This window comes from Talpa occidentalis, unplaced genomic scaffold (assembly GCF_014898055.3).
Source record: "Talpa occidentalis isolate TD23 unplaced genomic scaffold, MPIMG_talOcc4v2.1 talOcc4.10, whole genome shotgun sequence".
NCBI lineage: Eukaryota > Metazoa > Chordata > Mammalia > Eulipotyphla > Talpidae > Talpa > Talpa occidentalis.
Genome location: NW_023600993.1, coordinates 53,792,966 through 53,865,054, shown reverse-complemented (window position 1 = coordinate 53,865,054; position 72,089 = coordinate 53,792,966). Strand labels below are relative to the sequence as shown.

The 72,089-nt window shown below is 45.0% G+C and overlaps 2 long non-coding RNA genes across 6 annotated transcripts; one reads left to right on the top strand and one right to left on the bottom strand.

The window, feature by feature from the left end:
• Positions 1-23,991: 23,991 nt before the first annotated feature.
• On the top strand, positions 23,992-44,626 carry LOC129145847 (uncharacterized). Its single transcript, XR_008551950.1, has 3 exons — positions 23,992-24,019; positions 27,412-27,567; positions 44,459-44,626. It is a non-coding gene; the product is annotated as an uncharacterized LOC129145847 (long non-coding RNA).
• Positions 44,627-45,594: 968 nt separating this feature from the next.
• Positions 45,595-56,865, bottom strand: LOC119231107 (uncharacterized). 5 transcript variants are annotated; one of them, XR_008551946.1, is made up of 4 exons: positions 56,419-56,865; positions 53,070-53,164; positions 51,624-51,769; positions 45,595-45,794 (listed from the first exon to the last, which is right to left on the bottom strand). It is a non-coding gene; the product is annotated as an uncharacterized LOC119231107 (long non-coding RNA). The 5 variants fall into 5 exon arrangements; XR_008551945.1 differs by lacking the exon at positions 45,595-45,794 and adding an exon at positions 49,796-50,847; XR_008551944.1 differs by lacking the exon at positions 45,595-45,794 and adding an exon at positions 49,796-50,637.
• Positions 56,866-72,089: the final 15,224 nt, after the last annotated feature.

Here is a 72,089-nt window from a genome sequence, read left to right as displayed (position 1 = left end):
TTCAATTCAGTCAACCAAACTGGGGAAGAATCAATAAAAGAATATCAGCTTCCAGCCTAACTGGTTTGAGTGTGACTGACTGTCTTGCTTCGTGGAAACAGGCTGAGCAAAGGGAGGAGCTGCCGAGAAAGCAGAGCATTCTCCTTCTAAAGAGGCCTCAGGAGTTAAATCAGTCACTTCTGAGGGCTCCCATAAGACAAGTGATAGAATTTCATCTACTTGTCACTGGAGCCACAGAACATGATGTGCTGTCCTTAGAGAGAGGAGATAAAGGATTCCTGCTTCCCAGCCTGGGAGATGGAGCCTCTCTTCTCTTTCTTCTGGGAGCTGTGATATGCACTGTAAATGTTTTCAGTAAATTTTCCAACAAACACACCCTCAGTTTGCTCTTTGTGAGAAAGAACGATGACATAACTTGTTGTGTAGGTTAAGAAAGGCTCACTATTGCAACAGTCCCATCTCAGTGGCTCAATGTAATAAAGGCTTAACCATGACGCAGGTCGCAGTCCATGGTGGTCAACATGGTGGAAGTGGAAGTGGGGTCTCTCCCACTCAGTTATCCAGGGACCTGGGCTCCTTCCACCCTTAGGGTTTCAGAGTCGTCCTCCAGGACTGGAGTAAGCAACAAACCTCCATTGTGGCAAGCCACTGTGATTTCAGGGTTGTCTGTTACTGCAGCCTAAGTTAGTCTATGCTGTTTGGTACTCTTGGTTTTTCCCATTTTATAGATGTTGAAACAAGTATAGAATAGTTAAATAACTTGCCTAGGGTCTAGAATTTAATCCTTGATTCCAGAGCCCAGTTATCAGATGTTAACTCCCAATCTTCTACAGAACTGGTGGCAATAAAGACTCAGATTCATGAGGCTATGTGCTCAAGTTGTGTGTTAATCTCCTGCCTCACTCAGTTCAGACTGGCGTAACAAAAGTGCCACAGGCTGGGTGTCATAAACAATAAACATTTATTTCTCACATTGCTGGAGGCTGAGAAGCCCAAGATCAAAGTGCTGGCAAATCTGGGGGTCTGGTGAGAGCCCACTTCCTGACTTGTAGACAGTTCTGACTTCTCACTTGAGCTCACATGCGTGTGTGCGTGTGTGTGTGTGTGAGAGAGAGAGAGAGAAAGAGAGAGAGAGAGAGAGAGGGGAGGGAAGCAAGTTCTCTCTAAGGACTCTAATTCCACCATGAGGGCTCCATCCTCTTGATCTGATTACCTCCCAAAGGCCGAACAGCCAAATATCATCACCTTGGGAATTCAGGCTTCAGAATAGGAATTTGGGGCGTGTGTGACATAAACACACAGTCCTTAACAACTTCCTAATGCAGATTGTCTGATCTTTAGCTCCCCAATGACAGCTTGTGTGTCAAGGGTACCCTGAATAAAAGAAGTGGGCAATTCTTGCCCAGCTCTAAGAAAAAGGAAATCTCCAAGTGATCCCACTACACCTTGTCATTCATGGACTCCAATTTCTTTAAAACTGGATACAGCCATTTTATTAACTGACCACAGCACTTCACTTTATTTTCTGATTGGAAGGAAACCATTAAACATAGTTCACAGGAAAATATAATAACTGGGGCCTCCCTGGTGGCACAGGGGTTAAAGTCTCAGCACTATCAAGCTATCACCAGCCACTGTGGCATGAGTTTAATCCCTGGCCAGGGAGCTAAACCACATGGCGCAGCAGACCTCTCCTATCTCACCCACTGCTCCCCTCTGCAGTATATTTCAGTAGATTATTCCTATTCTGCTCCCCACTCTATTTCTGGTGAATCCTCTCACCCCCTACACCTCTGGCCTACACTCTGGTTCTTGTATACATAAATAGATTTTAAAAAATCTTAAAAAAGAAAATGTAGGGCTTCCCCGGTGGCGCAGTGGTTGAGTGCTGGGTTGCGAAGCTGCCCTCAGCCTCTGCAGTGCCGGTTCGATCCCCAGCCGCCAGGCGAGGGTCCCACATGGCGCGCAGACCTCTCCTGCTGCCCGCTGCTCCCCTCAGCAGTGTACTTCATCAGTCTGCCTGTTCTGCTCTCCACTCTGGCTCTAATGAATTCTCTCACCCACTCATGCTTCTGACTGTACCCAGTGCTTGTATAAATAAATAAATGAATCTTAAAAAAAAAGTAATTGATTGTTTCATTATAAGAGTTTGAAATCTCATTAATTGATTATATAATACTTACAAATTCATACAACTGTACAATCTACTTAAGTGAAGTTTTTGTTAACTAGAGACCAATGTCAAAGACCTAGAGACTTGACTAGTACTCTGGCATTGGCTATAATTTTGTAACAACAGAATAACTGTCACTTTACAAATGTATCGAAGGGCCTCCCTGGTGGCACAAAGGGTTTAGCACAGCACTGTGAAGCTATCTGCAACCTCTGCAGCACAAGTTCAATCCCCAGTCAGCCAGGGCGCTACCCCATGGCACAGCAGACCTCTCCTGTCTCATCCGCTGCTCCCTTCAGCAGTGTATTTCAGTCGATCTGCCTGTTCTGCTCCCCTCTCTGTCTCTGGTGAATCCTCTCACACCCCACACATCTGGACTGTACCCCAGTTCTTGTATGCATAAATAAATAAACCTTAAAAAAAAAAAAACAACAAAACCCCCCTTTAAAAACCATGAGGCTAGGGATGTGTAGCCTTCCTCAGGGGTGAAAACTCCTGGGAAACCTAACAGCTGTCCCCCACCCCTGTTTTACAGGTTCCTCTCTCATGTCAAATGGCATCAAATAGCCATTGTCCCACCAGGAACAGGGGGTTGGGAAGACCTTCAGCAAATTTCTTCATATATTTAGGCTTTTAGGCTAGTCAGTTGATTTCTCCCCAAACCTTTCTTTTGAGTGTTCAGATCCTGTTTTAATCCTCACTGTAAATTTCTGTGTTCAGAGGGCATCTGTGTCTCCAAAGGATGGAGCAGGTTAGAAACACAGTAAATATATTTCTTCCAAGTGAGCCCAGCTTTGAGATGTCATTGTTCCTGGACTTCTCTCTTGAATCAACACCTAAGCCTGTAGAATACTGCAAATTTGCTTTCAAAGTAGATAAAACAAAAATCATGCAGTTAAGTCAATTGAGAAATAAGGGATTTGCAGTCCTTAGAGAACATTATGACAAAAAATTCATCTTTTGTTCTTGGTACTTAAGGGACACAATGAACATTTTTTACCTCTTTAGGGGAAATACCCAAGTTCTGTCTGTCTCTTAGAAAAAAAAAATTCATGTTCAACCTATACTAACTACAAATAGAGGAACAACAATAACACATTGTATCACAGCACTGCAGTACACTTCTGAGACACACACAAACATAGCCTTTCTAAGACAAGTTAATTTTACCAGTATCACTACTGATGTCATTTTAAAAATTTACAGCAAGTTAAAAACTTTCTAAACATTGACATCACCATGTTTTAGAGACAGACCAGAGTGTTACAATGATTCAGAAATGTACAAGAATAGATGCGATTACACTGACTGCTTTTATCATCCTCTCCCTGAACATTCTCGTCTTTGGGTTCTTCTCCCTCTGAGCCTGTGGTGGCTTCTCCTCGGCTCTAGTACTTTGTCCACGTGGTGACACTTGAATGTGAACTGAGAAACCCAGTAGATCAGAATTTCCTGCTGGGCAGGGGTCAGGTCAGAAGGGTCTTCAGTGCCTCCTTATGCAAACAGAACAACAGAATGTGGCTGAGGGTTCCTGGATGTGTCTCTTCTGGCAAAATTCCTGTGAGACCCCTCGGGACCATAGACCTTGCAGCCTTTGGCCGCTTGGAATACCCGGCCCTTGATGTAACAAAGCCTATGGGAAGCAGGCAGCTCAGCCGGCCAGGGTGCTTAGGCCGGGGCAACGGGGCAGCTCACTGTCACTGTCACAGCTGGTCACCAGCTGGTCCTGCACTAATGTTGCAGACCAGGAAGATGCCTGGCCCAGCAGCAGCAGGTTGAGGGGAAACTGGGATATCTAGTGCAGCTGCTCATGGCTCTCCTCTCTCCCCTGAGCCCAGCACCATCGCGTCCTCTGCAGCCAAGTTCTTTAGATCAAAGGCTGGGCTCTGATTCCAGCTCTCAAGCAGCTCCAGTCATGCCTTGTTTTTGTTTTTTGTTTTTTTGTTTTCTCTTTTTCTTGTGACTTGTAAGAAAGAAGCAGAGAAGCACGTCAGGGCAAGAAAGGCTAAATCACCCCAAGTGATACTAAAATTCTATGTATTTTACTAAAATACTACGAAATACTATAGGGTGATCAAAAATATGTAGTTTTGCCCCTTTTATATGAGGAAATCACTCAACTAAATCCCCAGTTCATGAGATCTCAGGAGTTCCTTTTGAGATCTGCTGCACCTTGTGGATTAGCTCACAGGCCAGGGATCAAACTCATGCCACAGTGGCTGGTGATAACTTGATAGCACTGAGATTTTAACCCCTGTGCCACCAGGGAGGCCCCAATTATTACATTTTCCTGTGAACTATGTTTAATGATTTTCCTTCCAATCAGGAAAAAAAAAGTGAAGTGCTATGGTCAGTTAATAAAATGGCTGTACCCAGTTTTAAAGAAATTGGGGTCCGTGAATTACAAGGTGTAGTGGGATCACTTGGAGATTTCCTTTTTCCTAGAGCTGGGCAAGAATTGCCCACTTCTTTTTACTCTGGCTTCTCCAGGCAACAGTGGCATGAAGCAGTGGGGGGCACACTGTGACTGGGGTGGGGGTATCATCTGGAGCTGCAGGAGTGCCCTGGCTGTTTGCTAAGTGTCGGAGTTCAGGAGCCCAAGCTATTGTGGGCAGCATTTCTTCATTGTCTTGGAATACTTCCCTTGCCTTCTGCTGATATGTAGTATATAATTTATTTTTTAAAGACTTATTTATTTTTATACAAGAGCTGGGGTACAGGCCAGAGGCGCAGGAGAGTGAGAGAACCCACCAGAGGCAGAGCAGGGAGCAGAACAGGCAGACGACAGAAACACACTGCTGAGGGGAGCAGCGGGCATGACAGGAGAGGTCTGCCGCACCATGTGGGATCCTCGCCAGCCGGGATTGAACCCACGCTGCAGAGGCTGCAAACAGCCCCACAGCAACGTGCCCAACCTGCTGCACCACCGGGGAGGCCCCATGTAGAATATAATTTAAAATGAGTTTGGCTACAACTCATTTTACTCCCTGCCCAGCAGCAGATTCTGATTGATTGGGTCTCTGAGTTCACATTCAAGTATCTCATGTGGGCAAACCCAACTAAAAAAATCATTATGACAAGGAAGATTTATTAGCTGTCATAATCAGACCTGGAAATAGAGCTGTTCTAGAGTTGCTTAATTTAGTGGCTCAGTGACATCATGGAAAAACCCAGGTTCTCACAGTCTTTTTGCTCACTTATCCTCTTAGCATTGACTGTCTTTGTGGTCTGTGAGGAGAACCCAAATGACTGGTGTGACATCATGTGAAGAAAGCCAAGTCTTTCAGTGCAAAAGGAACCATGCTGGCCTAGAGTACCTCCCTGAAAGAAGGAGGTTTGTATGCATGGAGGTTACTGGGAGTGTTCTGAGGACAGGGCTGACAGGGATGGGGGAGACAGAACTGGCCAGAGGGAGTGGTCAGCGGGAATGTCCTTGCAGCAGTGGCTATAGCTGACCCCACAGGCTCTTTGGAGTTGGCTAGGCCTTTAGGTCTCCCCAAGTAAAGGTAAGGGGGGAAACTTGTGCCCCTGTAGTGACCAGACACTAGATCTGGCTGACCTTGGGGAGGAGACGTAAGCTTCGACAAGGATCTCTGGAAGGAGGGAGATGAGAGCCTCAGTCTGGAAGGGATAGCTGGGAGGCACACCCAGGATCTACTACATGTCTCTTTCATGAGCAAGGAAGCATTTCCAGTATCCCTCCTTGTTCCCCGGCCAGCTTTGCATCTCATATCCATTTATAGACCACTTACTGGTGAAAGTAATGAAATTACCGTGGTTGACTGAATAAGAGCAATACTCTGGGGATAGCATGGGTCTCTCCTATGCACACAGCTGCTCTTACGGAGGTGAATGAAGATCAAATATTACAAGAAAGCTGGAGGGTGGGTTGCTGTTCAGAAACAGCAGTATCTGGTCCATGCTGTCCTGAATATTTGTCTGATCTATTGATGCTGAACACAGAGAAAGGCATCTAGATAAAAGGTGTCTAGAAATGTCTGCATCGTTCAGTGGTAAGGTAAGGCAGAGTACACAGAAAGACACAGGTTCCTACATACCTAGGCTGAAAGCAATGATTGCAGTGGCAACATAGGAGGAAATTTCTCTTCTCCAGATCTCTTTAGGCACAATGGTTATGGAGGTTGGCTGGAGGCCCCTCCGTCCTCTTTCCCAGTGAGTACAAGTGTTCCTTAAACCATCAGTAAAATCTCTGCTGTGTGCAGACATATTTGGCTCCTCACTCTGCTACCTAGATCTTAGAGTGAGGTCCAACTAGCCCAAATCTTTGAGACAAAGAGTTAATTGTGGGCCATTTATATGGGAGATGGAGGTAGGAAAATGGGCTATGTCACAAGAGAGGGATGGCAGTCGAGTTGCCAGATAAAATATAGGACCCCAGATAATTCTGAATTTCAGATAGATGATGAGTAAATTTTTAATAGAAGCATGTCCTATGCAATATTTTTCAGATAAGTACAAATTATGTTTTAATATATGTCCCAAATATTGCCTGGGGAAGACTTATACTGAAATAGGTATGCTTTATCTGAAATTAAAATTTAACAGGAAGTTCTATGATTTTTATTTGGCAAGTCTGACAATCTAAGCTGGTGGCCAATAATGGGCACATGATTAATTCTTCTGCTTTTTTGGGGGGTGGGTGGCGAGTAGAGTTTCATCCCAGTAGGAGCTCTGGGAACTCACATCCAGCACATGCCCCAAAGTGGCAAGGGAACTGGGGTATCCATACACCCATCTCAGCAGCCTTTGGTTGACAGCCTCGCTGGGGTGGGTGCCGAACATGTGGTGCTGAGTTCTTGGCTCTGTTGACCTTCCATGAGAGCACAGAGCAGCCCCCCATATGGTTTCAGAGAAAGCCTTCAAGTAGAGATGCAGATTCTGGCAATAGGAAGTCAGCTGATGCCCACGGAAGTGGTAAGGCCCTACCATATGAATGGGGCACACACAGAGCCCTTTGGTCAGGTACAAGATGGATGTTCTAGCACAAGATACTGTCAGAAGCACAGGCTTAGGAGTCAGTGGGTACAGGCTGGAAACTTGACTCTATCACTGAATGTGTGACCTTGGACATATTACTTAACCACTGATCAGTGAAGTAGAGCTAATGATATCAAAGCAAAAAAAAATTTAAAAAAGGGTATATATAATGCCTGGCACCTGGTAAGTGCTCAAAAAATATCTCATTGTGACGATGTTAAAATGTGTATAGACTTTGAGATCAGAAAGACTTTGTGAAGCCAACTCTATGATCAGCTGGCTTCCATGGGTAAGTCACATCTCTCTGTCTCAGTTTCTTATCTGGAAAGCAGATGATGCCCACCTTCTGGGGTTCCTGTGAAAACAGAAAAGAATGAGTGCTCAGGTGCCTGGCAAAGAACAAACAATAAAATCCATCTCTGTTTTTACTGTTACTCCTTCCAGAAGGCACGAGGAGCTGAATTTATAATTAAGTGGGCCATGCCTAACCCCAAATGCAATTCTGCTCAAGTTCATTCAAATACTTGCTGGAACTCATCAATGGGGTGAATGGAGAGAAGGCTGGGATTTCTGCCCAGGGGAGACCTGAGTGTCACTGGGAATCACAATTTTAGGTATATATATTTCTACCTACTTAAAATTAGGCACAGCCACATGACTTATTTTGGGCAATAAATAGGGAGAGGTGGGCAGCACTTCCAGGTGGAGGTGGTAGGCATCAAACACAGGCCTGTGCCCCACACATGCAATGTGTGCATGCATCCTCCTCTCTCTACTGACCAGTGAAAGCTGACCAGTGATGGTGGAGACTAGGACCCTGGGACAAGCCTTCAGCCAACCTGTGATAGATGCACAGTGAGTGCAAGAAATAATCTCTGTTATTTGGAGGCCAGGGGAGTGTTTCCAGAGCATGATGCCTCCCGACCCCAACCCCCCCACCCCGGGTCAAAAAACTAATGCCAGCCAAATGATTGAAGCACACCCATTATTTACACATAGAGTGACTTTCATACTACAAAGGCCTAGTTAAATAGTTGCAGCTGAGTGGCCCTCACAACCTACAATATTGACTATATAGTTCTTTGTAGGAAGAGATTTCCAACCCTACACTAGCTTATGCTGAATAACACAGGGGTTATTCATCTGTGTCTCAACCTGGGATTTGGGTTGGATCTGAGATTTTGTATTTCTAACAAATTACCAAGGGATGTCCATGTTGGTGACCTACTGGCCATCCGTTGGGTAGTAAGACTCTAGGGCAGGGTTTCTCAATGACTGACATCTGAGGCTGGATAATTCTAGACTGTAGGGGGCTGGCCTGTGCATTGTAGGATGTTTGCCATCATCTCTGGCCTACATTCACTAAATGTTAATAATTCCCCCCAAAGCTATTATGGCTGAAGAGTTCTCAAACATCCCCTAGGGAACAAGTCACCCCTAGTTGAGAACCACTGCCCTGGGGTATCTATGACATGGCCAGATCACAGTTCTCTGGGGCATTGATAATTGTTCTTGTGTAACAGGTTTGGTTTATCTGCTGCCTGTCTGCTGCCAGGAAAAATGGAAGAAACCCTTTCAGGCAGAGTAGACCTGGTACTGGAGAAACAGGGAGAAAGCCAGGAAGGGAGTGAGGTATGGTGAAGTATGTTACACTTTGCTGCTCTAGTTAGAGTAATGTGGACTTTCACAATGTTTCACTAAGAAATCTGGGCAATGTATACATTTGACTGATTAGAAAGATTAGAGTCTGAAAAATAAGTCTAATTTGTGGACTTATTCACTGATGGTTAAGAGCCTTTCCCCAGCCCCACGGCTAGTGGAGCAAGATTGCAGGGCGAGATTGCACTTTCTTTGGACCTGCCTAAGTGGTGGGAGCCAGCCCTTGGAGCAGAGGTGGCAGTTTGCCCCCGGCCCTAGAAGCTGCTTTCAGGCAGTGCAGGAGCAGTGGGTGACAAGCATTGTACTGCCTGCCACCAGTGGCACCGCTGGAACTCAGGCTGCAGGCAGAGGCCAGAATGGGTGACAGTGGTTCCCGTTCCATGCTGCCCCAGGGCATGCAGCCCTGGGTCAGGACTGCTTGGAGGAGCACAGAACCCCACTGGGGCTGCTGCAGAGCTGTGGCTTCCTCCTTCTGCAGGCAGTGGAGAGGCCCATGGATTTTGTGCCTGGGTGGTGGAATGGACCAATCATGTGCAGCGCTGAGCTGATTGGTAAATGTTTCAATCAATCATAGGTTTGAAAACAGTTCAATCAGAGTTGTGGGAGTGGAACGGGTTGCTGAACAAGAATATAAGGCAGGTTAGGAGCCAGCTCAGGACTCTCTCAAACTCTGTTCCTGACTTCAGAAGAGACTCAGATTCTCTGACAAATGGACTCTCTGTTCCTGACTCCGAAGAAGGAAGAAGAGGTATCCAGCCACTGACCTCCAAAAAAAGAGTAGTCGAAAAGCTTTGCAGAGAAGCTAAGGAGCTTCACAGAGGCCAGACTGGCCACACCTGCCTTGGCCTGCCTCATCTCCAGCTCTGGTGAGTTGGATCCTGGCCTGCTGCTTGCCAGTGTGCCATGAGCCCCAGGCCCTAGTTGATAGCACCATCTTTGTTTGAGAGCTCTGGACATTATCTGGGGTGAGATAGTCAGCCACCTGTGGCCTTAGAAACTCTTCGTTGTCCATGTTTGTTAAATAAACCCCAGTGAAGGCTGAAACAGTGGATACTAGGAGCAGAGCAGGTGGATTTATGGAAATACACTGCTGAGGGGAGCAGCGGGCGAGACAGGAGAGGTCTGCTGCACCATATGTGGGTCAATTCCCTGACAGGGATCAAACTCAGGCTGAGGTGGTATTAATGCTGACTCTTAACCCCTAGGCCACAAGGGAGACCCCATAAATAAAGCCTGAGTGGACTTGCAATTGTATGTGTATGGTTGAGGAACCACAGATGGTGACCTCTCCTCTACCAGACACTGTCCTTTTGATGCTATAGTCTGCTGGCCACACGTTAACACTTTGGTCATTTCTGATTCTAGCCCCTTCTTCACCTCCCCCAAGCTCTTTCCTACCATATGTGTGGAGTAGGGTCCATTGTTATTTTCACCTCTGCTTTAGAAGAGAATAAGGCAAACACCATCCTGCTCTGTGAGGTGTGCTCTAGGGGAATCCTCCTGTCTTCTGTAAGAACAAATCTTTAACTGGAAGGATCAGAGGTTGGTGGCTGCAAGGCATACTGGGGTAGAGATACTTGCACAAGTGAGGGTGCTTTGCAATCATGAGAGAGAATTGTCAGGGAGTCTCAATTTTCACCATTTACATCTGACCACAAGAAGAAAACCCTAACAAAAAGAAACCCCTGCTTTGTTTTAATAGTTTTATAGGCCCTTTGACATGTAATATAATTCATTATTTGATTTGTCTAAATTAAAGCCAATTATTATCTTGAAACTTCAAGCGATACAGAAACAAGGAAAGTTATGAGAAGTTTTCTCACCTCCTCTAGTACCACCCAAGGATGAAGCACTCTTAATAGTCTTTTTTAAAAATAATTTTTAATTTTTTTTTTCATTTTTGGGTAGAAGAACTAGGATGTAGGACAGAGGTTGAGTGTATGTGTGTGAGAGGATTCACCAGAGGTAGAGTGGGGAGCAGAACAGGTAGATTTAGTGAAATACACTGCTGAGGGGAGCAGTGGGTGAGACAGGAGAGGTCTGCTGCACCTTGTGGGTTAGCTCCCTGTCTGGGATCGAACTCAGGCTGTAGTGTTGTTAGCACTGAGACTTAACCCATAGGCTACCAGGAGGCTAGACTCTTAATATTCTTGGCATAATCCCTCCAGACCTTGCTATATATTGTATGTACATGTGAAGTGTTTACATATGAGTTCATACAACACATGAGTTCATACCCAGGAGGATGCTACTCTATTGTTTCCATTTCATCGGGGCCAAGACAAGGGTAGAGCTCCAAATTTAAGGAGGTTCTGGCTCTAGGTTTCATGCTATTGGAGGGTCAAGCATTTGCACACTTGGGAGAAGTTACCTCCTTAAATTTTGAGCCCTTTCAAGGTCTCCTCACTCTTAAGGGAATGGTTATTTTCAGGGCCTGGCAAGTCCTCCAGGCTGGCCTTGCCCTCATCTCCTCCCTGCTTCATATATCTTAGAAATCTTTCTATGTCACTTCAAACAGCTCCACTTTACTTTCTGATAGCACTGTTTAATTTATAAACATAACCAGTGTTTTTCAATTATATTTCTAGCTATCCAGTGCGTATATGACAGGAACAAGCCTATTTGGGTAAAACATGCCTGATTTACAACAAAGGAGCTATGAACATACAATGAAGAAAGGAAAATCACTTTAACAAATGAAGTTTGGAATATTGAACAGCCACCTCTAAAAGAATGAAACTGAATCTTTGACTCCATACACAAAAATAAATCTAAGATTGGTTTAAGATATGAGACCATAAAATACAGAGAAGAAAACATAGGTGATAAACTCCATGACATCAGTGATAGAGGTAACTTTGGGTACTTGACCAACTAGGAAAGGAAAGATAAACATTTGGGACTACATCAAATATAAAAGATTTTGCAGAGCAAAAGAAAATATCAGCAGATTAAAAAGACAGTCTACTGAATGGAAGAAGATATTTGCACATCACACATCTGATGGAGTTAATATCCAAGGTATATTAAAGACTCTTCCAATTTAACAAACAACAGAAGCCCACACACATAATAAAAAAACTGGGCAGAAGATATGAATAGAACTTTTTCAAAGAGGATATAAGGATGGCCAACAGACTTATGAAAAAAATGTTCATTACTCGTTAGGAAAACACATCAAAATTACAATGAAATCATCTTACATCTTACATCAGGAAGACTTAACTGTGTTAACAAGTGTTGATGAGGAAGGGAAGAAAGAGAAATACTTGTGTACTCTTGGTGGGAATGTAAATGGGTATAGCCATTTTGGAAAGCAGTCTAGTTTTTTGAGGAATAAACTTAAATTTACCATTTGAGCCAACAGTATCACTTTCGCGTATCTGTCTGAAGAATCTGAAATCATCAATTTGAGGAGTTATAGGCATCACAATGTTTACTGCATTGCAGCAGCATTACAATAGCTAAGACATGGAGGCAACCTAGATGCCCACCAACAGATGATAAAGATGTAGAATACTATCAGCTATCAGAAACACAACAGATGAATTGACAAGATGAACTAATGACATTGCGAATCGAAATGAGGTTTCCAAAGGTGAAAAGGGTAGGGGGTGGAGCAGGGTAGAGGTGGTGCAAGAAAAGAGATATTTGGGAAAGCAGCTTCTTCTGTAAGTGAGGAGTTGGGGAAAATGTCCACAGAGAAAATTTTGCCCACATGTTCTCCGCTACACCTTCAAGTCCTCTCGAAAGGGTCATGCATTACTCTTCCAGATTTTCTGGCGGTGAGTTTGTGTTGTTTGGGGGCATAGCACAGCCTCAATTCCAGCCTCAAGGCCAATTGACTATAATTGAGTTACATGTATCTATTTGATAAAGTTGATGCGAGATCACTGAGGGCCTGGGAAATTCATTTTTCTAACAAACAGCTTTCCTGCTAGTAGAAAATAAAGAAGATGCTAGGTCACAGGCCGCTTTGAGACTTTTGAAGAACCTATGACGTTACTCTGAACATTGCAGGTGAACACATACACAAAACTTTGCTAGCAGAATTCAGGCACTCCTTAACTCCAGGGGTCTACATCTGGGCCCGCTGTCAGTGATGCTGAGCGTTCTACCTAATGCTGCAGTCCCAGCCACCTGCAAATCAAATCACAATCACGTTGAAAATTTGCCAGATCAGTGAACCTCAGTCTCCAAGAGGACCTGGTGGTGGCAGACACAAACTTGAAACTTGAGTATTTTGGACCCTCGGTCTCTCCCACTTGACAACAGGAGGAATATTGGGGAGTTTGGCAGAAATTTTGACCCAGAAATCTTACAATGGGAGTTTGTCTCTGAAATCCCAGTGGAGACTATTAGTGGAGTAATTTGCAGTTCTTGCTTTGCTATGTGCCAAGAGCTGTTCTGTTTTTAGGAGGCAGTCATCCAGGACGGGGACGGGGCAAGCTAGAATATTCCAAGCCCCAGTGAGGGGTCCCTGGTGGAAGACGAAGAAAAATGAGGATATAAATCCTTGGTGTATGGGAGAAGTCTAAAAGATTGGAGGTTAGGAATAGCCCTGACAAGATGGACAGGAAACTGTAGGTGGGGCGTCTCACTGTCCCCCAATAGCTGACAATGGCCAAAAGCCAGGGAGAAAAGACATTGGGTAGGCCCTGTGTTCTCACATCTGCACTGCAGACCTGGGGGCCATCAGGAGGCAAGCAGTGCCCAAGGCTCACTGAGGTGCCAGACTGGCCCTAATCACCATTACTGCCTCTCCACACTCCAGCAGTTAATAAAACAAAATGAAAAGAGAGTGCCTTGGAGGGAGAGTAGTTGCCTTCCCTCCTCCTTCAGAAGCTGTTCTCCCCTCGCTTGGGAGAGAGGGGGCCCTTCCTCTTTCTGAAGCCACGAAACCTGCCTTGCCTTAGTTTGAGTTCCTCTCAGGCCCCGAGACAAAGGTGTTTCTGCAAGTAGTTTCTCTGGGAAAGGGCCAGGGAAGAAAGTCCGCGCAGGGAACGCAGCCTCTGAGGGGGTGTGTTCTACTGAGTGCGGCATCTCTGCAGGCTGGGGATCTTCGTTTTACTGGGGATCTCCAAGTGTCAGTAGAAAATGTGTCCCCAGAGACACTCCACTCAAGAGGTTGGTGTGTTTAGTCAACTCTGGAGCGTCATTGATTACCTGGTGGGTGTTACTTCCGCACTGCATGCTTGGGCTCCACGAGTCAGCAAAACCCTGCAGGCAAGGGGATTCGGGTCCTGGCAACTGGAAGTCAGCCTCGTGTCTACTAAAAATAGCAACAGTCCAAGAGGTCCACAGGGCGTCATGACAGTTTATACTCCGTGAACATTAGCAGCGCCTGCGAGGAGCAGGGCGAGGAGCAGGGACTGGCCTCCTCCCCCCGCACTTGCTTGCTGAACTGTTAACACTAACAGGACTAAGAGGCACCACCGGCCCTGGCACTGGAGAGGGGCCTGCTGAGTTGTTGGAAGAGCACAGAAGTTAGGTTGAACTTGAACAAAGAGCTTCTGCTCCTGGTCTAGAGATGGCCCATGGCAGCTGGGCTCAAAGGAGCCACAGCGTGTTGTGGTTGGAGGATGCCTTGCTTTTCACTGTGGAGCAAGCCATTAGAAGTACAGGAGAAGACCCCTCGATCACTGCAGCTCTACATGAGGAAGCGTGCAGGGAAGGAGCTCCTGGGAAGGAGCCGTCGGGCTTGTCCAGATGACCACTGGGCCACGTGAGGTGATGTCTGGAGTGGAAAAGTGGTGGTTAGCTTGAATTGTTATTGATACTAAGAGGATGTGGCTGCCTCCCTGGAATAATTTGTCTGATTGGAGAGGGACTGGAACACTGTGTGCTCCATGACAACAGGGATGATCAACATCACATGGGGCCATCAATGCCAGGGACACAGCGCCACAACTGACCCCAGGATACTTAGCTAAGGAGACTGCCGCTCATCTCAGGCCCCAACCTTGCAGAGGCCTATACCCAAGGGGGAAATGGTGAGGTCTTTATTGTCTTCTTTCCAGCTTGGGATATAATTGAGATATAACATTGTATATGTTTAAGGTATAAAGCAATGATTTAATATAGGTGTATATTACATGATGATCCCCATAATAAGTTAACATCATTGCCTGACCAGTTACAAAAGAACGTTCACCTTTTGATGAAAACTTTAACATCAACTCTAAGTATCATGAGTAGAATTAATGCTCTACACACAATTGTGTCTTCCCACAATGGCAATTTATTTGCAGTTTCTCAAACTAACCAACAAATGGGTGATGTCCCATGACAAGTCAAAGCCAACCTGGTTGTTGGAATGATCTGGGAGCACACAAATCCACAATCTATCAATTAACAACACTAAGGCATCTATAAGTCTAATATTCTGAAACAACATTTGTTGTTAATAAAACAAAGTCCAAGCAGAAGAGGGTGTTTGCCCCATCCTGGCCCAGGTATTTTTGGGTCCCTAGCACAGGAGACAAGTGCAGTGTGGGAACTTATTATGTTCGAGCTGTGTGAGCTCAAACACAGGAACAGGGTCTTCACAGTCTCTGCTGGATGACTGGCAGCATCTCAACAAAATGATTCATGCAGAAATGTGTCTGTGGTTTGCTTGGTGCCCAGAGGCTGTTTTCATACTTTTATTAGTGTCTTTTCCCTTGGTCAGCGTGTCTGGTTGTTCAGATAAAGTTCGGGGAATCCACCTGCACCATTCCCCTGGGGTTTAACCCTTATCTTGTGTCTCTAAGTCCACGTTGTTTAATTTACTTCCCCAAAGTGGGTTTGTGCTTTGATATTAATGACTCCATTTTATAATTGACCTAAGTTACTTCATTTGAAATATTTCATAGATTTAAATAGAATAAATATTTAAATAAACATTTGGACAATAAAATTCTCTCATCACTTAGCGTTTTCAAGTATACAAAATGGTATTGTCTACTATAGACATTGTCCCCAGCACTTGTTTATCTTATAACTAGAAGTTTTGATCACCCAAACCCCACCACCAGCCCCAAATCTGGTAACAAAAATCTCGTCTCTTTTTCTATCCATTTGTTTGTTTCAGATTTCCACATATAAGTAAGATCATACAAGATTTGTTTTCTATCGTCTGACTTGTTTCACGTAACATGATGACTTCAAGGTCCATTAATGTCACAGGATTGGCAGGATTTCCTTATTTATTTTTTTTTTTTTTGATCACTGCAAGTAACTTTCTGTCATTTTCTTTGTTCATTCATCCATTAGTGGACACTTAAGTGTTTTCATGTCTTGGCTATTGTAAATAATTTTGCAATGGACACAGGGGTACAGGTATCAATTCAGGATAATGATCTGTTATTTTTGGATATACTGTATACCCAGAATTGTTCTATTTTTAATTTTTTGAGGAATCTCCATTCTGTTTTCCATTGTGGCTGAACCAGTTTATTTATATTCCCACCATAGTGCACAATTATTTCCTTTTCTTCATGTCCTTACCAACACTTTGTTAATTCTTGTCTTTTTGATGTTAGCCATTCTGACAGGAGTGAAGTAATATTTCATTTTGGTTTGAATTTGTATTTTCCTGTGATTAATGACTATCTGACTATCTTATTTGGTGGAAAACATGTCTGTTTAGGTCTTTTGCCCATTTTAATGGAATTATTAATTCTTTGCTAATGAGTTGCATAAGTCCTTTGTGTATTTTGGAAACTAGCCCTTAATCAAATATATAGATTACAAATGCTTTCTCCATTCCCTAAGCTCCTTGTCAAATGTTAATTGACTTTATATGCATGGGTTTATTTCTGGTATCTCTATTTATGCTGGTACCATACTGTTTTGGGGTATGGCAATTTTACGATACAGTTTGAACTCAGATATGATGCCTCCATCTTTATTCTTTCTTGGTATCACTTTGGCTACTCAGGATCTTTTGTAGTTCCATATAAATTTGAGGATTATTTCTATAATGCTATTTGGATAGTGATAGGGATTGCATTGAATCTATAGAAGGCTTTGAGCAGTATGGGCATTTTAACAATGTTAATTTTTCCTATCCATGAACACACAGTATCTTTCCAATTGTGTCATCTTCAATATCTTACATCACTGTCTTATAATTTTCAGTATAGAGATATTTCATCTCCCTGGTGAAATTTATTCTAAAGTATTTTATTGTTTTTGATGCTATTGTAAATTAGATTGAGGTCTTCTTCAAAGGAGTCAATACTCCCCCAAGTCCCCTTATCCCCGACCCTTGCTCCATTCTCAACTTTAAGCAGCCAGTGCCCACAGCTGAGGGCCACAGAGCTGGTGTGCAGTGAATCTCTGTGTTTGAGACTGAAATTTCAAAAAATCTAGAACGAGTAGAATAGAACAATGAATAGGACCATAGGTGGAGTATTATATGACAGCGAGGGTGAACAAAGCGGAACAACATGCAGCAACATGGATAAATCTCACACAAGCAAAACATTGAGTGGATAAAGCCAGATGCACAAGATATACACATGATTGGATTCCATTTACATGGAATTTCAAAAGAGACAAGACGAATCAATGGTGTCAGAAGTCAAAGTATCTTGTGAGGAGTAGTGACAATCGGAAAGGGAACAGGGTGCAAAGAGATTACTAAGATTGTATTTTGCTTCATTTCTTGATCTGAATAGCACTTACACAGATGTGTTCATTTTTAAGCACATTTACAAAAATAAATTAAACAAAAACACTATGTCTTATAACTTGGAATGAGCTTTTTCTTCTAGTAACGGAAAGTGGAGTGAAAGTTCTGGAATTGGACCAAAATGTCACCAAGGGAGCCATTACCCAAAGGAAAGTAGGAAATCAGCCGAGCTGAGATGGGGGTAGCAAAATCCAGACTGGATTCAGACACAACAAACGACCTTTTGTTTCAACCAAAACTTCAAGAATCAAAAGCAAAGAAAGGAAGCCAATAGGAAGAAGTCAGTTTCAGGATGGTCCCTTCTAACAAGCTGAGATTTCTCGATAAACCAGTTGCAAGTGTTTGGCAACAGCTTTGCCAAGACAGTCCTCTGAGAGAAGATTCCAGATGAGTAGGCTGTTTTCCCAACAGCTCCCTTGTCTCCAGGCTCTGGGGAGACCTGGCAGGGGCTGGCAGCCACGTAGCCTGACACACACAATACATTCAAACTGCTCACAAAATGTTGTGATCAAACACTCTGAGGCTGCAATTAGATCAAATAAAAGCAACATGTTAAAAGAAAAGTGGTTGGAGGCCAAAGCATTCATGAAGAAATTACATGTGAGCTTCTTGGTTAGCCTGGTGGAGAGTGGAGGTGTATGTGGAGTCTTATTTTTGGAAGTTTCACTCAGAGTTGCCAGGGATTGAGGGAGGGGCATCAGGAGGATATTAAAGAGAAATAGCTGACTTCTTTCAGGATTTTCTATGTGCCAGATTCTGTCCTAAATGTTTTGCAGTCAACACCAATGAAGTCGGTTGTATTAGTGACACTTTACACTGAAGAGACTGAGGTGCTGGGTGGTTAGAAGAATTGATAAAGGTTAAATAAGTAGTGCCTGTGTCTGCATGATCCACTTGCTTGTTTTTGTCAAATTGAACTATACTTTACATATCAGAAATTATACACATCTTAAATGTGCTCGATGAATTAGTTCATATGTGTACATCCCTGCAACTGCCACATGGATCAAGATAGGGAATGTTCCCTTCATTCCAAAAGGTTTCTTTGTGCCATTCCCAGTCTCTGTCACCACCAAAGAATGAAACCATTCTGGTTTCTCTCACCATGGCTAGTTTTACCTATCCTTGAACTTCATAAATAACTTCATAGCATGAGTGCTGTTTGGGATGGCTTCTTTGCTCAAGCTAATGTTTCTGGTATTTGACTGCATACACTGCTTGAATCAGTAGATCATTTTTCAATGCTGACTAGCATTTCATTGTATGAATATACTGTACTTTGTTGATTCATAGTGTTGATAGATATTTGGGTTGTTTCCAGTTTTTAAAGGCAAGTGCTTTTAACCACAAGTATTCCACTGTGGATGATGAAGGTAGCTGGGTTACATGTCATAGCAGGAAGGGCACTTACAGGAAAAAACAATGGCTTTCAGAGGTCAAGCACTTGTGGGCACTTGAGTTAAGAAAAAATGGAAGCCCCGTTGCTCTCGGTTCTCTATGGGTTCATTCTCTGCTTCCTTTTTTCAGGCCTTTCAGAGGCACCAACCAACTGATTAAATGACAACACAGGTGCAGTCAGCAAAATCCAGACTCTGGACTATTCTACAGGACAAATGTCCTGGTGGTTTGACAAAAACCTGCAAGAAACAAAAATAAAAAGAGGAAATGGTTGTGGAACCTATAGACTAAGAAAGACTTGTTTGAATCAGAGTCTAAATAAGATGCACTCCAGACCAGGAAGCAAAGCTTGCCTGCCTGTGGGGAGATTAGAATCCTGATGGGCAATTCGAGCATATTAATTTCTTGTCAATGTTTGATGAAGTGATTATGGCTTTAGGGTTATGTTTTGTAAAAAGTCTTTCTCTTTTAGAGTTAAAATAAAGGACACATTTCCACTTCACACTCCGCCCTTCTCACCCTCACTAGGAGACTTACCAGTATGGAGCCCCCAGTGTTGTACTTTTTTGAATTTTGAGCAGAAGTTTCATATAGACAAGTATTTTGTCTCATTCATAGCAGTTCATGTTAATGCCAGGCACACAGAAGCTGCCTGATAAATATGTGTTGAATGGATGCATGAAGGATTTGAGTGGGTTCGGGTTCTTCTGCAAATAAAACATCAACGATTGAGAAGCGGAGAGGAACAGTGAGGCCCAGGTGTCTGAAACCAGAGCAATGGGCTCTTTGCGTTCTTAGCAGCAGGAACCCCAGGGGAGCACGGACAAAAGCCTGACTGCAGAATTTGAGGTGTTCTCATTCTTGCTCACTCTGTCCTCTCAGGCGTATCCTTAACATCGCTGAGCCTCACTCTTAGCGCCTATAAAAGGGGCCCAATCATGCAGCTTCCCTCAGGGTTACTGAGAGAAGTGAAGGAGAATTCATATGGGTTGCACCTGAGGACCTTTTATAAGCCCCACCCCATCCCAGTCATTCTAAGCACTTGTTTCGGGGACCTCCCTCTGAGTAATGGTATGGATTCAATTCACTCTGTGCAAAGAGAAAATTCTGAGGTTGTGTCTAAAACAAACATTGCTAATAAACTTTGAAAATGCTGAGGGAAGGGACCTCACTGGAGAGGACAGACCTGTCTCAAGGGTTGGGATGGGCTGCTGTGTCCTCACTGAGCCCCAGGTGCACCCTCCATAGAGGTGGGGATGCTCTTATGAGGGAGACACGGAGGCCTGAGGCTGGCTGGGTGCACCTTGTCATTGGCACAGCCAGAATTAGGACCTCAGACCATGTGGCCCCAGAAACTGGGTCCTTAACCTGTTTGCTACATGGCCCTGAGGGCAAGAGGACCATTAGCATCCTCTGCTAACAGTGCAGTGTTTGGGTTGAAGCGGTGTTGGAACCGTCAGTCTTGATTTAGCACGTGGACTGATTGAACGTGGGGAAAGGGTAGGTGTGGAGCACCGCAGAGATGACCACAGACTTAGAGATGATGGGAGGTGTGAGGCTTGGCCCAGCTGCCAACTGCCATTGGTCCACAGGGCGGAACCGGCCAGGCCGGTCTTTATATTACAAATCAGCTCAGCTAACAGCCCTTGGTCTGAGCTGCTTATAAATCAGAGACCGACTGCTTTCAGCTTTCTCCTTGTTTGTTTCTTTTCCTCCTTGGTTATAGGTGTTAAGAGGTGGTGGAATAGCACAAAATAAGAAAAGGATGGCTGATCCTCAGTCTGGAAATTCAACAGCAGCTGGTGCAGGTCAGAAGGGGCCTGCCCTGGTGAGTCCACACATCCTGAGGGGCTTCGGATGAGGTTACAGGAGTTCTGCTTTCCTTCCATTTTCTAACCACTTCCCCTCTTCCTCACTCGTTATTAAATTTATTAGGGCTCTTTCCAGTATGTTCTAAACAACTCTGTTTCTGCTTTGGCTATGACTTCTGAAAAAACAGAAGTAAATTTCCAAATAACTGCTGATGGCTCTGAGCCTGCACTCTGGGCCCACCCCTCGGAAGAGTCACTGAGTCATCCCTAATAGGAAGGACCCTTCTTCCTATGACAACCTGAAGATCTGTATCCACATTTCTTATCTTCTCCCTCTCACGCTGGCCATCCCACCTCTCAGCCTGCTGTACGCTGTCAGCTCCTGTAGCTAGATTCCTGTTCATTCATGCAGTCTTTGCTGCGGACAGATGCACTTTGCTATGTCAGCTTCCCCTCATTCCCAGGCAAGCAGATATGACCCAATGGTTTCCTGTCACCATCATTGACTGAGGGCTTCTTTGACTGTCCACAACAGTTCAGCCCCTGGCATAGGACAAGCCAGGAGTTCCAGAGTATCAATGCCCGCCCCCCCCCCCAAATCCCCAGCATCCTTCATCCAATGCCTGGTGGGAGTTGGACAAATGCTCAGCTCCCCTGTTCCTCTACTGGGGTAACCCTAGGTATGTTCTATGCCATGTGCTAACCTCCACATGACACTCACGGGCTTGCTCTGTTTGGTTCCTTCTCTTCCCTGACTCATCTTCCCTTCCTCATGGGCACCTCCCAAATGAACTACTTGCACCTGTATTCTGGGCCAACCTTTCAGATGATTAGCACACATTTATGGGATACCCTGTACCTGCTTGACCCTCTCTGAGGCAGTGGATGCTGACAGCTAGCAGACAGGCCTAAACGCAGACATCACAGAGACTGTAGTCTCAGTGCTTCAGAAACACTATCACCAAATTTGCTAACTCATTCAGAAGGCAGTTGTTTTTCTACCACGTGGCAAGCTGTGAGCCAGGCTCTGGTGATATGAGATGTACACATTTAGTGGGGCATTCATGTTAGTGTAACAATCAAATGGCTAAGAACGCATGTCAGTTTGAAGGGTGATACTGAGTGCAATGTGCTACTTCAGATTGGGTGCTCAGCGAAAGTGATGTTTAGACTGAACTATGAATTACAAGAAGGGCTCAGGTGGATAAAGCTAAGACAGAATGTGATCACATGGAGAGGTTAAAAACAAAAGCAAAAGCACTCTCAGAGTATTAATAATGAGGTGGCTTTCTATTCACAGATCAGTGACTAAGGGTAGTGGCTGGTACAGAATGCAGGCTAAAACATGGGAACCAGCCCTGTAAGACTTCTCTGAGGAAATAAGAGGGACACACAAATCTGAAGGATCATAAGTAGAGTAGAAGACAGGGAAGGAAAAGAGCCTTTCAGACCTCCAGATGGTGAGAATGGCATGTGCAAAGGACCTGAGGCTAGAGATAGCTTAATGTCTTCAGCATGGTTGAACAGGAAATTTGGGGTAGAGAGGCCAAGGTGAGGCTGGAGCAATAGTATGATAAGGAAATATCCCTGTCACACTGGCTGAAGTGTGACACACCCTGTCACACTCGGCCATGTGGCTTGATTTTGTCAATGGAATGTGAAAAATCATGACATAAGCAGAGGCTGGAAGTATATTTGAGCAGTTGTATTGGCCTCCAGCATTCCTGGATAGCAAAAGTCTTTCCAGACTTGTGTGAAAAGTCCTTCTACCTGCTGAAGTTGGTTCATTGGTTTGGGAGGCCACTTCCATGCAGTCAATCTGTAAAGGTGATCTGGAAAAGGATGGATGGATGATTGATAGGAAGTTGAAAGTTGCTTTTTTTGATAAAAGAGAGGAGCCAAGCTTCTGGGACAAAGCTTTTATATAACACAAATCCTGAGTTAGTCTTCTTTATCTGTCCTTGCACATTCCCAGTTAAAATGACTGTCATGTTTGTGCATGGTCTAGGATGTTTGTTTAGTGGGAGGTGAGGTCAAACTCTCATTTCCAGAGTGGACTCCTTGTGGATGAAGATTTATGGGTGGAGAGAAGTGAAGGTAAACATCCTGATAGATATGTAGAGAAAAACAGCCAAGCTGAGGCATACAAAGCTGAAAAAAAATTTTTTTAAGTCTTTTAGCACAATGGTGGAAGACTAACCAGCATCCCAGTTCCTCCCAAAGGGTCTATAGCCTCTTAGGATGCAAGTTCCCAGCAGGAAGCGTGGTCCTGGAATGGGAGCACCTGTTCTATGGGGAAGAACAGGAATTTTCAGTGTGGGGAGGAGCCAAGGGGAGAGAGAGTGGATAGCGTAGGAGTCATTGAATGGGTGTCTAGGAGAGCAGTATAAGACGAACATCAACAAATTCCACCTCAGTCTGGGCTGGCAGAGGTGGGAATGGGACCAGAGGGGGTTGTGTTCATAAGCCAGGGCTCCTATGGGGACATTTCAGCAAAAGTTACAGCCTTCACTTATCATCTCTTAGAAGAATTAGGTTTCCTTATCATTTTAGAAGAACGCTTCTAGAGTCCATTGACAGCAACTGAAATAGTAGCGGCATCCAATGTTTGCTGAAATCCTGCTTTCATTGCGGCCCAGAACATTGGGTCTAGAATGGACTCTTGGAGTTAGTTCTATGAAGTTAAGTCATAGTTGGCCCTTGGCCAGGAGAAAGAGGGGGAGGAGAGAGAGAGACAGAGAGTCGGAGGAGAGGAGGAGGAGGAGGATGAAGAGGAGGGGGGAGGGGAATGGGAAGGGGGAGGAACGGAGGAGGACGAGAGGGAATGAGAATGAACGAAGCTGGTGGAAAAAACCTCATGACACACTTGGATGGAAAATCTCTTCCCACGCACTTACACAGGTACAGGAGTCTCACCAGGACCGCCAAGAAAGTCCTGAGGTTTGATTCCCACTTAACTTCATAGAACTAACTCCAGGAGTCCGTTCTAGACCCAATGTTCTGGGCCGCAATGAAAGCAGGATTTCTGCAAACACTGGATGCCGCTACCATGTCAGTTGCTGTCAATGGACTCTAGAAGCGTTCTTCTAAAATGATAAGGAAACCTAATTCTTCTAAGAGATGATAAGTGAAGGCTGTAACTTTTGGAGAAGGGTCTTCTGATTCTTTTTCTGTTGCCATTTAGAACCAGGGCATCTCCAAAAGCTGGGTCCCCACTTTATGTCTCCAGGGCAACCCCAACTCATGGTGTTGTTTTCATTGTGGAATTAGAGAATCCTGAGGCTCAGGAGTTCTGTGACTCGGGTAAGTTGCATAGGCTTGTGTGCTCAGCTTGGCACAAGTTCAGAGCAATAATCAATAACTCCTTTTATTCATGCAACAAATATTTATTGATTGCCGACTGTGTGCCAGTCATAGTCTGCTAGGCAAGAACAATGCTTCCCAACATTTTCGATGCCACACCACATAGTGCAAGTGATAGTCTTCTATGACATAACTTTGAGATGCAGAATCTCTGTTTCCTTTCTCAGCTTTACCAAAAACCCTCTTCTGTCATCCTCATTTGGTGCAGACCATAGTGCCGAAAGAGGTTGTGGGAGTTATTAATGTGCTAGAGCCTATAAAGGTGGCAGACATGTTCAGAGCGAAAAATCTGAAGTAACCTGAATGCTCCCTTTAACAAAAGCAGATCTTGAGACAAACATTTGAGTATAATTGATTTTTTGGAGGGAGGTGTAAACAGCCCTGGAAGGGGATAGAGGCGTGATGCAGAGAACAGGCAGCCAATAAAAGATGTGTTTTTAAGCCACTTACCACTGTGGGCTCCTGGAGCTTACTTCCACAGGGAAAACTCGGAAAACCAGTGCAGAGAGCACAGCTTAGATTTGTCCCCCCAGAGGGCAAGGGAGCTGGGGTATTTATACACCAAGTCCTGCAGTTATTGGCTGAGCTGTTTCTGGCAGGTGTTAATCCTTCAGCACTTCCCTGCCACATTCCTGGCCTGTGTGGCATTCTGTAGTTCTGGAACAAGACTTCCGACACAGAAATGCAGATGCCGACCGTGGCATTTGGCCAAAGCACATGGAAATGTTTGGGTCACGGATGGATCACTGGTAGAGGCTCTGGACCCATCAAGAAGGGGAGGGGTAAAATACTTTATAACGAAAGGATAATGTAGATCTCTATGCACTGACATAGAAGTGCTCAGCTATATAATGGCTAGTGGACAGAAGCAGCACACAGAACATCACATGGAGTTAGACCCTTTGGGCAAATGACATTTCCATGTGTATAAAGAATAAGCCAGGGCTAGGCTAAAGCAAAATTTCGCTTTCTTTGGGTACAGAGTCTATGGGGTACCAAAGAATTCAGTAATCAAATAACATTTCAGTGTGATATTTTAAAAATGTCAACATTAGTACAGAAATTCTATAATGAACCAAATATCAAAATTGTACATAAAAATTCTATGATGAACAAAAATTCCAGTAAGGATCTGACCCCTTATTGCACAGCTCAGCCTCATCTGCCTCATCCTAATCCTAGCCATGTTGGATTCTGGCTCCTTAAAATTTCTGGACTTGAGCTGGAGAGGCCTTTGGGCAGACACCCGGTCTCTCTCTGCTCCTGCCCTCTAAGCGGCTCGTGCCTCCCACGTCCAGTTGTGGCCACCACTGATGTTACAGCCTGAGAAACCCAACCTATAGGTGGCAACCCCTCTGCCTGTTTCATCTGCTTCTCCCCCTCCTTGTCACCCCGGGATGACCAGGCAGAAAAACTGAAGAGTGAGGAATGCACACGAGAGAGAGCAAAGCTCAGGCCCAGTGCACTTCCCTCAGAAACAGCCTGGGCTTGTGGGCTACAAGGGCCTTGCCAGAGCAGACCAACAAAAGCCCTAGCAACTGAGGCGTTTGTCTTCCCGCCTGCTCAGCAATGGCCAGTGAGCTGCACATGTTATTTCACGGTCCTCTGGGGTGACAACCTTGGGTCAAGCCGACCTGGCCAGGCTCTGGTTGGAGCTGAGTGCCAAGTAATCAAAGCCAGCTTGTTGAAAGCAAGCCATCCTGACCCTTCTCTCCCAGACAGAATCGGACCAGAGCCAAGAGATTTCTGCTCCAGCGCATCCAGGAGTCTGCTGCTGCGAGCTTGTGCTAGCCCCTTGCCAAGTGGGATTCATTCTCAATTAATCAGAGACCAAAGACCTGGTTTTTGCATCTCCTTCCCATCGCTTAGGGTCGTGCCCACCACTCACACCTGGGGATCCCTGGAGCTGGACTTCCTTCAGGTCTTTGAAGGCAGTGAACAGAGAGATCAAAGTGCTTGACCAGGAGTATAAACTGAAGGACAGAATGCAATTCTATTTCACTCAAAGATTACAACAATGCCAAGCAGTGTTTTATTTGGGAAATGTTGGCCTACACTAGTGCGAACAAAATAATGTTTCCGTCTTGACTGAGTCATTTGGCCAAAGTATTAATTTCACAGCCAACATGCAGATGGACATGCATGACCTTCAGTTTTCTTCCACAGAAAGTGAAAGTAGAGTGACATGGTTTTGGGCCCCAGGCAGCTGGCCGTCGTGGGCTCTCTTTGTCTTGCCGCTCACTGTGACTTCATTACTGTGACTTCATTACTTCATTACCTGATACACCTGCAATGTGTGTGCGTGTGCTGGGGAGGCGGGGCGGGAGGTCTCAAAGGCAGAGAAAGGAGTGTGGAGTTCTGTGAAACCCTTGAGTATACATATCTTGTAGAAAACAGAACAGATCTGAGAAAGGCTGTTCCCCAGGATAACTTGTTACGACAATTTCCCGAAGAAATCAGACAGCACTCAGAGAGGTGGACAGAGATTTAATTGTCACACTGGTGGGCTCAGTGGGATAGCTCCCAAAAGTCTGATCCCCAAATTGCAGGAATGATAAGGTTTTATATAGTTTGTATGAGGAAGCTTGTCACCCCATCCATCATAGACTTTATTGTTTGGGAAGGGAGTCAAGGTAGCCGTGGCTACCGCTGTGGGCAAGCGGCACAGCACAGGAACTTTCCGCTCCAGCAAGCAGCAGACTCCAAGCAGCAGACTTAGCAACCTCCTGCATCAAACTGAAGGATGACCCTGTGGACCAGTGGGGCCAGAGGAGAACTGGAGGGTCTGTAGCCCTTCAGGTCCAATACCTTGGTGGCCATGGGCAAGAACACGGGTTCTGAGTTCCAGTGCTGACTGCACCCACTCCCCTGGGCTGTGCATCTTTATACAGGTGATTTTAACTCTCTGGCAGGTTCCTTATCCATGAAATGAAATATAATGTACCCACCACATCGAGTCATGGCCACCAAATGAGAACATATCTTTGACCACATTACCTGACAAGGAGGTAGAGTTTCATGATGTTGCCTTTATTCTTAATACCAGAAAAGTTTAATGATGCTAACTTTCACTCTTAATACTGGAAAAGGCCAGTCTGGAAGCTTTTCATTACATGTCAGCTCCATTTTCTTTAGGTTTCTCCAGCAAGCCCCTAAATGTGGGTCTTGGTAAAAGGCTCACAGTTAATGTTTACAAGTTAGAAAAATGTGTTCTATGTCCTAATCCAAGAAGAATGGGAGGGAGAGCAGGATTTCACCTGAAATCCCAGCTGCTTTACCACTCGTAAGTCAGTCGCCTTCTTCACTTATCCTGTCCCATCCTCTCCTTTAAGCTGGTCTGCTAAGGAAAGCACCAAATCCTACCAGGAGCACAGTAGATGGGAAATAGTCGACATCCATTTGTCTTTGGTTAAGTTATCCCAGAGGCTGATCATGAAGCTGCAGAGAATACCAGAGCTTTATTCCGGAGATGAACCCAGAAAATACTGGTAAGAAAGTGGAGAAGTGGGGGGAGGGGAGGAGAGCAGGGGGAGAGAAGAGAAGAAAAAATAATGAGCAGGTCACAGCTGTGAGCAACTGAACTCAATCCCACTGGTAATCTCTGGGCGCATGTGGGCAGTGCTGTGAAATGTGCTTTAAAATTGTCTCACCCACGAGCTGAGGAATCCAGGGATTTAGACACCAACTTCCAGCGCTCATTGTCTGAGTGCTGCACCAGGAGCTCGCATGCAAGCCCAGCATGCTCCTGTGGCCAGAGTGGCAGATGACTGTTGTAGGAAGCCATCTGGTATGGGGAAGCTGGTTCCAGGAAGACATGGGCAACACCAGCAGCTTCAGCTATGCCATCCTAGAATCACTGAAATTTCAGCTAAACCTTTATATTTGACAAAGGCTATGTATTGGACATTCAGTGATTGCCAAATCTGATGGGATAATTTAGTGTCTTTAGAGCACGGATCTTGGTCTCAAGGGCAATGTGATTTCTGCTTCTTGCTAATAAATCTGCCTTGAATGGAATATCTTTTCTTAAACATTGCTGCAGAGGTGCTCATTCCCTCTTTGATTTACCCATAGAACAAGCCAACATCCGAAGTCTGGGTTTCTGTGTGATAAGCATAGCATCAAGAGCAGCAGTTAATCTTAAGGGTTCACCAAGAACCACAGCTCTTTGGTCAAGGTGACTTGATAGTACTGGACTGACAACTAAAGACTAACTCAATGTGGTGAAGTCTGCTGATACGGGGTTATCATGACAGTGGAACTTCAAGACTCTGCTCTGGGACTTAGTGTTTTAACAATAGCTATCATTCATTGAGCTGTTTCTATGTGCCAGACACTGGGCTCAGGACTTCTCGCCTTTATTATGTCAAGAGTCAAGTGGTGTTATCCTTGTTTTACAGATGAGGATATGTAGGCACAGAGAAACTAAGGAACTTGCCCAAGGTCATAAAATCAATAAGTAGCAATACAGTTGAACTCAGGTCTTAGACTTCAGAACCCATACTTTTAACCACTACCACTAGAGTCCTATTATTTATGTACAGATCTTCTTTTTAATCCTTAACTGCTATGCCCAGCAGAATAGTGGCAGACTGGCTCCCAAGTGGCTGAAGGTGATGGGGGCGGGGGCAGAGAGACTAGCTTTTATTTGTAGCACCTGCCAATTTGTGCAGTGTAAGTACTCCATCATAGACAATTTCAACCTAACAAAGGCTTAACAACAAGTTTACAAAATTCCTGAATATTTAACAGTTGGTTATCACAAGCTGGTTTGAACCAGCTATAATACCCAGCACACCTCTATTGATGCCATACTCCCAAAGATCTTAATTATCAAGATTTCTAGGAAATATTGTTGGATTTGTACCATGCCTAACCATTCCATTCATCAATCTTGTCCCAGCACTCTAGAATGATTAAGGAGATGCAACATTCATTCATTCAACAAACATGAGTGTGGAAGAAGAATGAGGGGTGTGGAGGTGATTAAGGCACAGTTCTGATCTGTCATAGATTTAGCTCCCTAGACAAAGATTTGAGTGACTTACTAGGAAGTAACAGGAACACTTGTAGGTTGGGGAAAGAGAGTGGGCCAGTGTGGGTATCCAACCAAGTATCCTAGAGGGTGCCTTTGAGTCAGGCCTATTAGGGGAACTCTGGAAAGAAGGCAGGGTACACTCTCAGCATGTTGATGGGGGAGGGGGTGGGAACCCAAGGTTAGTATTTAAACTTCCTACCCTTACCCATTAGTCATTACCTAAGTGTTGTCCCCTGAAGGACATGCATTTTCTGGTACTTTCAGCTCTCCTCTTGTATAGGCACAGCTGGTTTCTGCAGCCCCATCAAATAACAAGTGAAGGCTGATGGGAAAAGGCACATCTGGAACCCAAGTACCTGAAAACAGTCAAGGGGTCTGAGGATGTGGAGCCTGAACTCCTACTTTCCAATCATTCACTCAATTAGCATTTACTGAGTAGCTGCCTTGTGCTGGGCATTCCCTGGGATTCAGGGGCTAGAAAGATAAGCACAAACACCCAGATTCCTGTTCTCCTGAGATAAATGACTTAAGGAAAAGTATAGGGTCATGGGAGGGTGTATATGAAGCTAGACTGAAAATGAAAGTACCCCTCTCAGTTTGACAGGGAGACTCGGCTTTTTCTGTGCATTATGAAATAGTGTGCAGGTAAATGGCTAGTTCTAATTTGTCTTTATTTCCCCCCCAGACACTTGAAGGTGTCTGCAAAAACTGTAAGTAACACAAAACCACAAATTGCTTATTCTGATTAAAAGTTCATGGAATATACATAACTCCCCCAAATTATGTTGTTGTAATTATTGCTATCCCAAGCTCTGCACATAACTCTAATCATTTATAACTATCCAATATACACTTATTCATGTAAATAACAGAAATAATTGGGAAAAATTCCACACTTTTTACTACTATGAAGACTATAGGTTCTAAAGTCTGTGTGAAAACTTGACTGGATTACCTAATTAGCTGTGTATTCTTGGGTAAATAGTTTAATCTCTCTGTGTGTCTTACTTTCTTCATACTTGCATAGAGAAATAGTACTGACCTACTGTGAAGATTCTTTCATGAGGAATAAAGGGATATAAAATTATGTTTTCAAACTGCTTAGTATAATCTCTGGGTACTGCTAAACACTACACTTAAACACTTATATTTAAGGTAGCTGTAACTTATATTATTGGATATTATATTTGACATGAAAGGATATCTTTGATACTTTTTAAGTGAAAAAGTGAGTTTATGCATAAAATAGTGTGAATAGATGTTCTCCAGCTTCAGTCTCAGAATTCTATACCTTTAAAATTGTAGGACTCAAGGATCATTTTTTAAAATCATGGGTTGAAAATATTTATTAATTTAATTAAAGCAGCATTACATGTCAACATACTGCCTTAACTCAGGCTACCTCACTGTAACAAAGTACCATAGCCTGAGTGCTGATAAATAACAGAAATTTATTTCTCACAGTTCTGGAATCTGGAAATCTGAGATCAGGATGCCAGCATGCTTGGGTTCTGGTGAGAACACTTTTCTGTGTTACAGACTTCTGACTTCTTGTTGTATCCTCACATGTCAGAAAGACTAAACACCTTTGGGATCTCTTTTATAGGGGGAACTAATCCCATTCATGAGGGTTTCACCTTCATGACCTCATTATCGCCCATATCCTAATACCCTTGCCATGAAGATTAGGATTTCATACATAAATTTGAGAAGATACATTCTGTCCATAACTCATCTATACCATATTTTTATGAAAAAAACACTATATTCTGGATCAAGAAATAACTAAAAAAATAGTTTTATTATCTCTTATTTTAGCAGATCTTTTTAATGTTGGTCTTAGTTGAAAATAACCACATTGTCTTATTTGTTTTTTATCCCATATGTTGTGATGTATTGTTTTAGCTGTAGTATATGAAAAAAAATCTAGCTTCACACAGATGGAAAAGGAGAATTTTTTCAGCTTTATTGAGGTATAATTGACAAATAAAATTATAATATATTTAAAGTGTATACAGTGCAATGATTTTTTTGGCTTTTTCTTTTTAAAAAACTATTTATTTATAAATAGTTGTTCAACAATTTACATAATTGTTCATTTTTGCACAATGTTTGCTTTCTTTTCTCAGATGTATTACCCATAGAATTTCCACCACCAATTCACCCATGCATCATCACCATAGTCCCTTGTGTAAGAACACATTCTCTCCCCTGTTTTGATCCCGCTACCTACCCCTCCCCTGCAGAGTGTCTTTGATTAATAGTTACCTGTTAACTTTGTTTTTTAGTTTATTATATTTTTTTGGAAAAGGAGACTTTTAATAGCCTTTTTAGGTAATTTTGAAATTATACCAAAATTCAACAATTAAAGCTTTATTGCAATATGAAATATTAATTGCAATATGAAATCCAAAAAGAGATCAGTCAACTTTTTATAGTGGATTATAGTAAAATCAATTGGTCTTTATTGTGTTTTATCCAGTTGTGATTTTGTAACAACATACTATATACAGCAATCATTTGGAAAACATTAGTTTACTGTGTTCTGAAATCTTTCACATATTGATAGGTTTCATTCCACAATACCAAAGGTCACGTTAGTTGATATCAACTTTGAGCTCATCAGAAAAGTCTTGAAGCATAGGAAAACTGTCAGCACACAGTGAAAGATCTAGGTTTTCCAAAATTCCAATTTTTGTCCAAAAAGTAAAAATTGTCTTTGGCAACAAATACTATCAATTATTTTCCTGGAAATGAGAGGACACTTCATTAATTTTTAAGAAACTGTCTGCCAAATACTCGAGAATGAAACCAAAACTATTCTGTCATACTTTCAAGCAAAAACAGTTTTCCATGGAAAATGTGGCTAGTTTGGCTGGCAACTTAAATGATTGGGCAAAAGATTTTCCTTCAGACAATCTTCATATGCAAACAGGCAGCAGAAGTGCTTTGTATAGACTTTCCATTCCATCACAAAGAACATTGGAAAAAATGTTTTCTTAAGGGTAAAAATTTAATAAAATTAATCATTTGCAATGCTTTATCTGGGAGAATCTTTAGAAAAATCCAGTTTCACTTTTTTAAAGAACATGACACTGATACACATTGGTACCACTACCTTGATTTGTGCTAAGGCACTAACCCAATTGCTTTTGCAACATCAATGCAAATAATACAGTGAAAAAGGCAAATAATGTGCTAGTACTATGATGAAAATAACTTCAACCCAAGGACTCTTGAAACAGATCTCAGGACCTTAAGGTTTGGTCTGAAAATCACACTTGAGAAGTGCTGGCTTAGAAGAATCATTGAAGCATTTATTTTGAGGAAGAGGCATGTGAAACTAGGGACAATAGTGGTGGTGGTGTGGGAGGTAGTAGGTTTTTTTACTTCTGACTTAATTGTAGTTTTTACATTAATCATGTTATCAAAAATAAAAGGTATTACCATCTTAGTACAAGTATTTAAGGGACTTTCATTTTGATCTCTGATCCTATTTATCCATTTGAGAAATGGCTATCTCCTCCTTTAGGGGGGCCATGAAAGGAGTGGTTCTCAGATTTGGAAGGGGCATTAGACTTGATCTCTCTCCCACAACAAAGCTGTGGGAAGTTCAGTGGATGTGACAAAGACCCCACGTAGGGGAGGCAGTCTACAATTCAGAAGACAGTCTTCACCAGAACTTGAACATGCAGGGACCCAGTCTTGGAACTGTGAGAAATAAATTACTGTTGTTTATAAGCCACATGGGCTGTAGTGTTTTATGGCAATTGAACGGAATAAGACAGTCATGCTAGGCAGCCAATTGGGGCCACAAGTTCTGATGCACAAATAGAGCTGAGAACTGGAGGGCTGGTCTGCAGCAAGATCAGGAGAATGAAGGACAGAAAGAAAGAAGCATTCCCCAAGAACCCAGAGGGAAAGAGTATAAAGAGCCAATTTGATTTCTGCCAACTTTCCAATTCCCAGTACCATATCTTATAAGGAATTTTCTAGTCTTAAATGAGTAGGCACCCAAATGAATTCTTGCCCTAGGGGCCCACAAGATACCTAACTTCTCATAATTACTTTTCCTTTATTCAAGTTAGTGCAAGTGAGTTTGTTTTTGCCAATCAAATGATCCCTGATTAAGACAGTTCTTCCAGGAGAGGTGAGGGAGAGTCAGCAGTGGAGAGAACCAAGAGTGCTTCTCCCTAGGGAAGTGCAGAGCAGAGTGAGGCTTACAGGGTATTTTGAGAAGTAGCTTGTTTGTGTTCTGTATTCACCCACACATAGAACATGGGGCTCTGGGACAAGATCAGAAAGCCAGAGTATAAGTTACGGTCTACCAGGTGCTAACCTGAGGCCCTGGGCATGCTCCTTAGACTCCAGAGATCTCACTATTTAGGCTGTGACTTAGGACAACACTCTGAGGGGGCGTGTCTTAGTGCCTGATGCATAGGAAGGGCTCAGGGTTTGTCAGCATGATGTTTCACCATGGTGGGGAGAGGACTGGTGAGAGCCACAGTTCTAGCAGGACCATATCATTGAAGGTGCATGGACCAAGCATAGGAGTTTTATCTAGAAAAACTATGGGAAACTTACTGAATTTTAACCAAAGAAGTGGTCTGATCAGATTACTAAAGGGGCTTTTAATCAGAGGGACTTTGTGTCCCTTCCACGTCCACCTTCTAAACATACCTGGTAACATTTGGCAGTGTCTGAAGACACTGTTGGTTGTTAAAACTGGGGAGGGGATACTATTGGTACCTAGTGGTTGGAGTCCAGGGATGCAGCTAACCACCATATAACTCATAGAACAAAGGCACACAAAAAGCAATTATCTACCTAAAACGTAAATAGTGCCAAGGTTGAGAAAGCCTAGATTAATGTATTGGAAAGAAGAGAAATTAACCACTTCCCATACTGGACCCCAGTCTCCACATCTGTCAAAAGATGAACTGAAAGTGTAAAGTGATTTGTTCCTTCCATAGGAATCTGCATTTCCTTCTGCTGCACTTGACCCTGTCTGGCTCTGGTCCTCTGAGCCTTTCATTACAATCCTCATGGAGTCGGGGAGGTTTTATAAGAACATGAGTTCAGGATTCAGGCTCCTCCTCCCCCAGGGGATGAAATTCTTGGCACCATCCCTTTGCAGCTATGAGATCCCAAGCAATTTTCTTTGCCTGGCTGAATCTGTTTCTCCATCCATAGAACAGCACTGAAAATAGCGCCTCCCTCAGATCAGAGCTGTGAGAATTTGAAAAGCCTTTATCCAGCACCTGGCTGCCATAGGTGCTCCATCAGATTGGTCACAGAATGTGAGATTGAGAAACACAGGGAAACTTGTAAGAAATGCAGTTGGTTGCTGTTCAAATGTATTCTTTCTGGAAGTCTATGACAACCTCCATCCATCAGAGGGACTCGAGGGACAAACACACTCCTTTGGATATTTGCTGAACTAATCAGGACAGGAGCAAGGAACCCTCAGTGTAGGCTCACAAACTCAGTGCCTCAGGGACTGGTGAGGTGATGGTAGGCCACAATGGTAATCAGCAACTTAATTAATTACAAAACTGAATGGGACCTGAGACAGCGAAACAAGAAATGCTTCCTTCAGAGAGGCTGGATGACTGCCTCAGGAGATTAAGTACTGGACTCAAATTCCAGTTCTGCCATGAACTTAGGCAAGATATTACTTTAAAGCCTCTGTGCCTCAATTCCCCAGCTGTAGAAATAAAGACATGGCGATAATAATAATATCTACCTCGAAGGTTTGCTCTGAAAATTCAGTGCACAAACATCAGCACCTGGCACAGATTAGGAATTAAGGGTGTCATAGTTTTCAGCTGCTGTTACCATTCTTAGAATAAGAGCAAATTATCTCATCAGCCTGGGTTTTGAGTATAGCCTGGGAACTTGTTAGAATGTGAACAGTGAACACTTTGGCTCCATCTGCCAAACCAGAAACTCTACATTTACTAGTTGTGTAACCTCAGTTGGAAAAATCAACCTAAGCCAGTGATCCCTCGTCTATAAAATGGGGACTGTAATATCATCTACCCTGTTTTCTGTTTAGTTCTCTGGGGTGATATTGGTCTCCTGTCAATTTCTAGACTACCTCAGGACCTTTGCACCTGCTGTTCCTTCTGCCTAGAAGGCTTACCTCTTGGCTCTCCCCATGACTGATGTATGTTACTGTTTAGGCTTTACCTTAAATGTCACTATTTAGAGTTCTTCAGAAACCTTTCCCTACCACCCCATCCATCCCCCATTACTCCATGACACTAAACACTATATATTTCTTTCCTGTTGCTAATCATAATCTACGACTATTTTTTTTTTCTGAGTCTATTTGCTGCCTGTTGTCTTCCCTATCAGTATCTAAGCCCTACGAGGTCTTTCTGTATGACGTCTGGGCAAACAGTGGGTTCTCCAGAAACATTTATAGAAGCAATGAATGAGTGGGTCGTATAATGTTTATAGAATGCTAATCACGGTACTGGACTCATGGTGAAGACCCCATAATAAAAACAGTATGTAATATCTTTACAAAATAGAAAATCATGCAGGCCTGAGTCATGTGGCTGTAGACATTACCTTTACAAATGGCTCCTTGAGCAATGTAGAGGCTAACACTGGTCCTTCCATCCACAGCTCGTGCCTGTGTGACCCTCTAGACTAATCATGCACCAAGGTTATGCCGAAGAGGTCGCCTCATTAATATATGGAAATACCTGTCATGTTGCTATCACCCAGCCCAAGCCATCATGTGCTCCGAATTGGTTTCTGCCATTTTATAAAACACAACATACATTTGTTAACTTTTCTAACAGTAAACACCACCTGCAAAGTACCTTTAATATTTAATGTAACTATAAATTGTTTTGAAAATAAATCCAGCCATGTGGAAAAGTAGCAGAAGGGACAGGAAACAATCCAGGAAGCTGTCCTGGTGGGACAGACCAGCCTCCACAGAGACTGAGGCCTCAGAAGGTGATTCTGTTCTCCCCCAGGCACTTCAGTGCCCTGAACTTAGCACTTCACTGGGCCCCTGGCCAATGCATCTTCGCCTCTGTGCTTTTAATTCCTGATATAGCTTCCTTGGTGCCACAGAGGATGTGGTGACTAGTCTATAAGGCCCCTTTCAACCAGAACCAACCAGGGATAGAGCTGGTCAGCCAACAGAAACCAAGGCTCCAGGACAGGGTTGGGAAGCATGATTAGCAGCGAGTTCTTTTGGCCAAACCAGGGGCTAGTGCCCTGCATTTTAATTGGCTTGGTTTTTTTCTCCTTCCTGTCTAAACTTCTGTCTTTATATTCATTGGAATAGCATAGGGTTTCTGAAGGATTATTAAACCATTTTTTTGTATCCCTCATAAGTAAAATTGGGATACTATCTACTATATCTAATAATATCTACTCCTTGCATTAGGTAATTTGCATGGATGAGTACATGTAAAGTAGTTTGAGCAGTGCCCACCATGCATTTGTGGTGACTGTGACAAGCTCTTTGTGCAGTCCCCTCACATGGCCCCTTCCCTCCCACTCCAGCTGTGCTGACCTCCTGGAGCTGGTACTCACTGCTTCCTCCCCCACCCAGGCTTTGTATCAGCTGTGTCCTCTTCCAGGAGCACTTTTCCTTCCTTTACTTTGTTGGCTTAACTTCTGTTTCTCTCAGCAATCAGTTCAACCAACTGAAATGTTAAACTTTTGGGGAAAAAAAGGCAAGCTCTCTCCTCTATGCATTGCACATTATTGTGGAGACTGAAGGACTCCCCAGGACCCCCAAAGTTCTTGTTCTAAAAAGATTCAGGAAAAAGAAAAATATCGGATGGTTTCACTTATAGCAGGAATATAGGGGAACCCAACAAGACATCAGTGTAAAAAAATAATAACAGTACAAAACACAACAAAGCAAAAACGGACAATTATAAATCAGAGACATCCTGCAGGGGAGGAGGAGGGAGAGGGATCAGAGGGAGGGAGGGAGGAGCACAGGGGACTGCAGTGATGGTGCACGGGTGCATTGGGGAAGGAAATTTTATGGGGACTACACCTGAGGGGGTAGGGGGAAGCAAATATTGTTTAAAAATGAACAATGATGTAAAAAATAAAAAAAATTAATGTTAAAAATATGTCTCAAAAAATAAAATTCTTTGGACACATTAGAAAAAAAATAAAAAATAAAATAAAATGGTTCTGCCATCTGTCACATACAGACAAAGCATACTTTTAGAATGAAAGAACTTTAATAGAACAGTGTGCATAAAGAGAGAAAAGAAGGTACAATACTTTCCCAATGAAACACCCAAAATTACCCATCCCCTATGGGTAAATGCCCAGACAAACAGGGGTGATGGGAAGTAAGGCTGCTGAGCTCCAAAAGCTTGCCACAAACATAAGGCACCTTCCAGCAGGAAACCATAGGAAAGGACCAGAAAGGGCCAGGTAAGTCTGGGATGAAAGGAGCAAAATAAAAGTAGAAATCAAGATAAAGTCTGCCATTGTCAACATTCCCATTTGTCTCTCCCCCTATGTATTTTTTTCACATCCCTGATGCCCAACTCCAAAGCTGGAAACAAGCAGGCCTTCTTCTTCACATGTCTCCATCCATGTGCCTCTTCCACCTCTCCTCTCCAACGTTCTTCAACTTCTCCCTGCTCAATTCCACCCTTCCTTATGAGGGGCAGGGAACCTGGAAACTCCCCCTTTCCTGGGGACCACCCTGTTACAGTTCTACTTGTTTAAAATAATTTTTTCTCTACCTTGATCCTGATTCTATCCAATAGTACAGAAAAATACTATTCCAAACTAAATCTATTTCCAATCCATTTTACCTATTTTTGCATAAACTCCAAGGGCAGTTGGCTTTGTAGGAATACACCATGTGGGATTAGAGTAAGCTCTCAATAGACTGTCCCTGCAGGCTTCAGGATCAAGGCCACAGTTTTACTAAGCTCCATCTGAGATTTTCTCTTCTCAAGTTCCCAAGCCTTTTTTCGGGGGGTTTCCAGCCCTGTTAATGGATGCAAGCTTCCCCCAACTTCATTGGAGGTCTTTGGACCCTACAAGCAAAGTGGCAGGATTTCATTTTTTTGACTCAGTTCAAATTCAACTAGAAAAATTTCAATCAAAGCCATGTAATAAAACATATTTGTAATTCTCTGGTTTAAGGAGAGACAAAAATTCTGTATTGAGATTATGCAAAGACAGACACATTGCCATAAATACTAAAATCATTACCACTTTTTTTCATATTATGTTATCAAGGAGAGAGAGAAAATGAAAACTTAAGTTAGTCCTGTTCACAAAAATGCAATTTAACATGCAGCAGATTCTGATCTACTCAAAGAAGGGAAAGATTTTCCTTGAGTCAATATAAAACAAAAATGACAAAAAAGTATTATATTATACAAAAATTTATAAAAAAAAACTTGTTCATCTCCAATAGCATATTCAATCCTATGTAGAAAATAAAGACACGGAACTTTGTTCCACATTATAACTTAACAGTATTATAGAACAATCAAAATTGATAAAATTCACATATCAGATATTAAAAGTTTTCATATAAATGTTAGAATACCAGTGTTAACATTACATCTATCTATCTATCGATGGATTGATTGATAATGTCAAAGTTAAATATTTCTCCCAAGCAACAGTGCTTCCAATTAAGTTCCAGTTTGTCAGGTAAATACCAAGTAGGTTCAATTCTTCTAATGTCTTTCCCATGAGGAAAGGGAGAAATTTTGTGGTGTGTCTCAGGAGACCTACTGAGTTTCCACAAAATTTCCTCTAATCAATCAAATAAAAGAATAGCAAATTTTTCCTTCTGGGAAGCTTTGTCATCAAACCAGAACTGTTTATTTTGATCCCATAACTGGACTTTTTTAACTTTCAAAAAGTTCTTAAATTTCCCAACTCCCATTTCACCCAATATTATAAAACTCTATGTCAAGATAAAGTTGATACAGGCTAGAGTCGATACAGGCTTAAGTGCATGTGTTTTGAACCAATCCATTAAATTTCAAATTACTCTCCATTATACTTCTGAGTTCAACATTTCTATCGGTACCATGTGTGCCAGAATATCTGTGTATAGACCCAAAAGGAAGGCATACAACATATAGACATCGACAGCTCCCTTAGCTGTCATGTAACTGACATGGAATATCTTATAGAACTTCAGGTTTACTCATATGCCCCTACCACCCCCTAAAAAAAACCTGCCAAAAATCGAAGTTGAAAAAAAAATCTAAAGTTAAAAGCCAAAATCAAGACTGAGGTTTCTCTTTTCAATGTATCAAAATCAAACTCCTAAAAACTGTGGCATGTTGCCAGCAGAAGTCACATGGTTTCAGTTGTCATATCAAAACACACCCAAGACTTTGGAAATAGGAAGGAAGATGTCAGTCAGAGCAATTACAAGGGAGGCTCATGGCCTTGTTTATCATCTCAAGGTTTTCAGTATTCAAGCCTTCATATTACAAGTCAATCCTGGGGTATCCTGTGCAGAAGCTGAAAGAGCAAAATCAAATTAACTTTCAATCAAAAGGAGTCATTGCCTTACTTCTGCTAGCCCCCAAGCATGCAATCCTGGGATTTCCTGGAACAGAGCTAAAAGAGCCAATTCAAAATCAAAGTACAAATCAAGTCACCAGAACCAGGGAGGGATGACAACACAGGTATCAAAACCGCGTGCTGCTGCCTTTATGAAAAAACATGTCATAAGGGGCCACCTACCAAGAGGTTCTGGACTATATTTCTGTTGCCCCAGAGAGCTTTACTTGCCAGATACAGTTCTTTCCAAAATAGACCTTCCTCTGTAGGAAGTAGAGTCTTAGAATCTTTGTCATTCAGCAGCAAACAAATCCAAGAATTCAAATGGCAAATATGTCCCACACAACTGTTGTAGATAAAATTTCCCAGTAGCGAACTCCTTCAAACCTAATACATACAGATAAAAACTCCTTAATTTTTCTGATCAAGATTTAGCAAAACCGTTACTCCAAATACCCATTGGGGGGCCAAAAACAATGACCAGTTTACCTCTTAATCTCAAAGCTCCTTCTAACTTAGATTCCAGTCATGAATTTGCTAATTTAAACCATGGCTGAGCTTTGTTGGCATGCTAAATCCCCTGAGGCAGAGATCACAAATAAAAGCCTAAAGTCACAGAACTGAAATTATGCTAACGAAAAATGGCACAAAAGGAAATGAAAAAAATCATTAAAACCTTAAGTTCCAGAGCAACCTGCCATCAAATGCCATCTTGGAAACAGACTTAGAAGAAAGAGCAGACACCATATTTGATCTGGCCTTGTGATTTCAACTTCTGCCATCTTTTGAGTAAAATTGTTGATTGATACAACAATGCTTCTCCTGCTTGGAGAGGAAATTTCCCCCTCTAAATTTCTTTAATCTTAAACAAAACTTATAGATACAAGGGTTAAAACTAACAGTGGGGAAATAGCAGGCTAGGGAGGAAGAAGCGTACCACACCTAGCAGAGGAATCTGCCCAGACATACCTAGCACAGGCTGCACATACACACTATGTAAGTAATGATATGTTTTCTTTAAACTAAAAACTCTGGCTTTGAACTGAGATTCCTGCCCCGATAGTGCCTGAATGAGTGGTGGACATTGATGCCATCGGATATACCAGGGTCAAGATGTAACAGGGTGGTCCCCAGGAAAGGGGGAGTTTCCCTGCCCCACCCAAGGAAGGGTGGAGCTGAGCAGGAAGAGAAGCGGCAGAAGAGACTGAGGAAGGAAGCAGGATGGAGCCAGGAGACATGTGAAGAAACTGTGCTTGTCTTTTGGTCGTGGACTGGGTGACACAGATGTGGGTGAGACCCGTGGGGAGGTGACAATGGCAGCTTTTATCTTGATGTTGATTTTGCTCTTTTCCTTCCGGGCTTGTCTGGTTGTTTCTGACCCTTTTCTGTGGGTCCCCACTGGAAGATGCTTTAGACTTGTGGCAGGCTTTGGGGCCTTGCTCTGCGCCATTCCCATATGGATGGACTTTTACCCACGAGGGGACGGGTAACTTTGGGTGCTTCATTTAGAAACTAGACTCTTTGCCTTACCTGTATTGTTTTCTAGTTTTATTAAAGTTCCTTCCCATTAAAGTCTCATGTTTTGTGTTGATGTGGCGGATGGCAGAACCCATCTAGAATAGGCAGGTTTGCGGGGTTTGGGCTGCCCATCTCCCTGTCCTATAACAAAGATAATCAAGAAGCTGATAACGAACTGTGGGGGTTGTATGTGATATCAGCTATTGTTGCAGAAATAAATTCTACCCTTTTACCCAGGCAAGGGAAGAACAAGCAGTGCTTCAGGAATGGTGAGGTCAGGAGAAACTTTGTTACTCAGGCATGAAGTCTCAAACCTGGGCAGTCCTGTAAGGTCTGAGCAGTAGTCTAAAGACAAAGAGTTTCTTTTATACACAACCACTTTACATTGATAAAATTGGTTAGTTAGCATACAAATTCTTGACACAGGAAAAGGGGAAGGATACAGATCTTCCATGATGGCCTGGGAGATCAAGCAAACTAGCAGGCTGCCAGACCTTGTTTAGATATGCTTATTAAGGAAGCAAACTTGTTATTTACTTTACATTTCCAGGTCTATGACTCTTTAACAGGGAAAGATTTCCTTTTCTTAGCAGTTCCCTTTCACTATGATAGGAAGCTGTTTGCTTATGATTAACTGTTTTTATTTTACTCATTAAAAAAAAAAGCCAGCTTGGGCCTCCCCAGTGGCTCAGCGGTTGAGAGCTGGGTTGCAAAGCTGCCCGCAGCCTCTGCAGCACAGGTTCTATCCCGGCCACCGGGTGAGGGTCCCACATGGTTCACAGACCTCTCCTGCCACCCGCTGCTCCACTCAGCAGTGTACTTCGTCAGTCTGTCTGTTCTGCTCCCTGCTCTGGCTCTGGTGAATTCTCTCACCCTCCCGCGCTTCTGACTGTACCCAGTGCTTGTATAAATAAATAAATAAATCTTAAAAAAAAAAAAAAAAAAAAAAAGGCCAGCTTGAGACCGGCCCTTCCATTCCCACACACTGGTGGCCATGGGAGAACCGCCTCTACTTTCTCTCAGATCCCGTGGCCACAGGAGAACAATCTCTCGGGGTGCTGTGCCTTCCAGTCATTCAGATTAGTGGCCAGCAATCTGAAAAATAAAAGTGCTTATAGATTCAGTTTCTGCCATTGCTTATTGACTTGTTGGTCGTGACAGGCAGCAGAATTAGGCCTATTCCCAGTAACTTGCCTTCTTGTTCGCACATCTCTCTGCTCCATGTGTCTCCTCCAAGTTTCTTCTCCAAGACTCTTCAGCTTTTCCTTCCCACTACTGAAGGGTGGGGAAGGAGACATGGAACCTCCCCTTTTCACAGAGATTACTCTCTAACAACAGGCTCTAACTAAATGTTGGAAACGAAGGTAGGAATTCTCCGTCGAACCCACACACCAGGCCATCTGCCCGCTTGGGACTGGGGCCAGAAGACTGGGATCATGGCCCCAGCACAGCCATACGCTGGGCACAGAGGGACTGAACACTGGCCTAGAGGAAGGGCAGATAAAACCGTTATTGTCCATTACAGTGAGGTGTGTGCCCTCGGACAGGGTCCCAGAACCCACGTGAAGATCCACTGTGGTGACTAGTTAGGCAGTGTGAGTTCAGACATGGCTAGAAGGATGAGGGCTAGTGATGCAGGGGGCATTTAAAAAAAATCCGAGAGCCACCTAACTTTAGTTAGAGTGTGTATAGTGGCATCTGGAAGGGTACATGACAACAATGGTACAATACACCATATGATAGAACGCAGCCACAAGTCTATGATATAACCTAGTTTATATCTGATATATGATAAATGATATAATCCATAAAGGTGGATGATTTTGTGCGGTCTGATACAATGGTATTCAGTTCAGAGGGAGACTGCTTTGCGTGTAAAAGGGGAGTCCAAGTCTCTCAATTTGCACTTTTAAATAGATACACAAATGTAATACTGGTATTAATACTATTAATTTGTAAAGGGGTATTAAGAGGAGAAAGATCTCTTCAGAGTGCTATGCCTTCCAGTCATTCAGCTCTACTACCCTTCTGGTCAAATTCAAAGCTAATTGTTATCACATCTCCCGGCTGTCTTGATATTTCTGACCATAATGAGGGTGCCCCTGTAAATATCTGCATAGTCTATTCACTTGGTTCTTGATTTCCCAATGACCATACTCCTCTATATGAGAAAGTTGGGTCCCTTACCAAGAGAGTCATAATACCACTGAGTTATCTGAATGGGATGAGCATATACATGCAGCCACACGAGCAGTTTGCTCTGCTCTGCTTGTCGGTGTGCTCTTAGGCATCCCAAACTAGCCAGCTTCATGAGACTGTAACAGACTCTAACTATTTAATAGGGTGGTCCCGAGGAAAAGGGGAGGTTCCAGGTTCCCTGCCCACCTAAGGAAGGGTAAAGAGCAGGGAGGAGAGAAGAAGCTGGAAAGGAGACCGAGATGGAGGAAGCAGGGCGGAGAGCAAGAAGGAGACCTGGAGGTGGCACATGGAGAGAGAAACACGTGAAGGAGCTGCACTTGCTTCTTGACCCTGGGATGGTTGAAAAAGATGTGGGTGAGAGACCTGTGGGGAGGTTAACAATGGCAGAATTTATCTTGATTTGATTTTGCTCTTTTCCTTCAGATTTGACTGGCTGTTTCTGCCCCTTCCCTATATGTCCCCACCAAAAGGTCTGTTAGACTTGTGGCAGGCTTTTGGTCTCAGTGGCCCTGCTTTGGGCCAACCCTGTTTGACTGGACATTTACCTGCAAGAGGATGGGTAACTTTGGGTGCTGTATTTGGAAACTATATTCTTCCCCCTTTTCTTTGTTGCACACTAATTGTATTAAAGTTCCTTTCCGTTGAAGGTTTTTCACACTAGAGTATGTTTTGTCTTGATGCGGTGGATGGCAGAACCTATTTTCTTTTCTTTCTTTCTTTTTTTTTTTTAAGATTTATTTATTTATTTATACAAGAACCGGGGTACAGGCCAGAATCGTGAGAGGGTGAGAGGTTTCACCAGAGACAGAGTGGGGAACAGAACAGGCAGACTGACGAAATACACTGCTGAGGGGAGCAGCAGGCGCGACAGGAGAGGTCTGCTTCGCCATGGGGGACCCTCGCCAGCCGGCCGGGATTAAACCCATGCTGCAGAGGCTGTGGACAGCTTCTCAGTGCGGCGCTCAACCACCTGCACCACCAGGGGAGGCCAGAACCTATTTTAGAATGGGTAGGTTTGGGGGTTCTGGGGTGCACCCTCCCTGTCCTGTAACAAGACTTCTTGGTTTTCATTCCCAAAGGGAGAAAATGGCAATAAATGGCGCCTCAAGATCCTCAAACCAAAAACCTACAACATGAACCTCCAATGTCTGTTCACCCTAGATTTCTCCAACTTTTACCAAGTCCTTATGCTGACCCAGAAAAGTGTTGTCCAACAGCTCATTCATTGCTTGTAATAAAACCAAGAAAAAGTGGGGAAAAGCACTGCTTGTCTGAGTCATTTTGCTTGTCCATGGACCCCTGTGCAGACATGCTTATTTGTCGTCCCAAGACCAAGCTGGTAGAAAGGCTGATCTTCTGACAGCTGGACTCCACATGGTGCCTCTTCACCAACAGCTGTGATGTTGGGAAGGATCCTAGGGGAAGCCTGGCTCAGGAATCCTGCCTTCTGTCCCTGGTGCATCTGATGTACTATATAAGTAGTTAAAAAATACAAAGAAGCAGCCAAAAAAGGTGTCCTTCAAGCTGGGCCCCCACCGGAACTTAATGCCCATTCTCACTGTAGTTTCAGCCTCTCCAAGAAGTGCCATCCTAAACCAATCAGTGTGGAGTTTCCTAATCAGCGCCAGTGAGGAGGTCATCTCTATGGAAAGACCAACCCCACCCCCCACCCCCCCCCCCCCCCCGGCCTTTTCCCTGAGGGAAGGTGGTTTTACCTGAAATACTCTTTCCTTTTACTAATAATCTCGTTCCACCCTTTTTCTGTCTATAAATGCCCTCCATTTTGTGTAAGCCCTGCAGCAGCTAGATAACATGTTGCCTGATTCACCACTTCTTTAAGAGTCAATTAGATCTCTAAATTTATGAATTTTTGCTTTAGCAACATTCACTCAAGTTCTACCTTCTTGCCTAGTTCTCTTTCAGGTGCTCTCATTCTCTTTTCATTCCCTCCTGTTATAGAGTTAATCTCCATAAAAAGGGGTGGATCCTTGTTCCCTGCCCCACCTAAGGGCAGAGCCGAGCAGGGAGGAGAAACTGAAGAAGAGGCCTGGAAAGGGGACTTGGAGGAGACACATGGAACTGATGTTGTTTTTGGAGTTTGGAGTGCGGGGTCCTTGGGTTCACTCTGGGAAGGGTGTCACCAGAGCTCCTGTTTTGGCGGCAGGCGGCGAGTTTCTCCATGAGACAGACGTTAGTTATATTGAAAGAACAGGTTTATTAGGGAAAGGGACCGAAGAATAAAGGACACTTGCTTAGACACAACCAGGCAGAAAGGGCTGCCCCGAAAGGGACAGGTTTGCTGAGAGAGGCCTGCATGGTTGCAGGCGGGCGGCCTTGAGGAGAGCTGCCTCCTCTGAGGGAGGTCAGTGAAGAGAAGTCCCGGCAGGTGCAGGTCACAGGCAGGAAGCTGCTGCCCTGCGGAGGGAGAAGGAGGGTGAAAAGAAGCACCTGCATAGTCACGGGTGGGCAGACAGACTATTGCCCCATTTGAGGGCTGCGTTAGGTTTTACCATCTTCGGGGAGGGGCTCATCTTTGTGGGGGGATGTTTTGTGCCCCTGACACTCTGTATAGCAGTCTCATAGTTTCCGGGTATTGCACCTCCTGATCTGGACGTTGATGTCTAAGAGTCTTGGTTTCTATAACTGGGTTAATGGATTACACTCGTGCCTTCCACCCCGACCTCCTTGTGGGAGTCAGGTTCTTGACCTTGTATTTCCTTTCCTCCATCAGAACAAAGAAGAATTCCTGTTTGCTTTTCAGCTTTGGACTTGCACCAGGGACTTGGGGACCATAGGAGACACTTGGAAAAATATGGGTGAGGCTGACAATGGCAGCCTTTATCTTGAATTGTATTTTGATTTTGTTCTTTTCCTTCCAGACTTGCCAAGTCCCTTTTGCCCCTTTTCTGTGGTTCCTGCCAGAAGGTACCTCAGACTTGTGGAAAGTTTTGGGGCTTCAGGTCAACCTTGTTTGGCTGGTCATTTACCCAGAAGGGGATGGTTTCCCAATAAAACACTATCAGCCTTTCTTCTCTCCCTATGTACATGAATCCTATTAAAGATCTTCCACACTAAGAGAACGCTTTGTCTTTGTGTGACAGGTGGCAGATTTAGAGTGTGCAGGTTTGGGGTGTCCCAGGATACCCCTCAGTTTACGCACTAACACTCCCACCATCTCCCTTTTCATTAAGTCACTGGGGCAAGAGGTTCCTGTCTGCCGCCAAATATCCTTTTGTTCTTTCTCTCTTGGTCATAGCACCCTAATTTTACTTGAGGCAGAATGAACCCAGCAAAGATGACTTTGCCTGTCTCTATGCAGTTAGGAGTGGCCTGTGACTATGCGCTGGCTAAGGAGACAAAAACAGGCATTGATGGGACTTCTGGGAAGAATGATAAAAGGGAGCTGACTCAGCTAATGTCTGTTCTCTCGGGCAGTCATAACAAAATAACACAGACTGACTTGATCAACAGAAATTTATTTTCTTATGGTTCTGGAGGCTGGAAGTCCAAGATCAAGGTGACAGTTGATTCAGTTCCCTGGTGTGGGCTCTCTTCCTGGCTTGCAGATGGCTGCCTTCTCACTGTGTCTTCACTTGGTGGAAAGACATCTATCTCTCTTTCTCTTCCTCTTCTTAGCCTATCAGACCAGGGCCCCACCCTTATAACCTCATTTAACCCTAACTATCTCCAAAAAGTGCTATCTACAAATATAGTCACACTGAGGCCTCAGCATATGAATTTGGGTGGCAAGCACATTTCAGGTCATAGTGGTGAGGCATTACATCATTTGGGTCTTCCCTTCCTTCCTCCTCCCCCTACCCAAAATGCTGGTATGATGGCGAGAGCTTTAGCAGCTATCTTGGACCATGTGACAACCCTGAGAATGTAAGCAGTAGGTTCTGAGGCTAGAAGTATAGAAAGGTGGAAAGGTCCAGGGTTGACTTTGTAGAGCCACCATATCATCACTGAAATTGCTAGTATGCAGGCTGCAGGGCACCGCAGGACCCTCAAAGCTGCGTGCTCTCATAGGTTTGGCTATCTGCAGCATAAAGACAGTATCCAAGACTGCTAATAGAACCAGTATGCATATGTTTCAGGGCGACCCCGATGTGAAATGGGTTGCCTGACTGTGGGTCCTCACCTGCGCGACACACAAAAAGGTTAATAAAGGGTTTATTTACAAAAGAAGGGGAAAGGACTAACTCAGGGAGAAAGAGAGATAAATTGGTGAATGTGTCCTACAAGTTCTGCTGAACTGGAAACCCCAATATCACGCTGAAAGCCGGTGAAAATCCAAGTGTCCCACAAGGCCCACATGTCCAGTTATATATCAAACCTGGCTGCTTAACTCCACCCTCAGTTCCCACAGTCCTCCCTTCGGTGGTGATGATATTATGGGATTTGTAGTCCTTGGATCTCTTTGGTCTGGGGTGGGGGTGGGGTCCATAAAACCTATTTGTGGAGTTTGTTCAAGACATCCTTTCCCCCCAATACATAGAAGAGAAAGAATATAGTTTCCAACAAAACACCCAAAGCTACCCATACCCTTGTGGGTAAATGCCCAGTGAGTGTTGGCCCAAAGCAGAGCCACTGAGGTCCAAAAATTTGCCACAAGTCTAAGGCACTCTCTGGTGGGGAACTACAGAAAAGGGGTAAAAGGGGCCAGGTAAGTCTGGGATGAAAGCAGCAAAATCAAGTTAAAGGTTACCATTGTCTGCCTCCCCATGGTCTCTCACCCGTTTCTGCCAAGTGTCTCTACGTGTCTCAGCTCCACATGTCTTCTTCCATGTCCCCCAGGTCCCTGATACAAGTCCAAGCTGAGAAGCAAGCACACTCTTTCTCTTTACACAACTCTCTGTTCCATATGTCTCCTCCAGTGCCTGCTCTCCAAATGTTCTACATCTTCACCAGCCCTTTCAGTTATGGCCCTCATTAGGTGGGCCAGGGATCAGGGAACCTCCCCCTTTCATGGAGATTACTCTTTAACAGAATGATGTTAGGATTTGCTTTCATAAGGGCACTGGTTCTCTCGTCCAGCTGATGTTGGAATAATCATGGGAGCTTTGAAAAATATTGGTACTTGGGTATCACCTGCAGAGATGCTAATACATCTGGTCTTGTAAAGTACAGCTAGGCATCATGGTTTTTCATTTAAGTTCCTCTGGTGGTTTTGATGTGTGAAGGTTGAGAATACTGCATTAAAGGAGAAACCCTTCATAAGAGAACAGACTATATTTTAAACTATGGTATTTTAGTTTTGTTAGTATGAGGCTAACACAACTTCTTACAATCAGAGATCTAATTTTGGAAATGAATCACTTCCATCTTTTAAGATTTTCAGAGCAACAATCACAAAGAGTCAGCAGGAGTCCTGGCCACATCCTATTTTGTTCAATAGCATATTCGGGTAGATTGAATTAAAGCTGAATGGTGACAAAGTGGTGAAATATTAACTACAATTTTCTGTCCCTTTACCCACTGAACACAACAGTTATGTAACTAAATATGAACTCCAGGATTAAAATAAACATTTAAATTAAAAATAGCGAGATGTGATACTTTTGTCAATACACGTTTATGTCTATAAGCAAAATACATCAGTGAGGGTCATTAGAAGCCAATGGACTATTTGTTCCAATTGCCCAGTGCCCCTCCCTGTCTTGGCCACATGAGATGATATCACTGGGAGAAGCTCTGCCGGCTGGAGAGCACTGGTTTAAAATAGCAGGTGCTTGGGTTCAAATTACAGTTCTATCACTTAAAAGCTGAGCATTCTCAGGTAAGTCACCTGACCTTTCTGTGATCCAGATGTCCCCTTGAAAATGCAGTTCCTGGTTCTACCAGGGACATAGAATTGCAGTGAGGATACACAACAGTAGACAAAAAAAGGACTTAGCATTGTACCTGACATGTAGTCAGTGGAAAGGTCAGCCATCACTCTCAGGAGGGCCAGCTGCTCTTCCTGGACGGTGGGACCTTCCTTGGGGGGCGGGGGAGAGGTAGTAGGCAGTAAGTGGGGGGTGGGGGGTTTCTTCCATCCATTTATGGACAACAGTGTGCCAAAATAGGGCCACTTTTATGAATAGGGTGCTAAATGAGCAAACACATGTCTGGAAATAAAGGTAATTCATCCCTGGAGAGATACCATCTCCCAGGTTCAGGGGTTAATGGGCTCAAAGGATTCATAACAAGCAGTGCCTGAGACAAATTGGCCGAGCAGCTATTGTTCCTGAGACAGCCCTTCAGCTGGGTCCCATTTATTAGCATGCCTGCCGGAGAGAAAAATTAAAAGGCAAGCCCCTTCAAAGATAACGGAAATAGAGCGCAAGGGGCAGAATGCCCTGAAAGTCTGAGCTGGCGACAGAGAGGCCGTGCTTCTTCATCTGCTGCCAACCTCCAAACAGTGAGCTCTGGAGGAGCCTGGATGGGGGCCAGCGCGCCGGCGTGCGCTCCTCGGTAAATATGGGAGCTGCCAAGAGCCGGCCGTGGAAAAGCACTTACAGACGAGAGGCAAACACATGGCAACCATGACCCTCTGCGATCGTGAAAATGCATCGTGGAGGAAGATGAGAGGAAACAAACCATTCTCTTTGGGGCTGTTCATCTGGAAGTGTGTGGCCAGGAGTGTTATTGCAAATAAATGTGCCCAGCCCAGCAATGTCTGGGAGTAATTGGATGTTTTCATTCCCGTGGAAGCTTCGGGAGAGCTCCTTAGACAAACACAGGTCCCCAAAGCCACAACAGACCCTCGCTGCTGTGGGCTGCTTCTACACTTCACTGCTTCTGGATTGGTTCAGCTCATTTCTGGGACAGGCCAGGCAGTGGTGAGTGCTTGTGACTATGGAAACTTGCGAGTGGGGGTGTGAGCCTGGAAGAAAGGACAGAGTCCTTGCAGATGCATGGAAATGGTGTATGACCCGATGGCGCTCAGGCTTCTGTAGATGGACATTTCTATGGGGTTTCCCCAATTTAAGCCCCAGTGTTGGCTAATCACATAATTCCTGGGACCTACAGCAGGTCTCCGGCATCAGGTTCTTTGGGAGTGAATGTGGGAATCTCGGATTTTAATAGAGCTTGAGTGGAGACTCCCAGGTACACAAAAGCAGTGACTTTAATGCTTAAGAATGCATCGGGATCATCCAGAGAGCTTGCTAGACTGCAGGGCCCCATCTCAGCAGCCACTCCTGACTAGGAAGGTCACGGTGGCACCCATGGAATCACATTTCTTTCGCTACCGCTCCTGGTTCTTTGAGCGGACCTGCATTCAAGATTGCAATCCATGGTTTTTACTAAGTCTGAGCAACAGAGATGTAATAATAATCCCCAACTGGGTGCCTCATCTTCCTGTCCTCAGGCATCACAGAGTCTGGGGGCCGAGACTTCTAGTTTCCCGAAGAAGCCACGAAATGTCACAGAAGTTACCACAGGAGGAGTTTGTGCTGCGACTTCACTTGCAGAAAAGAAGGTCCTAGGCAGTGTTTCTCAACTGAGATTTTAAACACACCCCAGAGTCTGACAAGAGCACTAGACCAATTCATTTAATGTAGACTCTTTGGGGGCAGGACTTGGTCATTATCCGGGTTTTCAAATTCCCCTGGGGAGTCCAGTGTGCAGTCACAGTGGAAGACCATGTACAAAAGCTATTAACCCTGGCTACCATGAGAACCACCCAGGGAGTGATGAAAAGCACCACAACTGTGCCCACGCCTCCCTTGAGATTCTGAATTCTTGATTAGGGGTAGAGTCTGGGCATTGACATTAAAACAAGAGACTTCAGGTGATTCCCATACAATAGGGTGCAGGGGTGCAAACCCAATGGTCTGAAAGGGACACAGTAAGCTATAGATCTTGAGGAGATAAGCACTGGGGCAAACCAGGGATTGGATTCATTTAGGTCACCAGCACTGATGATGATCATAAAGCATGTCACAATGTCATAAAACAGTCTTGTGAAGTGTGATCAAAGCAAACTTCCTGCCATTAGAAAAAAACTGAAGCAGGTTTCCACGATGGTCTGAGTAGACATTTGCTGGGGTTGTGGAGGACAGAAGTGTCCTCTGCAGACTTCAGACCTGCCTGCCCTGGGTGCTGTTTTAGTTTTCTAATCTTGGGGGAATAGGACTCTGCCTTAAAAAACAACATTCTGGGAGGTTCTAATGTGCATTACAATCAGAGAACAGGTCACATGAAGGTTCCAGGGAGTCAGACCACAAAAGGGGGAATTCTTTGCCATCTTTGGCTTACCTGAAGTCTCTGCTGGGCACACAATGCAAAATTTTCTTCTGGGTCCAATAAATAGAGCTGACTTTATTCACAGGAGTCTGAGAGTCACACCCAGTTGTCTAAGCTTTGATGTGTTCTTTTCCTTTCTACAAGGATGAGCTAGACTGCTGGAAAAAAAAAAAAAATGAAAGAAAAGAAAAGGATTTCTCTTCTCTCCAGAGAATTCTAAATCTCCTCACTAGAGATTCAGGCCGCCCGCCCCAACAATGGTGAACGTTTGATGTCCCAGCTTTGGCCAATGATCTTGGCATGTCCTGTGTGCCAGTGAAAAATGTCTTCTTGTAATCTGCTCCCTCTGGCATTATTAAATTGGAGGGAGGGTGGGTTAGGTGGGGACGGGGAGAGGGGAGCAGACTGTATTGTCTACTATGACCATGGCATTCACAGTTAAGTCTGAAGGCTTGAAAGGTCTATGACCCCTAGCCATTTACTATTTTGATGAGGCACAAAGTTGGACACTGTGTGTCTCAGTGTGTCAAGGACAAGTGGGTCATGTAACCAGGGCAGGGCACAAACGCCAGCATCCTCATTTTGTGAAACTGCTGGCAGTTTTATTTCCTGGTGACAATGGTTATATGATCGGAGAGAGAATTTCAGAGAATATAGAACTTGTGGTCAGGGAGTGGCATAGATTACTCCTGAAGTTCTGGAAGACATGTGATTTAGGGTAAAGCCAGGAATCTGTTATCATTGCCACTGCTAAGAATCCAGGATTCCTGAAGGTCTCAGATTCAGTTCTCCAAATATCAACAGTCTTACATGTGTTGGGTCTGGGGAAAAAGAACAATAATAGAAGCTTAGGATTACTGAGAGCTTATGATGCGCTGAGCACACATCACCTCATTTAGCCCTCGTAGCACCCCTGGTGGTGCACACTTTGTGGTTACCATTTTCTAGATGAAGCACAGAGCAGTTGCCCAGTTTCAAAATGGGCCCTCAGCAGGACAGCTGGGATTCCAATCGACAAACTCTCAACTTGAATGGACTCCATGTGCTTATCCTGCCCAGGCTGACCAAAGAATCCTGATTAGTCTGTTGAGGGAGAATCCCCCATCCTTGATAGCTGACCAAGTCCCTCTTCTCCCCCTGCCTCCCTGGACATCGAAGTCCTTGCTCATCCTGCTATGAGCAAGAATACCCTTCCCTTTGATGCGGTTTTCTTTATAAGTCCCCATCCACCCAGCTCCTCAGCCTCGTCCCCAGCACTTAGTCCCTGCTTGTCCTCATTCTGTTCTGAGTTGAGCCCCATCTCTCCCCGGATGCAATACTCCTACTGCCATCATCTTGAATAAAGCCTTTGCCATTAGTTAACCTAATGGTTATAACCTAAGTTACACCTTTTTCTCTATCAAGGGTCAGGATACCTTTTCCGTTAACAGAATACAAGTGTTGGACTCTGGCACCTACATTCTTAATTTTCATACTGCCCTGATGAGCCAGCACCATCCAACGGCACTGCAATGCAAGCCACAGACATCATTGCAGTTTTTCTGGTAGTCACGCTAGAAAAGGAGAAAGTAACAGGTGACGTTAATTAGAAACTATTTTTATCGACTATATCTGAAATATCATTTCAACATGTCATAAATAAAAGATTATTAATGAGATATTTCACATTCTCTTTTTTCCTACTACCATCTTCAAAATCCAGGATATCTTTTGTGCTTGGAGCACCTCTCAAGCACATGTTGAGTGTGCTGGCATGGAAACCATGGTGGGCGGGGAGGAGGACGGGTGCCAGCTGGCCAGACAGCCCACCAGGGCTCTAGAGAGCTGCCAAAGGCCCCCAAAGGCGAAAACATCTCCAGCCAAAACCAAGGGCTAGAGCAATACAACACCCACACAGTAGGGTCCCATGGGGTGCTGCCGAACAAAGGACAGTGCCCGACAGAGGACAGGTAACTGTCTGTGGGTTCTCACCCGCATGTACAATTGCAAGAGACCTCAGGCTCCAGGAACAACAACCATGGGGTTTATTTTATAAACAGGGGGAACAAAGAGGCACAAGTGGCAGCTGCCTCACCCCAGATCCACCAGAAGTACAGATGTAAGCAGAGTTCCGGTCACTGATCCATAGAGCTGGACAGTACTGGCCAGAAGTGATGGCCACTACTGGTCCCGCAGTAACTGCCCTTTGTGAATTGTTGGACAACACCAACAACAAACAGCTCTTTGAGACACCAGGCCTGGGGCCTTTGGTGCTCTTTTCAGGAAACGTCAGAGACAGGACAGGATGCCCAATCTCTGACAGAGTCCTTCAGCTTCTCTTCCTCCCTCGGAGGTCAACTAACTGCTAGATGCTTCTTTTCTTCTTTCTTTGGAGACTGAGAACAGAGTCTTCCCCTTCTTATTTCCAAAGCTGGAACAGTTTCCCTCAGCTCCCTCTGGCCCTGGCTTATATCCTTTTTCAAGGATCTCCACCTACAATTCTGACTGGACCATTTTTCAGTCCTATAGCTGATTGGACCATTTAGCGCCAATCACTCCTGATCAGTCCATTGCATGATCCAGGAAGTATGCATAAAAAGGAGGTTGCTGGACTCTAAGGAACCAGAGATGGAACCGGCCTGTGGTGGAACAGCAGGGTGAGAGACACTACAACTGCTGCCAGCTCCTGCCACTGAAGTGGCTCCTGGTTCTGGTATGAGCACCATGGGTGGCGAGTGGCAGCTCGCAATGATGTCTGTGGCCTTGCTGGGCGCTGGGCTGTTGCTTGCAGGGCACTGGCCTGGATGATGTGTTTGTGGGAGCACTGCCACAGAGGGAACTCTGGAAGAGGAGGAGGGGGCAGAACAGAGACAGGAACCTGAAGGAGCAGGGGCCCGGGAGATCTCTGGCAGGATCAAGGAGACTAAAGTAGGGAGTCTACTGGCCTGCGGGTAGGGGACTGGGACTGCAGTTGGGGAGTCTGCCTGGGATTGAGGTTAAAAATGATCTGGATTTGAGAGTGAGAAGGCAGGTCATGAAGCAGCCAGAGGTCCTGACTCCAGGCTGGAGCCAGGGGAGGTATGTGGTTAGGAAAGGCAGGTGGGGTTTCATGATAGTGTCCCTTCTGAGGTGCCCTGAGAGCACCTGGGGTCCTGTTCTGACACAGATGCTGACGCGGCTAGGACAAATGAAGTCTAAGCGTTGGCATTTCTCAAGGACCCCCTGCATGGTGACATTCTGGCAGTGGACCCACTCTGAGTGGCAATGAATGGAACACGGGAAGTGATAGGCCAGGGACGTGGAAAGGATGAAGGTGTAGGCAGGGTTTGAATTGAGTTCCTTCTGAGTTGCAGCAATGACTGCACCTCCTTCCTGTTGAATGCCTACTACGTGCCAGGTGCTATGTTCCGTGCTTTGCACCAGGGGTCTGCAGACTGGTTGCCTGGTTGAATGGGGCCACTTCCTGTTTTGGTAAACAAAGTATAATTGGAATCCAGTCACACCCATTTGTTTACATATGGTTCCAGCTGCCTCTGTGGTGCAGTGGTGGAGTGGCTGAGGCAGAGACCACACGGCATGCAAAGCCCATACTATTAACCATCTGGTCCTGCACAGAAACGTTTGTCAAGCCCTTATTTATATGTTATCTCATTTAATTCTCACCATATTACCCGAGGAGGTAAGTACTATTATTCTCCCATCTACAGATGAACAAAGGCTTAGAGGCATTGAGATGGTTACCCCACCTCACAGCTAGTAATAGATGCAGAGCTGGCCCTCATACCCCAGCTGACAGATGTCAGAGAGGCAGTAGCCTCTCCACAATGCTGGTCTCGTGGAGATAGGAGTGGCTTCCAGAAAGCAAAAGTGTCTATGTGTGAGCAGAAGAGTGAGAATGAGAGCAGGTCATTTGTCAGGGAACAGTCTAATAAGATTAAAAACTAAACCCCCACCCCTGGCCCAGCAGGCAGGTTTGGAGGCTGGAATAGATGAGGGAATGGATTAGGCTGCCTCAGGGAAAGGCAAGAGGACCTGACCAGCATGAGCAGAAAAACCAGCCCAGCTCCAGGAATGCAGAAGCAGGGCCAGGACATGTTTCTGTGTTAAAGGCCAGCACACAAGACCAGACATCCCGGCAGATAACTGGTGCAAACTGGAACCCCAAGTTAGAAAGCTTATGTAAATAGTGTATAAAAGAGAGCCTCAAATCCTTCTTCAGGAACAGAACGCTCCCGTCTCGCCCGCTGCTTCTCTTAGTGGTGTATTTCAACAAATCCACCTTTTCTGTTCTCCACTCTGTCTCTGCTGAATTCTTTCACCCCTGCACCTCCAGCCTCATCCCGATATTTTCCCCACATATCATCAATTTGTGGAAAGGGTACAGACACACATACTCCTTGAACATATCCTATGTGCCAACACTTGCTGGGGGGTGGGGGGGTGGTGCTTCCTACTGTAGCTCTTGATTTCCACCACCTCCCCCACCACCTCTGAATTTACCTGCAGCCTTAAGCACCTCTCAGCCAAACCCCCACTTCTCCCTGCCTAAGCCTCTCCCTGCTGTGTGATGGCAACTGTTAAATACCGCAAGCCTCCTTTCATCAGTGGGCCAGTCAGAGGCATGTCTACAGGCTCAGGGGGCTGGAGCTCTGAGTGCCTTGAGGCTCACCTACTCATTAATGACTTTTCCTTCTTCCAGGTACCCAACTTGGGCTTCCAGGAACACCTCCCAAATGAACTGCCTTCATCCAAATCCTATGTGAGGATCCACTCTCAGGGCAACCCAAACTTGGACTTTCAGATACCATGACGACCATGGTGGACTCACCTTTGCCAGGTGAGGAAGCTAGGCCCGAGAGGGTAGTAGCTGGTGTCAGTTACAGGGCCCATAGCCAGATCTGTCTGTCTTGTTCTTGGAGTTCCAGCGTCCCTTCTTCATGATGCTGATGAGGAGGAGGGTGTTGATGAGGATTTCCAGAGGAGGAGTCCATGGCTCAGAGCATTAGGTAACTAGCCTGATGTCCAGGTTATAACTGGCATGTGCCCCCAGGAAGCCTGCAGAAGCATAGGAGACTCACACTGGCAAGGCGGCCATGGGCCGGGAGATTTCTCCTCGAGGGGCGCCCTAGTGTGGCAGCCCTGCCCACTGGGTGGGATAAACATCATCTTCAATGACTGCTCCCAGGGTGGTTGCCATGGTTACCACTTGGGTAACAGTCTGAATAATGGAGAAACTGCAATGGTAACCACAGCCACTGTCACAGCTTCTGCTTGATACCCACCCCCACCACCCCCCTTCATTCTGAGTGAAACTGGAACTAGGGATTGGGAAGGGGCAGGACCAGTTGCCATGAGAACAAGGGAGCAGCTCTTTATGACCTCATCCCTGGAATCCAGAGCACTTGGCCTCAGGGCCAAAAGCCAGCATTGCCCTGCTCTTCCCACCTCCTTCCATTTTTTTCCCCCTGACGCCTGCCTGCCAAGTCTGATGTTGCTGCGCTCGCCCGGCTGTTCTCTTATGGAGATTGTTCTCAATGTTAAGTCTTACCCTCTCTCTCCCTTCTCTCCCTCCTGTCCCCACAGAGATGCAGTCTTACAGAGGAGGCAAACTCTTCGCTGGGAAGCACCCCCTCACCTCCCCACCCCTGCCTCGCTCTGAGCCTTGAAGTGATTATTCCAGTCTTCGCATCTGTAAAACGGGAACAGTGATTGTTGTGAGGGCTAAATGGAAGCGTCAGAGCAGGAAAGCTGAGCGTGTGATCCCTGAAGGAAACAGGTCTGTGTTTAATTCCCAGTGCCCTACCGCGTGTTAATTTTCAGAGCCTCCTTCCGTCCCTGTACAATGAAGGTAATAGTTGTGCGCCTCTGGCCTGGATTCGATGCACTAGTGGATCTGAAGCCTGGACCATGGTATCTGTTCGCCTTTCTCTGACTCTGCCCCCGCCTGCCTGTGACCCTCTACAAGCTGGAGTGCCTGATCCCAGAGTGGTGACAGGAGACCGTGCCCTTCCCTGAGAGAGAATAGCCCGCCTTCCAGCCATGCAGAGGACGGAGGGAAGACCTCCGTTTCCTCTCTTGACCCCTGGTGGTTTTCACCTGCACCTGATACCATAGCACCAGCTGAGTGGGTCCCAATTGCACCGGAGGGAAATGAAGAGCTTGAAGCTGACAGGGACACAGAGCTTCTTCAAGCCATGGTGGTGCTGCCATTCATCACTTCAAAGCACATGATCAGGGTGGCGGAGGCTGAGGACAGGGAAAAGAAAGAATCTGCAAATTTCCTTTCCCAAATAACATTAATCCTTCCCTTCTGCCTTCCCATAGCCCTTGCCATTCTCTGACAGGAGGCTTGATGGGAATCCTGATGCGATTGCGGAGGTCTTTAGAGTCTCGAAGAATATCAGAAGCTTTTGCAAGTATATATATTTTGCTAGAGAAGGGGCCAGAGTATCCACAGTTCTCAATGGTTCGGGTGTGGCACTCCAGGTGCTGCGGTGGGGTACTGGTCTGCACACACTCACACACACTGAAGAGTAAACTTTCAGGAATTTTGTGAATTGATCATTCAATCAAAGGCCTCCCCTGGTGGCGCAGGTGGTTGAGCACCGCACTGTGAAGCTGTCCACAGCCTCTGCAGCGCCGGTTCGATCCTGGCCGGCTGGTGAGAGTCCCACACGGCGAAGCAGACCTCTCCTGTCTCGCCTGCTGCTCCCCTCAGCAGTGTATTTAGTCAGTCTGCCTGTTCTGTCCCCCGCTCTGTCGCTGGTGAATCCTCTGACCCTCCCACACATCTGGCCTGTACCCCAGTTCTTGTATAAATAAATAAATAAATTTTTTAAAATAAAAATAAATAAATCAAAGGTAATACATACTCAATACTCTTCACTTTTTAGTATGATTCTGGTTCTACTGTTCTCTATGCTCTTGAAGCTACAGACATCTCTTGTGTCTGTAGCCCCTCAATGATGGTGTGTTAGTGTTAGCAGGCAGACTGAGGAGCACCCCAGGACCCTTTAAGTGGTTTCTGCCATCCACTGCAGAAAGACAAAATGCACTCTTAGTGTTAAAGATCTTCAATAGAAAATAACTTTACTCTAATTAGTGTGCAATAGCGAGAAGAGAAGAAAAACAATATATATATATATATATATATTTAAAATAACTTCCCCATGAAACATCCCAAAGTAAACCATTCCCTCATGGGTAAATGCCCAGCCAAACAGGATTGGCCCAAAGCAGGCCACTGAAGCCTAAAAACTTGCCACGAGACGAAAGAATCTTTTGGTGGAAACACATAGAAGAGGGGCAGAAGAGGCCAGGTAAGTCTGGAAGGAACAAAATTAAAATACAAGTCAAGATAAAGGCTAACATCTTCAGCTTCCCCATGGGTCTCTCGCCTATGTCTCCATCTTCTTCAATTGTCTCTTTCCATGTATCCCAGGTCCCTGATATAAGAGCAAGGCCGAGAAGCAAGCACTTCTTGCTTCTTTTTTATATGTCTCTCTGCTCCATGTACCTCCTTCAAACCTTTTTCTTTTCTTCCCAAGTCCTCTTCAGCTTCCTCTTCTGCTCAGCTCCATCCTTCAATAGGTGGGGCAGGGAATCTGGAAACTCACCTTCCTATGGATATTACACTTAATATCTCTCCCTAGTCTGCATTCAGTGATAGCCTATGATCGCTTCATAATGCCGTGGTGGGAATATTTATACCACAGAAATTAGCAAGTGCTATGAACCAGCCTTCCCCCATGCCTGACCTCTTGTTGAACTTTCACCATCACGCCACGATCCCTGCACCACCCACAGAATTATCTGAGGTGATCTGTTGCAAACAGAGATCCCAAAGCCCCTCTTAGACTATCTCTGAAATTGGTGGGAGTCCAAGAATCTGAGACTTAGAGAGCCCCAGCCTGGTTCATAAACACACCATGCACAAGGAGAGACTGGAAGGGAATAAGGGATAATAGAAGATGTGGAGGGCAAAGAAAGGATTCACAGAAGAATTTTCCCTGGGATCAGTTGTAGGGCAATTATAAAGTAGGGGAAGGCCCTTTATCATTATTTTTATTCTGGAAGAGATATCTATTCAGCATCCACTATAGTTTCAGGCTCAGTTCTAAGTGCCTTACATACATGTTTCACTTATATCTCACCTTGATATAAAAGTTATTTATTGCACCTATTTTACAGGTGAGGCAACTGAGGCTTAAGCACAAACACCTTGCCTAAGGTCCACACTCCTAAGAGATTAAGGCAAAATTCAAACCACAGAAGTGAGCTGATTCCAGAAGCCATGACCTCACCCCAAGCTCTGTGGTGAACACAGAGAAACACCTTGGTAAATATTAATAGATGGACTTCAGAAGCCACCACCCTGCTGGAGAGACATTTCCTCTGAAGTAGGTTTGAATATTCAAGAGCATGGGGCTGGCTGATTTGGAACATTTGTCAATTTCTATTGTGTCAATACCCCACCACGACAATGTCATTCCATTAACTGTCTCACATAAGTAAAGAGAAAATAGGGCTCACCCTGAGGTATGAACAATCCAGACAGCACCCCCCCCATGCAGGGGTGGGCCATCGGAAGGATGCCCCACATTGTGCTTCAGAGTGCAAAAGGCTGTTCACACCAGCTCCTTACTGACTCACACCTCCCTTTTTAGATCTCTAAGAGTGAAATGGAGTTTGAAAGGGCCATGCTTGGAAGGCCTTCAGGAGGCCCAGAGGAACCTGACATAAAGGTTGACACTGCAGTGTCAGTTCTGAGGGCACCCAACACTGAGCATCCTGGGTGAGGGCCAAGAGAAGATGGTGGGTCAGGAACACCCGTGAAGGCCTGGAGCCCACACCGACTGGCGTCCCCTGGGTTTTCAAAGAACATCCAGACGTGTTTAGCTCAAGCCAAGTGAAACCCTTTCCTGCTCTCTTCTTTCCACCATGCAGGTCCCTCAACACTGCATTTCCCAAAACTGGGGTCCTGAAAGAGAGGCAGAGAGGTTTGGGAATTGCTGTCTATTATATCCTTTTCATGGAGATGAGCATGATCACATTAAAGGCTCTAGAAAGTTCTGCAGGAAAGAAACATTTGTAACTGTAAACCATTTTGACTGACTGAAGGAAGACACAAAGGTGGGCTCCACCCTAACCCCTCAAGCTCTGCTGGGTTCCTATTGCCCCCACCCCTGGTTTCAGGGGCATTCACATGTAACACCACCTGTTTCTCTTCAGAACTCAACTCCAGCCTCAGTACCCAATGTGCCCCCAGCAGAGCACAAAGAGCCTTGAAATTTGCTTTCCCCTGGGCAGCTCTTGACCAGTGACCAATATGCTGTCCTAGTAGGGGCAGCTCTGAGGCTAATTTAGAGCTCTGGCTGCCTTATGGGAGCAACCCAAAGCTGTCTGCCCTGTGTGGGGCTTTGCTCCAGCTCACACCCTTGCTGATTTCTCCCTCTGACCCCTGACAGTGGGGCTCGGAGCACTCCCTATTCAAACCCCCTGTTCAGGCTCAACCTCTGGAAACTGGACCTGAAACACTTCATTTCTCCACATGCCAACTCTTTGTTCCTATGACCCCTATCATTATTGTTTGGATTCATATTATTTGGCACATACTTTGGTAAACTCTGCCTTGGAGAATAGCCCATGCCACTAAATTGACTTTCTGGAGAGAAAGACTGATTTGATGAGAAAAGAAGGTGATCATGGGGGCCCACCATGAGCTCAGTGCCCTTTCTTTTCAGCCTTTCCTGTATCCTCAATCTTGGCAGGGGTCCTGCATATGGGGCCAGAAAGAGACTTCGTCTTTCAGTGTCCAGCCTGCTTCAGAGTCCAGGAGTATAATCCAACGAATTCAACAGATGGGGGATGGAGATGGGATTTTCTAGGGGATATAATTAATCTCTGTCATGGATATTTCTCTTCATGGAGAATGGGGCCACCATAAACTACTCATCCATCTAGAATCCACTTCTCTCTGTGTGCTATAAGATTTCCCAGCATTAGAGCATCTCCAAGTGCATCCGCAGCCAGAGATGATGTAAATGAGTGGATCCCACATTGTGGGAAGCACCTGGGATAGATGGGGACCAGGATAAAATGGAGGGGCATGGTCCCATGGGAGGGAGCAGCTACCAGTAGCTCCAAGTTAATTTCTCTATGAAGGAATTAGATACAGGCAATATTTTTTGAAAAGCCAGAAATCCGCATTTTACCTGAAATTCCTTGACTTTCCAATATTAGCAAATAGTCCCAATGTTTTAAAACTGTGCAACAAAGTAGTATAGATATACAGGCTTGGTGAGAGAGAGGCTGGGCTATGCTCTTGGTTATGGTTATCAACAAAAGGTCAAAGGTGGCTGAAAAGCTCTGCAGGCCCCCCTCCCTCTCGCAGACTGGTCAGGCTCTCTGCACATGCTGACCCCTCTGTCTGCAGCACTTACCTGCCAGCTCTTTGCCTGGCTAACTCATTCTCGCCCATTAGGCCTCAACTTCTTCCTGGACACTCAGCTGACCTTGGCTCCCCCTAGGAGAGCTTCCATTGTGAATGTGTGACTCAAAGGCACCCAGGGACCCCCAAACTTGATATTCTAAAGGGACCCAGAAACCTGTGCATTTAAAGGTAAAGGATACTCTTAGTATGAAGGATCTTGAATAGAATTAGAGTGCACACAAAGAGAAGAAAGTATATCCCCCCCTGTTGTGGTTTTGAAGTCTGTGGGTTTGGAGTGTGGGGTCCTTGGGTTCACTGTGGGAAAGGTTTCAACAGAGCTCCCCTTTCAGCAGCATGCGGTGAGTTCCCCAGGCGAGTTTCTCCAAGAGACAGAGACATTAGTTATATTTAAAGGGCAGGTTTATTAGGAAAGGGATAAATCAGTTAAAGACACTTGCAGAGACACAAGCGGGCAGGAAGAGCTGCCTCAGAAGGGACAGGTTTGCTGAGAGAGGCCTGCACGGTTGCAGGCAAGCAGCCTTAAGAGCTACCTCCACTAAGGGAGGTCAGTGAAGGGAAGTCCCAGCAGGTACAGGTCATGGGCAGGCAGGAGGCTGCTGCCCTGCAGAGGGAGAGGGTTGGTGAAAAGAAGCACCTGCATATTCTCAGGTGGGCAGTGGGAGTGCTGCCCCCGAGCCTGTGCTGAGACTGCACTGACATAGTGCTCTGTTTAGGAGGGGTCACTCCTTGTTAGCCTTCAGGTTAGTTGTTGATTTTGGATAACTGCAGAATCTGAAAGGGACCAGAGATTCTATAATGGGCTCAATCTCCATATCTTTACCTTGGGATGGCATTGGGATACCTGCTTGGATGTTATGCTTGTAATCTAGGCATCAGCCCTAAGGATCTTAGTTTCCATAGCTGTGTTGATGGTTATGCTAATCTCTTCTACCCCACCTCCTTGTGAGCCAGGTTTCTGGTCTTGTGGTGCTTTCTTTTTCAGTTTTTTTTTATTCCTGTCCTCCATCACCCCCAGTAAAATGCCCAAATTACCCATCCCCTTGTCGGTAAATGCCCAGCCAAACAGGGTTGGCCTGAAGCAGGACCTCTGAGACCCGAAAACTTGCCACAAGTCTAAGGCACCTTCTGGCAGGGAACCACAGGAAAAGGGCAGAAGGGTCCAGGCAAGTCTGGGGCAAAAGGAGCAAGATCAAGGTAAGCGCTGCCATTGTCAGCCTCCCCGAGTGTCTCTCAGCCACCTCTCTTCCAAGAGGTTCTACATGTCCGGGTGTCTCCTTCCATGTCTTCTGCCCAGCAGTACCTGGGTGCAAGTTGGCCTCAGGCACCAGAGCTCCACTTTATTCTTTTTCCTTAGCCCACCTGCCTTCCATTTTATATAGCTTTACCTGGCCTCAGTCCAGGCAGCTAGTCCTAGGTGGCTGCATGTAAATGGGTATGTGGACGAGGTACATTTCCCTTTCATGGAGATGCCTCTGTAACACATTTACCCTTGAGCTGTCCCTTCCACGAGCTGCATCCCATTAGTAATTACCTGTTCAAAGTCTTTCTGCCTCATGATTCTGTAAGTTCCATGAAGACCAGACTGCCTTGTCCTCTGTTACATTCCCAGCATGGGCCAATGTCTGGCACAGAGTAAGTGCTCAAAAGGTCTCTTTTCAATTAATGAAAGCATGGAGAACCCAGAGTTTTCCCTAAGGGGAAAGGAAGATTCTAAACTCACAACAGAGGATTCTGCTGCTTCCTTGACAACCACACCACCACTTTCCTGATGTAACTCCAGGCTGTGTTTATCATTCACTGGGTCATTGCAACTTTTCCAGAACTGAGGCCCAAGAGCAGAAGATGCCAAGCAGAGCCACAGCTTAGATCCGTGCATGTTGAGCTTTGTGAATGGAATGTCCCACAGTGAGAAATGACAAACCATGGCCTTGGTCTAAATCTGTTCACTCTCTGTTTTAGTAAACAAAGTTTTTTTGAAAAACAGCAACTATTGATTCAATATTGTCTGTGGCTGCTTTTGCCATGTGAGAGCAGGGTTGTGTAGCTGAGACAGAATCCAGAGTCCCTGTGATCTGGAAAGCCAGAAATATTTACTATTTGGCTCACTACAATAAAAGTCTGCAGACCTCTGCCCTGGAGCTATGCGTGGCCGAGCATGGCAGCTGTGGCATTACGTGCCCTTCCACCCCAACTCTGAGAACCACCAGCTGCTGGGACTGGCCACTTCCCCACAGGACTTGTGGGTGGTGGTGGATCCCCTACTGTCATCAGCACCTTCTTTCTATTCTCACCCAAGGGTAGAAAGAAAGAGAGAGGGAAGCAGTAACCTTTTGGGGCCACAATGGTGTGTGAACTCAGCTTTCTTTTCTAGCCTTCCACCTCTAACAAGTTTGGGGGTGTAGAATAAGGGCCTCTTGATGGTCTCTCTCTCTCTCTTTTTTTTAAAGATCTATTTTATTTATTTTATACAAGAATCAGGGTACAGTCCAGATGCACGGGAGGGTGAGAGGAACCACCAGAGACAGAGTGGGGAGCAGAACAGGCAGACTGATGAAATACACTGCTGAGGGGAGCAGTGGGTGTGACAGGAGAGGTCTGCCATGCCATGTGGGACCCTCGCTGGCTGGCCGGGATAAAACCAGCGCTGCAGAGGCTGTGGACATCTTCACAGAGCAGCACTCAACAGCCTGCACCACCAGGGGAGACCCTTTTTTTTTTTTAAGATTTATTTATTTCTTTAAAAAACCAGGGTACAGACCAGATGTGCAGGAGGGTGAGAGGATTCACCAGAGACAGAGCAGGGAACAGAACAGGTAGACTAACTGAAATACACTGCTGAGGGGAGCAGTGGGTGAGATAGGAGAGGTCTGTTTGCCATGTGGGATTCTCACCAGTGGGCCGGGATTGAACCTACGCTGCAGAGGCTGCGGACAGCTTTACAGTATGGCACTCAACCGCCTGTGCCACCAGGGAGGCCCCTCTTGATGATCTCTTTTATCCAGAGTTTTCAAGTTGCAGCCCAAAAGCTTCCAGGTGTATACAAAGGAGGAGAGAGAAGGAAGCAGTGAGACAGTGGGTGAAAAATAAGAAAGATGGTGAGGCTGCAAGCCCCCACACCCTTGGGCCCAGCAAGGATATCATGTCACTCTTCCATGGTACTATGGTCTGAATGCTTGTTTCCCCCACCCTCCCTCCAAAGGCATGTGTGGAAATCCTCACCCCCCAAGGTGATGGGTTTAGGATATGGGGCCTTGGGAGGCATGATTAGGTTATGAGGGGGCCTCACAAAGAGAATTAGTGTTCTTATAAAAGGAATCCAAGAACTCTCACACCCTTTCTATCAGGAGGGTGCAGTGAGAAGTCTGCACCCTGGTGGAGGGTCTCCACCCAACACACTGACATCCTGACTTCAGCCTTCAGAATTATGAGTGATACATTTCAGCTGGTAAGCCACCCAGTCTGTCTGTAGGCTGTTTTGTTACAGCAGCCTAACTGTCCTGAGACCCATGGGTCAGGGACACTAAGGAAGCTGGCTGGGAAGCTCCCACCAGGAGACCACCCTCTGGGTACAGGGATCTAATGGGAAGAAACTACAAAGCAGATGGCAGGAACTCAGGGTAGAGAAAGGGGGGTTGAACTTGAAGCAGTTTGCTGTGTCAGGGGAGGTTCCACTGGACTTTCCAGAAAACCAGCTATTGCTTTGGTTATCTAATGTTGTGTAACAAACCACACCAAAACTGGGTGGCTTAACAAAGCAGCAAGGCTTATTTTGTTCATGAATGTGCGGTTTGGGTGCTTCCCAGCAAAGACAGCTTGCACTCGTTCTCAGCAAGGGGATCCCCAAAGGCTGGGACTGGAATCACTTGGAGGTCTCTCACTGCATGTCTGCTGGTGGGTACTAGCTGCTGGCTTGGGCCTTTTCTAGGCCTGTCAGTTGGTCACCACCATGTGGCCCTTCCCGAGGCTGCAAGGCTTTCTCACTGCGCACGTCTGCTGGTGGGGGCTAGCTGCTGGCTCTGGCCTTTTCTGGGCCTGTCAATTGGTCACCTCCTTGTAGCCCCTCCTGGGGCTGCGAGGCTTGCTCACTACCTGGGCAGGTCCCCAGGCATATGCCCTCAGAGACAGAGTTAGGAGGAATTAGGAACACATTTTCTACCCTAACTGAGAAGTTACATGGAATAATTTCTGTCATATCTGTGTGCTAGAAGCAAGTCACTCAGTCTGGTCTATATTCAAGGAGAGAGGATTTAAAGAAATCCCACAAATAGACTTCACCAAGAATGAGCCTTCAGAATCACCCTGAAGAGCACCCAGGGACAACCATGAAGGAAAAGAAACAGAGCAGACTACAGAAGAGGAAGGAAATCTGTCTCTTTCTCTCTCGCCATCACCCAAGGGCTATGTGAAAGGGGAGAATCACATCTATGGCCACACACAGACCCCAGGGACCTCTCCTAGGCCACACCTGCCCCCCAGGAAAAAATAGGCAAAGTCTTGCGGCGGGGAGGTGGTGAGAGGATTCACCAGAGACAGAGTGGGAGACAGAACAGGCAGGCTGACTGAAATACACTGCTGAGGGGAGCAGCGGGCGAGTCAGGAGAGGTCTGCTGTGCCGTGTGTGTTGCTTCTTGGCTGGCCAGGGATTGAACTCATGCTGCAGAGGCTGCAGAGTGCTTCAAATTGCTGTGCTTAACCCCTTGTGCCACCAGGGAGGCCTTAATAGGCAACGTCTTAACATGATAATCAAACATCAGATGAAGCTTTAAAGTGAATAGAGCTGAGATTTCAGGCCCTAAGTTCAATTGTTTTTAATGATTAGAAGTGATGGAAAAGTTATAGGATGTAATTCAAAGTCAGTTAAGAATTTTTTTTAAATGTTTGTTTGTTTATTTATTTATTTATTTATACAAGCACTGGGTACAGTTAGAAGTGCGGGAGGGTGAGAGAATTCACCAGAGCCAATGCGGGGAACAGAACAAGCAGACTGACGAAATACACTGCTGAGGGGAGCAGCGGGAGCGGCAGGAGAGGTCTGCGAGCCATGTGGGACACTCACTGGCAGCCAGGGATTGAACCACCGCTGCAGAGGCTGTGGGCAGCTTCGCAGCCCAGCGCTCAACTGCTGCACCACCAGGGGAGGCCCCAGTTAAGAAATTTTGAGCCAGTGGGGGTAGCAGGTCAGCTGTGAGTGGCTGGGTGTCCACATAGCAGAGCCGTAGCAACAATCACAGGAATAAAAAGATTCCTACTCAGACCCCAAGATGGATGGGCTGAGACTCCTCTCATAACGCTTTCATTTGAAAGCCTTCCCCTGTAGTTTTAACCCCCTTACGTTTGCTTTTTGGGACCCTTTATTTGGGGGAAATTGGAGGACTTGGATATATTGATTCCCAGAGACTCTCCCAGGACTAACACTCTCTGATTCTCTTGCTCCAGGGACTGGGTGCTGACAGTTTACTTAGGAATGGTTGCTAAGAATGTATTTATTTAATTAAAGCATCTCTCAGTGTAGAAATCTGGATAGTAGCTGGGGAAATTAGCTCTGTGCTCACATCTCACTGAGGAAGTAGTTACATATGCTCTTTCTCAGCCTCCTTCCCTCCTCCTTCCCCTTCTCAGATCTCTCCCCCATCCTCCTCCCTTCCTTCTACCTCTTCTTCCCTCTCCTTCTCCTCCCCCATTTCTTTCCCCTTCCTTCCTCCTTCCTCACCTCCTCCCCATCACCCCTTTTAATCTCCCCATTTCCTGTTTCTTCATCAGTTTCTCACACACACCAGTAATTGTTGGATGGAGACTAGAACAAACTCCCAAGCAGTGAAAATAAAGTCTCGCCCAACCTCTTGACTACTGTGGGTCAGTTTTACAGCCCCTGCTCTTTAAAGCTTTGCTATTCAGAAGTGTCATCCTGACAGGGCAACATCGCCCGAGCTGGTTCGAAATGCAGATTCCCAGGCCCTGTCCTAGTCTCCCCTGGATTAGAATCTACATTCCAACAAGCTCCCCAAAGACTGGAATTGACACAAAAGCTTGAGAAGACCTGTTATTTTTCCGTTGTCTCTTTCAAGATATCTTGAAGCAGAGGGTCCTCCTAGATTTATCCCCTTGGTTTCCGGCCCATTGAGTCCCCAGCAAACCCCTTTTGAGCTGGTTCTTCCTTGTAGTCTTCAGAGAACTTCAGCACAGGTCTCCATCAATCTAGCTCACCAGAACCCAGTCACACTGGCAGCTCTTGCATTTCAAATACTCTTGACCAAGTATCTGAAGAAATGTGGGGCAGAAATACTTAGGGTAGATGGTTTATAGTCAAGTGGTCATGTTGTGGAAAGCCATTGCAGTTTCCTTTGAATCCAGTCTGATTCGTGGGGCTACTATGGCAGAGTTTCCTAATGCCCTGGAGTCATCTCCAACTCCTGTTCTTGAGTCTTCGGTTAACATGAGAAGGCTTGTCTCACTGCAAATTTCAAAAACATTTCTGCTATTAGGTCACTTGCCACCAGCTATTTGTATGAACAGCTAACTGAGCATTGGAAGGTACAGTGAAGTCCCTCCTGCCTGGAAATAGCACCCCATTTTGTTTGACTGATGTGCAGATTTCTTGTTTTCTTTCCCCCTATTTCCTTCTTGCCCCTCCCCTAAACACACACTGAAGACAGAAACTAGCAAGAGCAGGTTTGTAATGTTAGACACCCTTTATCCCATCTGGTCAAGAGGATAAAACACTCCCACCTCAAGCCCTTCCAGGCATTTCCATCTTGAGCAAATTTCGGCTTAAACAAATGACAGTTATCTGCAGTTGGACTCAGTCTAATGAACAGGGGCCTAGAACCTCCTTGGGAAGCACCCAGCCCCTAGGACAGCCCATCTTAGAAGCAAGGTTTCCTAGCACCTATGAACTCAAGACCCCAGACAAATAAGGGTACTATGGGCATTTAGAAGATGCCTATTGGGCATTTACTAAGCCTACTTGTAGCTCTTAATCTTCCTAAGTTTGGGTTCCCTAGGAAGCAGATCCTGGGGCAAGGGTGCAGGAGATTTATGACTGGAGATCCCAGGAAGCAGGAGTTAAGGGTGAGGAGCGAGACGTGAGGAGGGGACCAGGCCAGTATAAAGAGGCTTCTCAAATTCATGCTCTAGGTCCCAGGGCCAAACTATAAGGGTTCCCTGAGAAGTGTAGGGGATATCTCCTAGACATGTCCCCTAAAGGTAAAGAGGTGGGAGCGCTTTCCACTACTTTTAAACCCATCTGGTAGAATGTTGCCCCTAGGGGCAAACACCCTCTGCTGTTCTGACCTGTGCTTTCTCACTGGCCAAGCAAGGCCCCGAGGCTATGCAGAGGGACTCTTGGCTTTGCTGGGGGCGGGGAGGGGCCAGGGAGGTGACTTGAGTGACTCTGGCCACCACTACATCTCTCCTGCCTTTATGTGGTAACAGCTAACATCAACATCTTAGGGCTCTGGAGAGCAGGGACCAGAGGTCAGTCTGCCTGGCAGCAAGCAGGGACTTGGGTCCCAGCACAGAAGGAATGTATCCTGCTGACACTTTAATTTTAGCTCCTAAGTTCCATTTTTAGACTCCTGAATACAGAACTGTAAGATAATAAATTAGTAAGTTTTAAGTCCCCAAGTGTGTGGTGGTTTGTTCCAGCAACGTAAGAGGCCAATGCAGTACAAAGGCAACATAGATCATACGTATGGAACAGTGGGATTGAAAAGTTAAGTGTGTGGGCTGCGTTGCCAACTCAACCTGGGTTTACAAACCAGTTCTGCCACTTAGCAGCTTTGGCAAGTAATAAGCACCTTGGGCCTCCATTTTCTCCACTATAACATGTATTTACTGAAACCTACCTCTTAGTTGATTTGGGGGGAAAAATCAGTTCAGATAATGTCTCAATAATAATCCCAGTGCCGATCTGTAGTAGGTGTTGAAGAAATGTTAGCCAGGTGTTGAAGAAATGTTAGCCATTTTCCTTTTTATTTTTTACCAAGATATTCAGGAAATTTAAAAATTTTACTGGCTAGCATTCAATGCAAAAAAGGGACAATTCCTCCCCTCTTCTTTTAGCTGTTTAGCTTTCAAATCATTTTCCCTGGGATAGTTTAGGGCTGTCCTTTGATATCTTAAAAAATTTTTTTGAAGGAGATTTTATGGACATTTTTAATAAGAATTTTTACATTTATATGGTTTTTCATGGGCTATGCCCAAATGCATAAACTGATATGAAAAAACAAGTCAAGGATAAAACTGATGTTCAACACAACCAAACTACAACTTATTTTTATAACAGCTGGCTATAAAACTTTTTTATTGGCTGGATATAGCTTGTTTTAAATTATTTGCTTTTAGATGCAGAAAGAAAGACTATCTTTCATTTGTAGAGCACTGCTTAGTGTCCCAGGCACTTTCCCAGATATGTTCCCATTTTACAGATGAGGGAACTGAGTTGACCAGGGATCTGTATCCTTGGTCTTAGAGTTGGTCCATGTTGGTGCCTGAAGACTTTGTCCTTAGTCCTTTCTTCCCCTCTCTTTCCCCTCCTTTCCTCTGTAGCTTCTGTGGGTGAGCTCACCCAGTTCCCTGGTTTTAAATACCATTATGGGCTCATAAATTCAAAACCCGGACCAACAATTGCACGCCAGACTCAGGTATCACCGGTCTACCTGGCCTTTCCATTTGAATACCTGTAGGCATCTATTCTTTTCCCTCCACTGGTTTGCTCCTCCCTCAGCTAGTTTCCCTCAATGGATGGCATCCCTCTGGTGAACCTTCATTTTATCACCCCCACATCCAAATACTGTTGGCTCAACACTCACAGTATAATGCAAGTTCAATCACATCTCAGCATTTCTCTTGTCACCACATTTATCTAGAGGCACCAGTGACCCTTTGATGTACCTCAGTATCTGCCTGTGTGGTCTTCTGCTTCGTGCTGGCCTAACTACATTCTGTTCTCTAGAGCTATGCAGGTGAACTTTTACAAACCACAAATATGATCATGTTACTCTTCATGCTTAAAACTCCATAGTGGTTTCTCATATACAAAATCCAAAACTCCTTACTAAGGCCTCTGGGGCCGCCAGGAGCATCCTCAGAGGGCAAAGAAAGAGCATGTTCTGACAGAGGTATGTGTAAACAGAAGAGCAGAAATGGTTCATAGCCTGCCGTAGGAGAACCCAAAGTAAGACAGTTTAACCGGCTCCTCATTTAAAGGGAGACTCAAGTCCCTAAGAGGAAATTGCCAATATGCTCCAATCAATCTCTTCCTAATTTTGACTTTATTCTTCTTTCTTCGTAATAACAACCCTGATCTCTATTGCACATGTGGTTGGAATAAAGACTAACTTCCCAGTCTCCCTTGCTACCATACGAGGTTATGTGACAAAGTTATGGGCAATGCAATGTACAATTCTGGAAAAGTGTCCTTTAAAGGACAGGGCATGGCCTTCAACTCCTTTCCTTATTCCTGCAAGCTGTGGTGCAGATGTAAAGGCTGGGGCTTTGGCAGCTGCTTTGAACCTTGAGGTGACCTTGGAACAGAAGCCACTAAACAAAGAAGGCTGGATCTCTGGGTCATTTGCAAAATACCAAGATATCCCTGCATTGCTAATCTCCACGCTTTACTATACTTTTGTTTTGAGTTTTTCTGCCACAGCAGGAACTAATGCTAATTTCTGTGGGGAGGGGTGTGACAAGAATAGAAGCAAGAAAAACTGTGGAGATGACTGCAGCTCTCCAGTAAGAGCTGGGTGATGGAGATGGGGACATGTGGAAAACTGAACAAGGTACTGATTGATAGTAAATTAGAAACGGATCATAAGTATATGACTAAGAAACGTTAAGGATGCCTCCCGGATTTCCGGCCTGACAGTTGACAGCCTTCGAAGTCTTAGGGGCCCAGAGTGCACAAGATTAACATTTCTGTGAAATTTGAATCAGTACTTATGATACTGCTATTGTATACATTTCAATGCTTTTTCCAAATACCTCTGTGAGTTGCTTTTCTCATGTAGAGAAATGCCCTTGTTAGAGTCTATTTTTGGGGGCTGATG